Genomic DNA, 72,089 nt, shown 5'->3' with positions numbered 1-72,089 from the left:
TCTCTTTTTTTTTTAAACCTATGTGTTATTGTATACTGTAAGAGTTGTGAAATTACATTACAATCGTCTTATTTTGCATGAGTATTTGTGTTCAATTCTGTTGTTTTATTGAAACATGTTTGACTGTAGAATTTACAAGCTCTCTTATCGTATGTCTGATTTTTTGCAATGAATCTTCTGCCATTTTGTTTTCTCATTGTATGTACAATATATTGAAATCGAATTGAACATGAGTCGCATTAACTTCCTCATGGGTTTTTTTTTTTTGTCACTTGCTTCGTTTTGCCACAGTAGGGTACACAATTTGTAAAAATACTTGTATGCTTTGTATGATATGGTGCGGTGATTAACCAATGTAACTGTGAACTATCCCAGCCCGTGGAGCTCCCACTCAGTTGGGTATAATGTCACTGGTAATTGGTGGTCGTTAACAGGAGACATTTCCTTTTGCAAGCACATCGCAGCATGGGTCTGACGACAGCAAGAAAAACCATTGTTGATGTTCGGGTCTATGAGCAGATCAGACATAATATACGCCACATTATTATCTCATTGTTGAATTCACGCGCTCATTATTTCTTTAACGCCTTTCACGGATATGACACAAACTGAGCACATCTTTGTTTGATTTTTAATATTTATTCAGTTCATTTTATTCTTTATTCTTTTTTTCCAATAATATACAACCGTCGCCAAACAAGACAGTAAGGGGCTTTCGTTTTTGACGACGGATGCTTTCTACGACGGTTGAAAACTGTAACTGTACCGTCGGATGTATAATAGTTTCCGTCCTGCAAAATATTGTTCCGATTTTTAGGACGAGGACATGAAAAGGTATCACGTGACCAATTTCATCAGGTGACGAGGAGGGACTACAAAATGGCGAACCTTCACAGGGTTCTAGAGTGCTTGCTCTTTGGTCATTGCTTGGATATCATCGATGAAGAGGAATTCATGCTCCTTTATGATGTCAACAAACCCACCAACCCTTTCTGATCACTGGCTCTTCATACTCAGAGACATTGCTAGCTAGGCAGTGGCCTGATACCAAAAGTGCCAGAACTAAACTTTTCTCAACTTAAAGTCTGAACGACTAGAAGTTTGAGGCAAAGTTAGAATGACCAAATGACTTTTTTTTTTTTTTTTTTTTTTTTTTTACTGCAGTACTAAGCCTGAGGCTTAGCTTTCCTTTGGTTGGTGGTCGATGGTCCCAGGATGCAGCATGCCATGGCCATGGGCATGTGTCGTCTAGGCCCGAGGCTAGCCGGGCCCAGCGGCCAGCGGGTGGCAAGGCAACCGGAGCGGTAACCCCGCGGCCGCGGACAGCTTCGCGTTCGGGTCGGTGCGGCTACCGGCGCGGCTGGCCCAGGCCAGGGAAAGCGAAACTAAGTTACAAACAATAAAAAGAAACACCCCAAAAAACAACAACAACAAAAAAAAAAACCCACAAAAACAGCCACACAAGAACCATAAATACTGCCGCTTACAACCCAAGTGCTTGCAATATAATTTATCATCCACCTAAAGGCTTAAACTTGCCAGAAAAATAGCTCCAAGCACGTCTTCGCAGGTACTATCCATTTTGGCTTACCTTTATAACGTACCCGGCGCGGCGCGGCCGGCCCAGAACACGTGATCAAAACAGGGTATTTGTTGTCGTCTTCAGCACAACGCTGATTCACCCCGAAAACAGTCGTAGAAACTGGAGACCCGACGAAACCACAGATTTGACGCATGCGCAGATAAGTCCGTTGTGATGTCATCCGTCGTATAACGATCCGTCGTGCAAAACGAAAGCTCCTTATTCTGCAAGAAGGGATTTGTTGGAAAAAAAAACAACAACAGGCAATTTAATAGATACAATTTAAAGGAAGGTAATATAATAATGTAATAAACACTGGGCCGAATGCATAAAACAAGCAATTGCTTGTAAGCAATTGCTTCAAGCAAAAGCACAAGCTTGTCTAGCAAAATGTCTAGCTCACGCAATTGCTTAAATCCATATGCATAACCTTTTGCTAGTGCTTATACCTTTTGCTAATTGCTTGCGTTTTTAACAAAAGGGACGTCACGCCTGTGCGAACACAAGAACAAAGGCGAGTGTGGCAGCATGCATTTGAAAGGGCATGTGTGTGCAGAAACATTTCCTGACATAGCAGAAGAGCTATGAAATGACACTCATAAATGCACACACGGACGCACACACACACAACTATACACACACTCGTATTACTGGCTGATTCCCATCACTGCTTACAATAGCCCGCATCTGCCAGATCGCACGTGGAGAGACGTCTCCTTGCTCTCCACCGAAGTGAGACATCCTACCTGTTTTTCATCAAATTTTGCGTGCTAACCACTGGACATTCCCGTTGTTGAAATGAAAAAGTTCTTACTCTACTTAAGAGTAATTTCTTGTAGATTTATACCACTCCTTCACAATTGTTGTCTTTCTTCCATGAATATGAAAATGATACTTAAAAGGGAACGTCCCAGATAAGCAAAAGCTCAAGCTCATTTTACAGAGCTTGAAAAATCGTAAGCAATTGCTAGCAAGAACTAGCAAAAGGTATGTTTTATGCATACGTTTTTAAGCAAATGCTTCAAATGCTTGGTCTCTAAGCAATTGCTTGCGGACAGCAAGCAATTGCTTGTACTTGCTAGCAAGAGCTTCTGCTCGCAAGCAATTGCTTGTTTTTATGCATACGGATTCGAGTAAGAGGCTAGTACAAGCAATTGCTAGCGTTTATGCATCCGGCCCTATGACATAATGGTGCAAGTTATAGAAAACTAATGTGTCAATGCAGGCAAATGCAAGCTACTGATCTTATTCTCAGGAAATGGCAGAAAGCTAATAAGCTCTCACCTTCCAACTGGACAATAATGTTTTTATCATTATTATCATTCCCATATAGGTATTCAAGTGTGTTAATTTTGTCGACTGTATGGATATTTGGAATTAAAAAAAAAAAAAAATCGCCGAAAGCCAGGCAAGAAGTCCTACTTCAGCGTGTTTCAATATTTGGAATCTAGCTTTTGTACATCGGTGCTATGTCTAAAAAGCCATGGGCAGGTTTTTCGTTACTGGTAATTCGAAACAACAGTAAACCGAAATATTATGTAAAACAAAAATATTAAACGGAGTGTAAGGTTTAACACAATAAGTACAATTTGTACAATGCACGTTCTCTCGTAATCTGGAAAAAGAGGGCAATATTCGTAGGCTAATTGAATAAAACGGAGAAAACATGCTGGAGATAAATCAAAATAGTGTTATAGCCAATACAAAAACATGTATATGATTCGATACCAGTTTCGAAAACATAAAGTATCCATACATTATACCCTTTATTACATGCGGATTTGCACACTTCAACCTTATCTATACCGGCCCGGGGGCCTACGCTGCATGTTGGTGGGTCCTTGCCACCAATAAAATGTAATAATGGCAATGTGCATAACAAATCGATCGTCACACGCCGCACAACAATGGCGTGCAACAGGTGTCTAAGACGTCACGCATTGTAGCTTCACAATTAATAACATGACGGGGGTTCTGCCTCCCAGTCTGACTGCTATACACTCTGTTTTGTGTGTCTTTGTGTGATTTTTATGCACGGAAGTAGATATGAGATTTTCGACGCTACAATACTCTCATATTCGAATTTGTATTATGAATGTGTACGTATGGTATATATCTTTTAGCGGGGGGGGGGGGGGGGTTATGCTCATGGTTTGTTTGGAAGGCCAGTGCCCCCCCCCCCCCCCACCAAGAGTATTTGAATGGAACCCTCAAAAGAAATGGGGTTTCTTGAGTGTTTGTTAATTTCGATTTTGTTCCATTATTTTTTCATAGTCAAAAGTGTTGGAGGGCTACAGCTCCATCCCACTGGTTCTGCTTCCCCTGATACAGTAGGAACGTTATTATTGAAGCTAACCTACGTTTTCGAGAAGATTTTCTCGAACTAGAGTGCATGGTAACACGCATGTCTACACTCTTTAAAAAACAATTAAAAACGCGTTCAATTATGCACCTTGCAGACCAGTTAGCACCTTCAAAGGTGCTCCCAGTGAGGCGAACATGACGAAAGGTGCAAAATTGAACCTATTTTTTTTTTCTTCAAGTATATAAAGGCACAGATCCCTTGATGTTGCGACCATTTTCGGCAACTATAACGAGAGGATTATTTCCAGAGGATTGTGGAGTTAAAATGGTCACCATTTCCCTTGTTTTGTTCGTTGCAACGAGATTGAAAGAACTGAGGATGGGGTGGGGGTGGGAGGGGGCATTATCGACCCCCAACACACACATGCTTTCACTTCCATATTGCACAGTCATACAAAAATTGAAAGATGGAAAATGAGCCGGAGAAGAGAAGGAAAAAAAAAAAGAAAGAAAAGGGAGTCAGTGGTAGTGGTACCCAAGTGAGCAAAATCTAAACACACTGATGTAATCTAAACACATTGGCCCGAATTCACGAAGGTGGTACAAATGAAACCATGGTCAAAAACCATGGAGCGCCAAGTGTCGAATGGAATATTTCGTAACGAAATCAGTCATTTCGTCGATGAAATGATTATTTAGTAACGAAATGATAACATTTTGTAACTAAATGAACATTTCGTCCACGAAATGACAATTTCGTTAACGAAACTGTCATTTTGTCGATTAAATGACCAATTTCGTAACGAAATACATGTATACACTTGGCGCTCCATGGTTTTTGTCCATGGTGTAAACCATGGTTTAATTTGTACCAACTTCGTGAATTCGGGCCATTGAGGTTTACCATGGTTTATCTTTATACATGAATTTCATTAACTTATTCCTCAATTACCGATTCACGAGAGATTAAGCGGAGAGAAATGATAAGTATATAAAGTGTTTCACGGTAGCTCCCCAAATATCTCGGATTTGCTTGTATGTCGCTGTTGTAGGGTTGTTGTTATTGTTGTTGTTGTTGTTGTAGGTTTTTCTTTCTCTCCGCGGCTATTATCACTAGTGAATGAGAGATTGTATGCACAGTACTGTAGTACTGCAGCATTCACGATTGTTCGCCATCAGCCTAAACCTCAACCTCCCAGCCATACAAAAACTGTGAATGATAGATGAACGGCGATGATTTTTCTGTTGGTGCATAGATATTAGAATGGTGGCATTCAAGATCAAGAGAGACCCCCCCCCCCCCAAAAAAAAAAATAATAATAATGAAATAAATAAATAAATAAATAAATAAATAAATAAATAAATAAATAACCCCCGAGCGTTAATATCGAAATTTTCCTCATTTCCCGGGATCATTGCGTGAGGGTGAAGTGGGTGGCGTCCTCATGGTAAAATACACGCCTTCGAGAAAAAGCAACTTAAAGGTACAGTTTACCTTTGGGAGCAGTGATTTAAGAAAAAAAAAATGTTCGAGATATCACATTTGATGCATATGTGTATTTTTCTCGATAAACCGTAACTGTAGACGGTTTATTCTAGAAACATTTTAATATAACTTTTGTTCACAATTTGTATAACATTAACTTTACTGATTCAAATTTTTACATTACCTGACCAATAGATATGGATTAGCGATACAAATGTTGAAAAATGCAGTTTGTTTCTTTCTGTACATCAAAGAAGTTACGATAGATCCTTGAAACTTTGAATGATAGATACCTGGTTCTGCTTTGACAATAATTTGATATTCAAATATCAAATGCATGATTATAAATCGTACTCCGTCGTTCAGACACTCAGTCGATCATCCATTCATATTTAAATTCCTCATCGCAGATTTATTCAGTCATTTCTACTATTCAGTATACCAGTAGGATCATTACTTCATATTTTATATTCATGCATTCATTCATTATTCAATTCCTCATAATTCCTCTCCAACCATGATGAACATCACTTAATTGCACGACAAATTAGGGTAAAACAGGCCAAGTAAACCATGTAGACGGGACATATCGGGAGAAAGTGCTGAATATGTTTGCAAATAGCGCCCTCCTAGAAGAGAAATGAACACACATCAATCGGAACCACTGTTGAGTTCAGTGATCGGAACACATGAGACACGATCGTAACCGTACATTATCACAGTGCAATACTCTATTTACACCATAGAAAAGGACAAGTAGTCCTTTGGTGAGCTGCACTGTGGCATGTAATGTGTGTATTAATCACCAATGGCATCTTTATTCTCGGATTCTTTGGGAAAGCAGGCCTACCATTATACGCCGCAATATTAACATAATCAAACCATAGTCCATGAACTGTAGTTTTAAACCTCAATGGTAACCTCTGGCCCCGGTGTTTCAGGAGTGTTCAAACAGAATGTGAAATCACGAAACACACCGAAAGCAGGCAATTTGGTTATGCTGCATATTTCATAGTTCCTGTCGTTGCACAACGATCCTCTACATAACAATTAAGGCAATTCGGTATGGGCACTAAAAGTGGGCTGTTCGTTTGCTTGCTTGCTTGTTTGTTTGATTTTTGCCCTTAACATAATCACAGGATAGATCCATAACAGGAATCAATGTCCAAACATTGTGGATTATAAGGTTACAGGCACGATGGTATGCAGCGACGCTTCTACCGCTAACCAAAGTTCCGATTAAAGGCATATTTTACCATTTGCAGATGAAACAAAAACCAAGCATTAGTGCTCTAAAACACTTCAAAATATGAGTTAGGTATAGAAACAACCATGCACTTTAAAAAGTTTAATCCGTATAATCGATGTTAAGTATTGTCAAATACTCGAAATGTGAACAACAGTTATGATAAAAATGTTTCCAGACTAAACCGTGGACAGTTATGGCTTATTGAGAAAATACTGATATCTCCTTATATTTCACGCTTTATTGCAAAAATTTTATATGGTAGGATGTTTTGAGATACAAGAGACCTACAAATGTGCATCAAAATATGTGATATCTTGAACATTTTTCAAATCACTGCTCCCAAAGCTAAACAGGACCTTTAAAGGGACTGCTCAGTACAGGTTGAGGTGAGGAATCAGCATTGGTCTCAACTGGTTTTCCTAAATCAAAAGCGAATAATACAAACCTAACATGCTTAGAAGTATACAAATATCATACAAATTACAAGACACGAATACCGTGAATGGTCATTAGCTGCAGAGATACGCATTATTATTCTTTATACAACGTCCAAGTAGATCCTTGTAATTTGATTGGAGGATTGTTGGTGACGTGATATTCAATAAGTACTCCATTCAGCGCGCCGTGCAATTTTGGTTCTATTTTTGCGTGCAACTTGGTTCGATTTTTTCGTTCTATTCCACGGTTCGGTACTGCATGTACACTGTGTATTGAGTAGCTAGCTAGCGCAGTGTACGTGTGCGGTACATGCATGCGCGTATGTAGGCCTTGCCTACGTAGTGCTAGTGTGTACGTGTGTATGAGCGTTAGCGCAGCTAGCTTTAGATGTAACTGAGCTGCAACAATTTAATCGCAGACGACCCAATCTCGTTTGTTTGTAAACATCAAGGGGCCGTCAGAAATGGCGGCGGTTCAACCTAGTTTCGTTTCGCTAAATGACGACGAACTTGCGGAATTGGTTGATGCTGCGGACTCGACGAACACAAAAAAACAAATACAGTTTGCTGTGCATCGTCTGGAAGCATTTGCTGAATGTGCTGGAACGTCTTTGGCTACAGTACAAGGCTACGGTAATGCAGAACTCGATAAGTTTCTGTCTCGTTTTTATGGTGGGTTACGGAGAAACAATGGAGATCTGTATACGAAGAAGTCTATGCACGCAATTCGATATGGACTTCATCGTCACTTTCAGGCCACCAAAGACATAGACATTTGTAATAGTGACATGTTTAAAGAGAGTGACAAGACTTACAAAGCTATGATGGTTAAACTCAAGCAAAGTGGGAAAGGAGCCGTAAAGCACAAGAAAGCGGTGAGTGCAGAAGACATGACGAAGATCATTGATTCACTTGATACAACAACCCCGATTGGTCTTCAGAATAAAGTCTTTATTGACGTTATGACATATTTTGCTAACCGTGGGAGAGAAAATCTGCGTAGTATGTCGATTTCAGACTTCGATCTAGAGGTTGATGAACAGAACTTGCGTTACATTACCCGTCGTGATACTATGACTAAATCAAGACGTGAATGTGAGGACGAGGAATGTAGCGGCCATATGTACGAAATTCCTGGTTCAAGCCGATGTCCAGTCCGATCGTTTCTTGCTTTGAAAGAAGTTTTGAACCCGGCTGAAAAGTGCATGTGGCAACGTCCAAAAGCAAAGGCGCCAACGGACGGTTCTCCGTGGTACATGAATGCACCGTTAGGGATTAACACAATAGGAAATAAGATGAGAGAGATCTCTGAAAAGGCTGGGTGTTCGCAAGTGTACACAAACCACAGTTTGAGGGCAACAACATGCACAGTGCTGGATGAAGCTGGCTTTCCGAATCGACACATCATGTCAGTCACTGGACATCGTTCGGAATCGTCTCTGAAGCACTATTCGCGTACAAGTGACAAAAAGAAGAAGCTTATGAGTAAAGCGCTAGCTAACGAAATGAGTGAAAATGCTCAAATGCCAGCTGAGCCTGAGGTACAATCAAATGAAAATGTGTTGGAGGGGTTGGATGGCCTTCTTACAGATTCCCAAGAACAGTTAATTTTGAGCGAATCAAATTTCAATATCCAAAGTGCCACGTCAACCTCCTCGGTGCAACACTTCCACTTCCATGGTCCAGTTACCTTTTACAACAAGTAGGAATATGCCTAGGGAGTTAGTCCTGAAGTTCTATGGACTGCCGAGTGCTTGTATTGTGCACGTAGGAACCTATGTGTTTGTGTTTGACATTTCAACTCTTAGCGTTTTGAGAAAAATGTGTTGGAACTTTGACTCTTTCTTCAACTGAATTACGACGAGCGTTGAGGCTTTACTGCAAGTGTAAATGAGTTTCAAGATTAAACTTTCAACACTTTGATTCAGACATTCGGTTGATTTTGAACTACTGACCTGTATCTACCTACATTGATTGCACAAGCCAGGAAGAGAACCGCAGTGGATCCACATGTAAATATGGCTATATTTTTCATACATATTCTTCTAGGCCTAACTGTTACTTAGACCTACCCAACAATCCTCCAACCAAAAACAAAGATCTACTTGGACGTTGTATAAAACAAATAGTGTATGGTCTTTACTCGTGCAATGGAACGAGATTTCGCACTCGGTGAAAGATGAGGCGCTCTATTCAACTCGGCTTCGCCTCGTTGAATAGAGCGCCTCATCTTTCACCTCGTGCGAAATCTCGTACCATTACACTCGTGACCATTCACTATTTGTATATTTTTTTTTTACCGCATACTATACGATCCATCGTGAGCGAGTGATTTGTGTGTTTTTCCCCTCATAATTTGGCACGGTTGAACAATGTCAAAGCTCTGTATAGATTAAGAATTTAGAGACACAAATACCATTAATACATTCTGCAGTGCTATTTTGCACTTTCCGAACTTGGTCATTCCTAGCCCTATCGATTGTCTTTGTCCAATGCTTTATGTGTGATTGTAGCAGCTGGGATTTACCGAAATCAGCGTTACGAGAACACAAACATACATCTATTGCTGCCTAGAGTTGTGCGTATACTAAGTATTAATGGCCTTCGCATGGTCAAGGCGTGTTTCTAGGGACACGATATACGGTATAATATCGTGGCGTGCTCAATCTTTCACATAAATTATTGATAATTCTGAAAAGGAATGTCGAAAGTGTGGTTAGATTCAAGAAATAATTTGCAGAAAGTCAAATCAAACCATGACCTTCGAATGGTTTACCATATTCTTATTTATACCTTTTTTTTTTCTTTCGTACATTTATATTTTACGAATGATCTATTGCTGTATAAGATTGTGAACGGATGAATGTAAAGTCACTGTAACCTACAAAATTATTTCGAATAACTCGGTTGAGATCAATTTTGCACGCCTAAATTCGCTTACGTAATACCCGCATAAGAATGTACAGCGGATTTTCCGAGTGTCTTGCTCAGGTTTCGCATTGTTAGCTTCAATGACCGCATATGGGTGTAAACGTGTCTTTTAATCACAGCTACTATCTATTGTGTAATCAGGGGCCCTACTGTCGACGCATTCATTGTGCCCGCGTACATGGCGTAGCGCGCCCGTGTACCAGATTTGCACTTCATTACCGTGCGAGAAAACCGTCGACCCCCTGGCGCATCACGGTCTTTAGTAGCAGTCTTTTCAACTTCCACTGCAGCTAGCTAGCTGGGCTGGAAAAGCGATGCGTACGCCGTAGTCATGGGGAAGGATTTCGCAGACTTCCGCAAGAAAGCATGGATTCTTTGGTTATCGTGACGCCAGCAGTATCCGATTGGAACTGTTAGCTACAGCTATCTCACCAAAGGGGATTTACGACGAGGGTGTCTATTGGCGGACGTGCCCTTGGCATTTCGAGGATATCATCGGCCCAAAGAAGACACGTAGGTTGCACTGATTCATTTTTGCTGTTTTCAGTGATTGTGGTTCTCGCTGCTGATGTACTCGTCTTTATGGTACATCAATACTCATTCCGGTTTTTGCGTTTGTTGGGCATGACAAATCCGCCTCTCGATATGCCGTTGATGCGCTCATAATCTTTGCCGACATTTTCGTTGAAGTCGTCTTCCATACTGTAATTAGCGTTGTGTCTTTGGAAGATTGTTATTGGTATCTCGTCACAAGACGTATGTAGATTGATGACAGCATTGACTAGATACACACGTCTTTCTCGTCTATCGAAGCATAAAAAAGGCCCTATTTGTATTCCGTGGCGTCTCTTGCTATTAATAGTTACTGCTTGAAAGATACGTTTACGAACTTCGACGGCCAAAACATTTACTGCGCATCACAATTCATAAATAGTCTGATTGATGCCATTGCAGGCCTAGCCTTGAGAAGAAAAAAAAAACCCTGAACAAACGTTGCTTGAATTGTTCGTAGGTTTTGGTTGAATGAGTGTTTCCTGTCTTAACTAAATGACTGCAGCTACGCCCTGTAATGTTTAAAAAATAACCTGTTGTATTAATGTGAAAATGAGCAGAATGCAAATTGTAAAAGCCGGCGAAATGTGATGTAAACATCAAGGAATGCTGTATGTTGCAACGACACACGGCGCTGTTATAAAGTCAGTTGAAACGGGGAAATTCAAGAACCCCTGACTCATCCAATGAGTTAATGGGAGTCATTTATGATCTAGGACGGAAGTTAAGATCATTAAAACCCTTTTCCCGAGAGCGCATAGCATCACAGAATTATGCAGTCCTTATTGACGTGTTGTTTTTCACCTATGATAAATTCCGTTGCTTCATATACATGCAATACATTTCGTTTAAATACATGATTATGTAGAGATATCTTACCAAAGGTATGATGCCTCTTGCGGGAATATATCGCATCATCACATCACAACACATCACATCTGATACTGAGTATCACATCTGATACGGAAGTAGAGGACTGGTCCTGTAATTCCGATCTCAACATAATAATAATTATCTTCAACTTTGTTGCTTTATGTGCGTGTAGATTTAGATATCTTGGAATATCAGATATTGATCGTCAATAACTTAACACCGTATATTTATATGCGATCCCTTCTATATTTCACATGAATTTGACGTTGCATTTTAAGGTCGGTCGACGTTCGTGGTAAAACTGATAAAAAGAAAGTGACGACGTTGTATTGGAATGTACATTGTACATGCAATTCCAAACTTGTCTGCGCCTGACGAAATGCATGTGTCTTTTCAGGCCTTCGTATGCATGACTTCAAACACAATACCCCGTGTTTGAGAGAACAAATTTGTACGTACACACGAAACGCCTGGTTTGTGACGCACAAAGGCTCCTGCGTCGAGAAACAGAAATGTACGGATACAGTCGTGTACATGTAGGCCTACTCTCTTCCGCAACTTGGCATCTTGTTGTCGGGGTAACGAAGCCAACTCCAAAGTCTTTATGCCTGGGGGGGGGGGGGGGGGGGGCATGACGCTGAAAGACGTAGGTTATTGTTCATCAAAATTATGATATCGTACTGAGAGGGCTTTATGTACTTTGGGGTCGTGTGATAATTATGAAATGAAAGTAAAGCACGAAGTGTTCATTTAGACCCCTTGCAACGCATGCATACGTTTTTGTATGAGTCGTAACAGGCTTCCGTTCTTTCCCTCTCTGCATTGTGTGTGTGTGTGGGGGGGGGGGGTGGAGGGCAGGCAGGCTTTAGTTCAAACACAAATTGATAAAGTTCACCTTGTTCGAACATAGATTAGGACGTTTATAAAAAACTATACAAACTGAACAAAACGCTACAGTGTATAGTATTTTTAAAACCTAAAACAAAAACACGGTATTTATAGCATCTCCCAACCATCATCGACTGAGAATGAGTAACACAAAGACCTGTTATTCATCGATCGCCGATCGTACCAGGGCCGGCGCAGTGTTTTCAAAAGTGTGGGGCCCACTTCCGGGTTTCATGAGCTAACAAGCAAAAAAAAAAAAAAAGGTCCTCAGCTCATCTCTCCCCGTCCACTTCCGGATTTCTTCAGCTGACAAGCAAAAGAAAAAAAAAGAAGAAGAAGAAAAAAAAAAGGTCCTCAGCTCATTCTCTCCCCTCCCATTTCCGGGTGTTATAAAAAAAAAAAAAAAACGTCTTCAGAGAAAACACATAACCTTACCGCCGCCATACTTCAAGATCTCTATCTATTTCTATTTTAGTGCCACTTACGTACTTCCGGGTTGAAAAAAGTGTGGGGGCCCAAAGTGATGACACCTTATGTATTCCTTTGTATGGTGCACAAAAAGTGTGGGGCCCCGAGCCCCCACGGCCCCCACGGCTGCGCCGGCCCTGCGTACAGAATCTTGGTGTAGTTTTTGAAAAGTTTATGAATATCTTGGCGTTATAATAATATTATTGATATAAAGACACATGTCACGCTGTTGCTAGAGCCTCGACTACATCTTGTGTAGATTTCTGCAATTCCATGCTCACTGGCATCACAATACGAGTGTTCGTCTTCAATCCCAGCGGTACAAAGCTCCCATAATTGTTCTCATGACACCTAAACATACACAAACTTCCCCCATTATTGCCAAGTTACGCTGGCTTAGAATCCCCCAGTTCCCAAAGAATTTAATTATTTTACCGTTTCGTGGTTGTGTTTAAATCCATTCACGAAAAGGCCGCCTCACCATACAGTAATTAACAGATTGCGCAATGCCTATAAATATATGTACAGTGTAGACTGTACGTGTACCACTTAAAATAAAAATCTTCTAAGCGAATTCCAAAGACCCATAAAATGGCTGGAGATGGTTCTTTCTGGTACATTGCCCCCAAACTTTGCAATTATTCATCACCCCTCCCCCATAGCGAACAAACCATCCAATTTATTGATCAAGGAACATTCGTTCCGGAAATGCTCTAAAGAATATTTTCACACTGTTCTGTTTGTTTATTTGTATTTCAGTGTTAAGTTTATCAATTCTGAGTTATTATTGTGTATGTATATAGCGTTTCGTACTCTTTGGAAAAAAGCAACAACAAACGCGCTATACAAAGCGATGACACTGTTTTAGGAAGCTTTTTCGTCGTATATGCTACAGGGGAAACACCCATTGCTGTGAAAGGATTCACACGGTTGGCAGCAGAATCCGGACACAATAGTATACCGAAATACCGGCAGTACCACACACATTCCGTGCGTTTTATTAACTAGACCAGTTCTTTAAAATGGGACTATTTGTCAAAAGAGTGATTCACACACGCACACACACACATACCACGTACACATTATGCAATACAAAAATCACAATACAAAAGCATTTGCGTGGATTTTGCTTTCCACGTCAATGATTTTCATAAACCTTTCCCATGTTCAACAATTTTCGTAAATCTGCGGTCATAATCGGGCATACAATGTACGTGTGTGAATTATGTGTAAAATTATTGTCGAATTCCATGGAAAATATATTGTCGCATTCCATTTCAACACTGTCATCACCCATTGTGGGTTTTTTTTTGTGTGTGTGCGTGTGTGTGTGTGTGTGTGAATTCACATCCTATTCTGATATATACTGTCTGATGCAGTCAAATTTATGAATGTTTCTTTCCGGGTGGGCCGAGTGCCAAGTTATGCCATTAACCTGTATTCCTGGGGTGAATAAACGTCAATACGTGGAAGCCACACTACATACATACATCAGTTCAAGTTCAAATTTATGTCGTTTTCCACAATAAAATAATATGTAATCAGTTGTTGCTTTGTCGGTCAAACCTTGGACAAGCTTTCTGGTTGCTAGGAACAGCATTATTTTGTGTAATAAAAAAAAAAGATATGCATAAGATTCAAATGAGTCAATAACCCTATCTATTATATTGGAATTTGTGAGACTTTTAATCTTTTTAACCTGAGCCACATACACTTATCATCATTGTGTCTTTAAGTGGGTATCTCACCGGGCTAGAGACTGCTTGGAGACATTGGACCCATTTAATAAAAGATATTAGGATAGCAACTCATTTTGCTGGAATGGTAACTTCCCACAGCAACAGCCAATAAGGAAGCTAGATTCTTGTCGTTCCCATGACAATTGCCATTCTAGAAAGAGCTGCTATCATATCAACTTTTTTTTTTAATGAAATGAGGCCCTAGTGACAAATTGAGTCGAGGTGGAGACGTCTCCGCGACGTCTCCGAGACATCTCATGGAATCCAGCCGAGTCTCCGGGGAATCGCAACAGAATCGATCATGTTCGATTTTCGCGGAGACTCTTTCCAGTCTCCAGCTGGTCGCGGAGACGTCTCCGCGAAGTCTCCTTCTACACGTAGTTGCGGCCAAGTCGCGTTGAGTAGTTTTATTCGAGAGGTCCTCCAACGCGTCTCCGCGACTTTGCGGAGACCCATTTTGGCGATCTACCAGACTCTTTGCGGAGATGTCTCGGAGACGTCGCGGGGACGTCTCCGCAACTTCCCGTACAAATGAATTATCATCTTTTTGGAGAAGTCTCCGGTCACACTGGAGTCTCCTTTTTGGCGAGAGCGCAAGCCTTTTCTTTTTAATCTCATGAGTCCCCGCGAAGTCTCCTCCAGTGAGATACGCCATTACAATAGTTTACAATAAGCCAGTTCGGGGTTCGCTCATGGGCACATGGGTACAAATGACCTTTCTTCTTTCTCAGTTGATTAGGCACTCCACTAGTTTCAAGCGACAGAAGGCATAAGCTTGCCCAACGTAACAATTTATGGAATTCATCAGTCATGTTCAAACAAAGAATGAACTTGGGTAGACCAGGTGACCAGAGTGATCCTTCCATAGGCGTTTTGGAAAGCATCCATTTCATTATTTTGCATTGAATGTATTAACAATCTCTTTCTATTGATATTGTCAGATGCCGCTTTTGCTGTCAGGTGGATGTACCTGCAAGCACCACTTATAGGGATCACTTGAATGATTATTACATCACAGATGCTTATCTCAGTGAAATTAAAAACCATTATGCTCTGCTGGTACAGATGACCTTTTTCTGCTCATGCTCAAAGTGGAACCCCGAACTGGCTTATTACATGTGTGCTACTGTAATCATTTTAAGTTCCATAATTGTCATTATGGTTATCATTATTGCTACCTTAATATCAGTAGTGAAAGGAACTCTATAGAAAGATGTTTATGGAAAGAGGAAGGGGAAAGAATGAAGGAAGAGGAGGAGGAAGAGGAGTTGGGAAGATAGGAAAGTTGGAGGATGGTGAAGCAGAGGATGGAGCGTAAAGGAGACTTCACCGCGACTGCCGCGATGGATCTGTCGCTGCGACTCCTGCGACTAAAAAATAAAAAAGGGGGGGGGGGGGCGGTGGCTTGCGTTCTCGCCAAAAAGACGAATCCATGGTAACTTAAGAAAAGCCTCCAAATGAGGTTATAAATTATTCTTCCGGAAGTCGCGGAGACATCTCTGCGACCGCGTAGTCGTGGAGACGTCTCCGCGACGTGTCCGGTAGGTCGCCAAAGGGTCTCCGCAAAGTCTCGGAGATGTCTCGGAGACCTCGCGAATAAGATTAGTCTCCACGACTTGGCCGCGACTAAGGAGACGTCGCGGAGACGTTTCCGCGACCAACTGGAGACTGGACAAAGTCTGCGAAAAAAAAATCGATCATGTTTGATTCTCTCGCGACTCCCTGAGACTACGCTACATTCCAGGAGACGTCGCAGAGACCTCTCCGCGGCTAGGGAGACTCGAATTGCCACCAGGTCGCCAACTATTAGTCTCCAAATGAGATACCCCTTGGACGTGAAAATGTACTGTACTTGAAGACTAGAAGGAGTAGGACCATATGCAAGATGTGACAACGTGGCGGAGGAATTTAGGAGTGGTCTGTAATCATCCCCAATAGTGACATTGTTTGAAATTCCTCGAACGAATAAAAGTTATGGTCTGTGTACGATATGTGACATACTGCAACTGAAGAGTGTATATAGACCTACTGTGTAGAAAAGCAAAACAACAAAAATAGTACAAAGAGAACGTTTTTCTGTATACCGAACGTTCTGGAGGTGGTCCCTACTTTTATCAAATAAGTGTCAACATATTTCCTGTATGTGTACACTTAGTATGTGTCTCTGTGTGTTTGTTTACGCACAATGTCAGTAATGTTCATACATTGTAGATTCATATATTTTTGCGGGATATGTAAGGAACGGAAAAATCAATACCATGACCACCAGTCCTCTCATAGGTATGCCGTCATGCTTGTGAAAACAAAAGGAAAAGATTTCGTGTGTACTACAATCAGGAGAAAACAATGCAGTTCCCAACAAATCAATATGTGTGTGTGTGTGTGTGTGTGTGTGTTTGCGCGCGCGTGTGTGTACGTCCGTGTGTTCATGGAGGTATTGTTTGTATGTACCTCCATGGTGTGTGTCTCTAATAGTGCAATTATATTAAAGACGTGACCAAACAACGGTCACTTCTCTGTCAATAATGCTTGCGTGCATATATTGCGTCGTCACAATAAATCTCGGCGTGAAGTGTCCATGCGGGCTAGTGTAGGTCAATATGATTTTTCTACCATATTTCAGTGTGACGAAGCGGTATTATGGGGCTTGACATTCACCACGCCTTGAGGTTGGTCAGCAACTTCCTGTTGACTCTACACACGCACGCACACACACACTGTATTATGAAGAAGATATTCACACACGACCGTTTAATACACCTAGCGAAGCTGATGACGTTCGCAAATATTTGACCTGTGTAAAACTGTGACATTCCAGTGACCCGCAGACTTATGGTTCCTCTGTCCATACATCCTGGCCATTTCCCTGAGCAAAAAGAAAGCCGGGGGAAGAGATTTAGAGCCTGACGTACAATAGCTGTACCGAAACTCCCCTCCTTTTTTCCTCCATTGATTTAGCATGTTTTAGACCTAGCCCCTTCGCACTTCCCTCATACAGTACACCCTGCCTCGCCCGTGACCCCGTTTTTGTTTGACTTTCAGACTGATGCCCACGGGCATCTCGGCTATCTCAGGTCATCACACACTTAAAAAAAGAAGAAGTACAAAACAAGAACAAAAAAGTGACAACCATGTTTTAATTAACCAGGAAATCTCGACCAAGCCATTCTGAGAACACTTTATATGATATTTAACTTTTCTTTTTGTTTCTGTAAATTTATATTCGTACCGTAGACACATGCATACAATATGATTTATACGTATTCACCTTGATTGTTAAAAAAAAACAACAACAACAACAACAGCAACAACCGGAGAACCAAAATTAAGCGCAAGACTTAGTCATGAATGACTCTGAGTTATGAGTGTTCCAGCAAAATTGAAATGTTTGACTTTTGTCATACAAAATATATTATAGACATCTGTATTTGAATTCATTTATTCAGTTATGATCATGGAACACACCCTTGTCCATAATAACGGGATTGCTGTGTCGTAATGCTTTGTAGTACGATGAAGGGGCACGTTTTTAATGTTTCTGATATGTTTTGATATTATGTTGTGTGTGGACAGCGAATTACTATGATGATTCACTGCATTTTGTCCGGCGCCATATCTGTTTTTGAAAAATTGAAAAACATTCCAAGACGCAGACTATTCTTTTTATGAAAAGATAACGTTATTATAATCATGCTACATACACTCTTTATATTGCTTTTCCTTAGACACCCCATAATCAATACTTTGATCTGACACGTTGTGTATGTATGCCTGCGGCGCCAGGCGATGTACACGTTTTACGATCTCGCACTGAAATGTTGACTCATAACACGTGTCTGTACATAATAATGACAGATGCTGTCTAAGCTATGTTTTTCGTACGCTATGTGAGTGTGTGTCTACTGTGTACATTGTATTTCATATCATTTCGTTCATTCCATTTCCAACAATAACGCAGATGCGAACAACATTTTAATAAAACAAAAGGAATCAATACAAAATTTTTATCAAGGAAAATGAAAGTTGAAGTGAGATGAATATTTTTTTGTAATGATAAAGACGAAATCAAACTTGAATGGAAACGGAAGGGGCTGCTAAAAGACCGAGCTTTTAATTACAGCCTCATTATTAATGATGAATAATTGTTGAACCGACAAAACTACACTGTAGGCAAAATTCATATACATTGTATACCTCATAATTATGAACATACAGTGTACATGCATACATACATCATGCAAACATACGTAATGTCTGTCTGTATCAATCAGTATCATGCAATGCTTTCATCATTATATAGATTGAAGAAAATCACTTTTTCGAAAACTTCCACGCAATGCTTTCGCTCAGTTTTCTTTTGTGCGACAGCTGTTTGTAAGACCATCAAAGGGAAAATATACCTCCCTGCTTTGTTAACCTACCTTGTAGTGACTTCGACTCGGTTTGCTAAAAAAAAAATTAACGATGTATACTTGCTACCCCAGTGCAGGCACGTTATTAATTATTAGCGACAATCGTTACCACTCTGCTTGTAGTTTGTTAGATCTTGGGTCGTCGGTCGTCCATTTATCACTTCACCCCGCTCCAAAGCTTCTTAAACCAACATAATTAAGGCAATTGCTGAGCGTAGACAGGAGGCGGAATCCATTTGCCCCACTTCGTGATTGTCGTCGTTTACATTCAGTGCAAGCACCATGATGAAATCATTCTGTTTCGTGTTCTTATTACATGCATGTTTAATGTAGCCTTCTACTGTAAGCAGGTTGCACTTAATTGCTTCCTTGTGTTAGTGTCATCAACAGCCCAGCTTTTTTTTTTTTTTCATGAGAACACACACCTTGAGCAAAAAAAAAACAACACCATGTGACATAATAGTAGTGCGCGTAAGCAGGCTAGAATTTGCTCGAGAAGTCTTCATATGGGGAAGGGGAGGAGGAGGAGGTGGTGGTGGTAGAGGTGGAGGAGGTGGTGGAGGAGATGGAGGAGGAAAAAAAAGAAGAAGATGAAGAATGTGGATAGAGTGTTACGATGACACCAAGTGGTAAATCGTTCTGTATACAGGACTAAAAGAGATATAAAAGGAAAGTTAAGTGTAGAGATGACGGGATATTCATGTTAGTTCAAATTCCAGTGGAACTATAGTAAGGAACAGAGATGAGGTGAGAGGTTAAAGGGCATAATGGGCAGATGAATGGAAAGTTGGAGGAAAAAAAAAACAACCCAAAGTGTATGATATGAAGAAGATGAGGAATATAGAGGAAGAACACTAAGATAAAGGAAGATAAAAGGAAGAAGAGGAATGTTGTGGAGAGGAAAGACAAAGCAAAACAAAAGATGTTATGTCTATTGTATAAAATAATGTGTCGACAACATCAGTCCGTGATATCACGTCTGCGTGCACACGAGCGACAATGTGCTCATGTTTGTTCATTTGGCTGTGTTTGCATTTCTGATTATAAAAGGATCACGTCTTTCACCACCTTGGTAATCATCTCCTGTCTTTACCAATCGCTGCAGGAGAGTACCGTGGGTATATCACCAAATACGGAATTTTGAAGAGCATGCAATTATGAGAGGAACACGAGGAATTGAAAATTTATCTAATGAAAATCGGTTTTGAAATGGCTTGTGGAATAAATTATCCAAAAAAACAAGGTAAAACAAAGTGGTTTCAATAAAAGTTTCATCCCACCGTACATGACCACTTTTATGAAATATTGAAGAGCACATAATTCTAAGAGGAATTGGAAGTTTATACATGCTCATTTATATTACATAAGAGGTTTCTCGTTATCTCATAAAAAGTTGCAACCGGAAGCCCTATATCTCAGTCAAAACCTTAAGTTACCCATCCCTTTAACCAAACAAAGCAGTGAAAGATTCATTGAACTTTGAACCGGAGTAAGAAAGATAAAGTAATCTTAGATAAAAACTCATATCTTGCAACAGTTGTTTGAAATCGACCACACGCACCAGTGAAAATTAGGTGAGGTAATGGTATCATCGGTCTTTTCGAAGTCTCTTGTGGCCCTTAAGGGTCCTATTTACCTTTGGGAGCAGCACTGATTCTAAAAGTGTTCAAGATATCACTTTTGTTGCATATGTGTAGGTTAGTTGTATCACAAAACATCCTACCATATTATTGTGTTGCAATAAAGCATAAAACATGAGGAGATATCACTATATTCGCATTATACCATAATTGTAGACGGTTTAATCTGGAAACGTTTTTATTATAACTGTTGTTCCCATTTAGTATATTTAACAATACTTTACATCGATTATACTGGTTCAAATTTTTACGTTGGTTGTTTCTATTCGTAACTCACATTTTAGAACTATTTTGGAGCACTAATGCTGGGTTTTTATTTCATCTGCAAATGGTAAATTATGACTTTTACATAAAAATCATACCAGGGTTCGCCGTTAGCGGTGTCCTAGTGGCCATGGGCCACTGAACTTTGGTGTCAGGCCACCAAAATGTCATATTTAAAGATTTTTATGGATTATTTAAAGATTTAAGGATTTTAGTGGCCACCATACAACAAAAATGTTAATGTCGAGCTCTGCACACACACACACACATACACACACACACACACACAGATATTATATATGATTATATTTATGCTCATCAATTCGTCAAATCAAACTTACATGTGTGTGTGTGTGTGCAATAAGTAACTGTATCTCTGTGTGTTATACATGTACAAAATGTATTTATATATTACGCGTATATATACTTTTTGTGATAAGTTCTTTTTTTTAATACGATGAACAAGCAGCGTATACGTCACATCACTCCTTTTTTTTTTCGTGTGTTTTTCCGTGAATTGTAATGATTACTTTCTGCCAGGGAATTATGTCATCAAACAAAATATTTGGTTTATTCATCAGTTTTGTATTGTATTTTGCACTTCACATCAGATTGAAGCGTGTCTTGATTTGGAATATCGAACGAAGAATCGTCACAAATTCATAGACCCGATTACCTTGAAGTGCAGCAGCTCTATTATATGTTAATTGGGTGTATATGAAGAGTTTGTTTGCAAAAACCGATAAGTCCCTCTTTGCCAAATGGAGATATTTGCGATTAAAGGTCAAGAAAAATAAAGAGAATAATAAGAAAATTTTTGCTTCTTTTGACCATAACTTCAAAAATGTACCTTTATATGTACTGACCAATATATAATTTAAACGGTATTACTTTGTATTTTATGACAGAGACCTTACGTCAAAATCTTCAAATATGGACTTATCGGTTTTTGCGAACAAACTCTTCATATATTTTTTGTAGGTGTTGCTGGGTTATGCATAGGTACATGTATGCATACCATTCTAACTGGAATGAATAATAAATCCCATACAGCTATCACCACGATCACGAAGAAAACTGTTGGTTCGTAATCTTGTGTTAACGGTGAATTTCGGTTGGGTAAAACTTGTTCAGTGGAGCAGGCTGCCGCTGCAGATAACTTTGAATGGGAACACTTTACATAGGATTACGTACGGGAACGTAATCCCGCTTCTTCTTCTTCTTTTAAGGTTGATTGGTTAGTTGGTTTTCCACTCACTTGTACGATACCATTTTCCACTGTGGTTTGCACGTTAAACGTGAGGTATATGGTGAAATAATATTAGCATATAAACATGACTCAAATGAATAGAATTTGTATATTGCGCTGTGCATTTCAGTGCAGCGTACCATGATATTATACTGTATCTCGGTGAGCCCAGAATGCTGGCAATCTCTCTCTTCTTTGTGAGGACATCAACTGAGTTGAATCAACCACAAAGTTATTATGGCGTCATAATAGTAGAATGTATGTGGAGGACAGGTACTCAACCGAAACATCAGTGTACAGACTAGCGTCGTGGGAGGGGGGATACTTCAATGCGGGGAAAAAGGCAGTAACATTCATACATTATAAATCGACTTAAAAAAAAACAAACATTGACAATCCAGAGGGTATCGACAGGTCGATGCAAGTGTAGTCTGCGTAAGTAACTGTCTGCCGCATTTGAATGGTAGAGCCACCCCTTCGCTGAATGCATTCTATTGAATGTGTGTGTGTGTGTGTGTTTCAGATTTTTGCTTTAAAAGTCACGCTGTTTGCTTATTTGATCAGTAACTTGCTTTGTTTGTGTCTGTTTTGCTGAGGTGAATAGTGTATCGAAGGATTGAGATAGGATGAACTCGGCTAGTTTGATAATGCACGGAACTGCAGAATGTACTGATACCCAGAACTTCCTCGTCAAAGGTATACTGTTTACCTTTGGGAGCACCGATTTGGAAATGTTCGAGTTATCACATTATTTTGACGCATGTACATTGTATGTGTAGATCAGTAGCCGTTGTATCACAAAGGATCCTACCATATACACTAAAAATTTAACAATAAAGTCTAAAATATGAGGAGATTTCACCTTATTTCTCGATAAGCCATAACTGTATACGGGTGTTGTTGTTTTTGTTTTTTCTAGAAACAATCTAATTATAACTATTGTCCACATTTCATATATTTAACAATACTTAGCATTGATTATACTGATTAACCTTTTTACTTTGGCTGTTTGTATTCATAACTCACATTTTAGAACTATTTTTAAACATTAAAGCTGGGGTTTTGTTTCATCTGCAAAATGGTGAATAATGCCTTTAAACTTTGATCATGAACAATTAAGAGAGTGGGACTCTTGCAGGAAGCAAAACGTGAAAAGAAAATGTAAATTATCTTCCCATATATTGTTTTATAGCCAGGGAACTTTGCTTCTCTGTAGAACTCCAGAGAACAAACTGTCCTTCACACCGGTAATACCAGTTTCTGCTTCAAGCTACTTGTACTACAGCCAAGTGGCCAAGTCCATTATCATCTTAACCCATTGTGTGCTGTGAGTACTGATTGTCACAGAAAATGCACAGAATCGAGACAGCTGTGGTTGCATTTCTACCTAAACTGAGTATAAAATTATGGGTGTTTTTTTTTTGAAGGCTTTTAAAGGAAACCAAAACCCGAAGAGTAATGTGGATTGAGTGAAAGCAGCAACATTAGTAGAGCACATCAGTGAAAGTTTGAGGAAAATCGGACAATCAATGCAAAAGTTATGGATTTTAAAAGTTGTGGTGTTGGAACCACTGTATAAGGAGACTACTTGTGTTGATAAAATCATGTGTGGACAACAATATAAAAAAAAATAAAGAAAATTGAACATGCTTTCACTTTTCTAGCGTAATGAAAGAGCACTTGACTAACTGGTTTCAGAAAGCAGGGAGAATAATTACTACCCTTAACATATTGTATGTCAGTATCAAGTTGATGGAATGTGTAATTTGTAATTTTCATGAAAAATGAATTTTTGTTGAATTCTCCTTATATTTTCTTAATTATTGTTGTCCACACATGACGTCATGAACTCTAGTAGTCTCCTTATCCAGTCTTTACAACACCAAAACTTTAAAAATTAATAACTTTTGCATCGATTATCCGATTTTCCTCAAATTTTCATTGATGTGTTCTACTAATGTTGCTGCTTTCACTCAATCCACATTGCTCTTTGAGTTTTGCTTTCCTTTAATTCCAGAGTGGAAAAAGATAGAGTTTTGATAGCGCTGTTAAAGGAAGTATCAGCTCGAGATTACGCTGTAAACAATAGGAAACACACGTTGGAGAAGATAACACATCCCTCGTAAAGCTTTCTGTCATGAACTTACCAGAAAATAAGATACCGGTAAAGAGCGCACCATGTGTTATATAAAAGGTCGCATCGGAGGTCATCATGGGGGTGATCTATCACTATTGGTCTACTCCCACTTCGTCTAATAGCCACTTAGTCTCAACCCACATGGTCTAATCCCGTTTCGTCTACAACCAGTTCGTCTAATGACCATTTAGTCCAATATGACACTTAGCCCCATTGCCAGTTGGTCTACTTCCAAATGGGCTATGCCCATTTCGACTAATACCCACATTTCATTAGACAAAATGGAAAAAAAAATCCAAGGAGTCAAAATTGCAATTAGACCAGCTGATCATTAGACGAAATGATAATAATATTTAGCCAAACTGGACATAAGATCAAGTGACGATTACAGTAGACCAAACGGGCATTAGACGAAATTGATAGTAGACCAAATGGCTTTAGCCGTAGTGGTGTTAGACGAACTGGGAAGTAGACCATCTGATATGAGACCAAGTGGCAATAAACCATCATGAGATGGTGCATTAATGAGTATTCAAGCCTGTTGGGTTGCTCTCATTAACGCTCTTTCCTCTTTGGTAACTTTTCTATTCCAGTCGACATGAAGCGTCTACTCAAGCTACGGAGGGTAGTGGTACTGAAGTGCTTCGCGTTGCTAGGCGTGGCATCTCTCCTCGTCACCCTGGCAACGTCGCGAACATCGTCCTCTCGCGGAGACGTCGGGGAGCTGGAAGACGCTGCAAGAGATATGTTGGAGAGAACAAAAGGGCGACGGGGTGGACTCGAGATAAGAGCGGGAATACGAAGCGAGAACGTCAACTCAGTTGGGTCAATACGAATACCAGGGTATGTACTGCTTGAGATTTGAAGAGAACAGAACATAGACATGTCCCTCGGATGCTTTTATGACATTTGTGCATTCAAATATTCGTGCTATATACACACTTTGGATCCAGTGTACATATATAAATCGTTGCTGGCTTCAAGCCCAGCCATATTAAAACTTTATGTATGTCGGGAGAAGGTGATTTCCTGCAAGAGATGCAATATAATATGTACAGAGTTCACAAAGTTAGTAAACGCAGGGAACCGGAAGAGGGGCATTTCTATCCCACCCCCCTAACTAAACCGATCATCAGATCATTTAGCGCATCGTCTAGCAACTGGTGGAAATCAACGACGCGTAGCATTTTCTGTGTAAAGAAGGCATATATCCTGTTCTCGAATCAGGTGGACCCAACCTAGCTTTTATACGTGCTCACTAACTTTCACCGCTCATGGCAGGAATATTGTCACTAGAGTTTTTCATTCGTGGGGTTTTCCATTCCTGAGTTATTGAACTTCAGTGTTCCGCATGCTTTTGCTGCGTCATAATGTTTGGTACAAACACACTGATCGTGCAGATTAGCCGAGGTGATGACGTCACCAACTCGCTACTGTCGCATAAATATTATTAAATTCATGTTATTTGATCTACACTATAGCCATAACATTATCCCCCGTAGTTCATTGTTGCTAAGTGTCAGCACTTAAAAAAACCAACAAAACACTGTATAGTAAAAAAAAAAAAAGAGTAAAACACTGGATTTAACACTGTTTGGGGTAAATATTTGTGTGTAGGTCACGAAAATGACTCCCGATGCATTCTGGTTTGCCCGTTTCTGAACAAATAGTCATGACCTTTGTCAAAATATATGTCTCCCCATTGGGTCGCACCTTTATCCTTCTGATGTCAGTATACGGTTGACGGTAAAACTCCTGCAAGGGGGCCACGAGTCGCCCGTAAGTTCGCCAGGGTTGCAAAAATTCAACTGCGAACAGTTTCTCGCGACAGGTGTTGCAATGGTCATTCAAATCAAATATACCATACAAAATAATAAAACAGAGGACTGTTTATTCCTCACATATTCATGCTATCGTGACCCTCTTTAACAACGGTCTTCAATGAAAAGACCACACAGTCCTGTATACAAGTTTCCGTAATCATCGAAGCTTCATATTGACTCTCTTATTGCGTTGTATTCCACTCTGTACTGTAGTAGTTATCAACCGGTATAGTCCAGGCTAGAAGGCACCCAACCTTGTTTTTTGATATATACAATGCTTTTTGATGGTTTCTTGTCAATTCGAGGGTGCTGATTCCAAATCCGATTGATGCCACTCGCGTAACCTTGAGCATTTTTGGCAAAATGCAAAAATCCAAAATGGCCACCAGATATGCTAATTCGGCCGTGATAAACACAATAATGTGCATTATATGACCAATTATTCCACCAAACTTTGTACATTTCTGTTCCTAGAGTTACTCCATCTGCATTTGCAAGCGAATTTTCATTTCAAATTGGTTCATTTAGCATTTAAAGCTCATTTTTTTATTCGAAATGGCCGCCATTCTTATGCTTATGTACTATATGAATGGCAAAACATATGCACGGATATATAGAACAAATTTACTGTATTTCCATACGCTATCATTAAGTGTTGCATGTGCGATATGTTGGGTGTCACTTACAATATATAGGGGGCCTACATATGCGCATTTGATATTCATAAACCTTACGATGTTGAACACAATTTCTTATATATTTCATTTTGTCTCAACAAAAGTCTCAACAATTTATAAGTTTACCAAACGTCTCGCAAGGAATCAGTATACGATCATATTCTACATGCAGGTTGAATATAAAAATGTAATACTAACACAATATATTAAGGAGCGTAGATACATGGTATTTATCAAATAATGTTGAAAATGGAGGGGAAGCTAGAAAGCAAAGCTTGTAATATGCATTTCCCTAAAACCATATCAACAAAGTACAGAAAAATCCTATGCAGTAAGTGCAGGGATACATGGTTGCAGACAAAAACACATCGGACATTAATGACACAACTAAAATCCCTTTACATTGTAGACTTTTTTTTTTTTCCAGCAAGGAGTTGGGGGGGGGGGGGAAGGGAGCAGTCCTGAGGCGATTTCGAAATGGATCATAACGTCCATCACTTTGATATAATTTAATTTAGAAGTGTCGCCTTGATATTATCGAGCAAATCTGATTTTCTTCTTGAATTAAAACAACAACAAAAACTGTTGAAGGCATAAAAGAAACTGTCCTAATGCAATACAAACTGTTCATTAACAACCAAGGAGCAATGTGCGATACCTCTTCAGTTCTCTCACAGTTCCCAGGTGTTGTACAGGTGCTGTACAGATCTCAGAGTCTCCCTCGACATCATAGGCCAATACTCAAACACATTCACTCCGAAAAAACGGTGGTAAAATTCATCTACCATATATAATTCATCTGGGTTAACATTTAAAACTTTGGGGCATTGTTTTCATTTCAGAGATTTGACAACAGGAAGTGAGGTGGTCCCTTTTTTTCCACTTTCCCCTGCCTCATGTTCTTTCTCGGATGAGGGGACTGAAAAGTTTGTATAATATCGCTTTTACACTCAGCAAAAAAAGAAGAAAGTAAACGCTTTTTCAAGTTTAGATTTCTCATAGAATATTTAGCTGAAAGCTAATGTATTATATACCATATTGAAGGTAATTTAATTGGCTATCAACCTGGTAGGTCAACAAAAAGGGAAACTTAACGCATGAGTGAACACCATTGTTTTTTCTTCCAAGGCACAAAAGTAAAAATAATTGCAAAACTGAACAAGTTGTCATTCATGCGTATGTGCTCTTCCATAGAACAATAAGAACATACAACGAATTTCACACAAAAAGAAACATGAATTAAGTTGCAAAAACAAACCTTTGATCTCTGTTATCTTTAAAGCCTAAAAGATCAATGAAGGCTAAACATAATGGAGGGGGAAAAAGCATCTTATGTCAAATCTGAATTCAAATGAAATAAGAAAAGAAGCAATAATTAACAAAAATGGTACAAATTTGAGCTTTTTTTTCAAATTAGGAAATTGTAAATAATGTTTGGTTCTTGAAAGAAATAAATAAAGAAATTCTGCTCATTTAACCACGTTTATGCTTTTTATTCCATATGTCATTTTTGGTTTGACTTGACAGAAAATTCTTATTTTCCCCCTTTAGTTTCCCACTTTGTTTTTCTTAGAGGCAATAAAGAGATAGAGAACAAAAACTTATTTTTCCTATTTCATTCATATCCTCATTGTGCTAAACTGGTCTTTTGTTGTCAATTTTATCGTGAAGGGCATTTGCAAATGAAAGAGAACATGTCAATTTTTGCAATTTTTAATTTTGTGCCTTGGAGGACAAAAACGAATGTGCTCACTCATGCGTAAAGTTTTCTTTTTACATAACCTATGAGCTTAATAACCAATTAAGTTACCTTTAATATGGTACATAATACATTGATTTTCGTAAAAATCTTCTATGAAATATATGACCTCGAAAAGGTGTCTACTTTCTTTCTTTCTTTCTTTCTTTTTTGGTGGTTGTAGATAATGTAGAACAGGACAGTTTATTGGAAATTTCATTTGTGTCATCATCTAGAATTCAGCCTTTTAATTCAGTAAATCAGAATAAATATTTTGATGTTGAACATCTCAAGGCAAGTAAGTATCAAATGTTCATAATTTCATTATTATCTAATAATTTCTGATAAATGATCTTGATGTTGGCGTCAATTATTCAAGTTTTGGTGGATTTTTCCAAATACCTAGGGAAAAATTCAGATTAAGGTAGCAAATTTGGATGTTTGCATCAAAAAATAAAACAGCCTTTGTTAATAACAACCTTCTGATTTATAATCAGCACACAAATTGGTAAACAGTGTACCTGAGTGACAGAAAAAAAAAAGAAAATTTGTTTATTTCACACGCTCTGCCGTTCATATTGTGCAGGGGTATATGAGTGGCATCCATTTTGAAGTTTTGTATTAAGAAGAATATGATAAGCCTACTTGTTTGTTTGCTTGTTTTGCTAGTGGCACTCATCAGATTTGCATTGCACATGCAAAACTTGATAAAAGCGTAGGTATGTGACTGAAAATTCGTCTTCTATTTCTTTGCATATTTTTTGCCATTCATATAGTGCATGAGTATAGGAGTGGCGGCCATTTTGAATTGAAAATAAGCTTAAAATACTAAATGTACCTCTTCAAATGAAAAAAAAAATGTACATGTTGCATTGTATTAGAAACTGTCATTCAAATCAACTATACCATACAAAATATATAGAGGACTGTTTATTCCTCACATATTCATGCTATCGTGACCCTCTTTAACAATGGTCTTCAATGAAAAGACCACACAGTCCTGTATACGAGTTTCCGTAATCATCGAAGCTTCATATTGACTCTTTTATTGCGTTGTATTCCACTCTGTACTGTAGGAGTTATCAACCGGTCTGTACGAGAATAGAGGCCTTTCGAGGACTAGTCATAGTGTGTTCTTGGTTTTGCACCATGGAGCATGAGTGAATAATTCATATGGATGGATGTGTGGATGTATGAAATAGTACAGCTATTGGTTATTGTTAATGAAAGGAAGTTGCTAGGGAACAAGTGTATTATAGCGTATGTACATGTTGCATTGTATTAGAAACTGTGTCGGAAAGGTATATTTCACACCACTCATTCATGAGCTACTTGGGAAAATCAATTTTGGTATGCTCAGTCAGTAACAGGTTCCCACGTTATGAAGCATTCGGTGATTTTATCAACCATTTTTGTGTCGTATACTGTACCTTCATTTTTTCATAGCTTTATTTGTACACGATAACAATATCGGAGACTCAGCATTTAGAACCATTATACAGATTAGAGTTTTTAAACTTCAAACATGATCAAACAATCTCTCTACGTGATTATCTTGCCTGAGATTGTGACAAAGATCCAATGTTTTGACATTTTGATATCTCTTTCAATAACAAACCTTCAGTAGAGCATCATTTGGAGGTATAATCTAAATCGAAACCTCATTTCATACTCATCTTCGTATCAGTTGTGTTTTTTGTGTTAGTAATTTCCATTCTTGGTTCATCTCTTGCCTGTCAGCAAGTTTGATATTTTAAATGATTATTTGTTTACATGGCTTGCAAGAAAGACATTTTACGTCAACAAATCTGTGCAATAAGTTCAGTTATATGTACTCATTATTTTCTCCGTTTACGATGACGGAAATGTGGGATGTGGGATATATGTCTATTCATCCTATAACCACAATAACGGTGTGTCAGAAATGTAGATTTCATTAACTGCCACATTTTGTTTAATTTCTCAAGGTTATTAAGACCCGACAGAGAAGTGGGAGGAACGTTACAGGGCCAACGGCACGAACAGGCCCAGGAACTCTCCCGCGACTTGACGGAAGACGAGCCATTCGATCACGAGCAGAATGCCGTAGACCCGTTCGCAGCCGCGGGGCACCACGTTCCAGACGACGACGACATGCTTCGCGCCCGTGACCCATGGCCGGGGGGCAATGCAGAGAGCGAGTTCGCAGACGGGAGGGACGAGCCTTTTGTTAGAGATGATGAAGCACCAAGAGCAAATGTAGATTTGGTGCACGGTGGTGACGCCGACGTCTCGGACCCTAAACGCCAAGCGGCGGAAGTCGAGCCGGAGAAGAAAGCGGCCCCCGCGGCCCGCAAATCGCCCTCCTCGACGGTGCTGAAGCAGAAGCGGGTACGGCTGGTTCGGAAGACCATCCGACACGGGAAGGTGATCAACGAAGAGGTGCTCGGCGTGAAGACCATGATCGTCGACGGCAAGGGAAAGCCAGTCAAAAACCAGCGCGCCGCCTACGATGAGATATGGTACAGCGACATTCTGAAGGGGAACTACCGAGCGAGGACGGTGCACCTAACAAACGTCACGAACCAAGGGTGGGTTCCAGTGGCCACCACCTCACATTCACGTTTTACAGAGAGTCACGAGTGTATTCGTTTGATGCAGAGTACAGCGATTCATACATTTCTAGTGGATAGAGTCAGTATTTGTATGGTAAATATGGTAAATCATACAGCTGGGTGGCCCGTTCACATTTATTACCTGGTCTTCCACAGGGCCCTGTGATACGAAATACAGAATATTTCAAACATAAAATGCTGCAACACAAATGTATACAAAAATGGAACGAAAACAACAAGAAATAAATCGCCTTCAGCCGATTACATACAACGGAAAAGGAAAGAAACACAAAACTATAGCTGCAAATGTGTGGCGTAGAAAATGAAATACAAAAAACAAAACACAAAACTGTTATCAATTTAATCCTATTGGACATTAATATACAAACTGTACTTTATCGACCCATCGTTTAAAATCCTTTAACATTTAACGTCATCCCAAGTTAAGAGGAAAGGTGTGCTGTAAAATTATTATCATGTTTACAAACGTCCTCACTGACATTCTGTTTTGCATATCGATGTGCTCTGAGGGGTATGCCCTCTTTATGGCTTTGTCATGAAAGCATGTGCTACTTCAATTAATGCCGTCACTAATTTTACGGCCGATTTTTAGTGGAACTGCAACAGTTATCATGACTGTTTATCTCCATTTTACCCCATTGTCAAGTGGTATCACACTTCAGTTGCAAATAGTGGTTCTAATTAGTGGTTTTAATCGGCACGGAAACCAAATCATAAATTTTGACTCCGAGGACATTATTTTGAAAATGAGTGTAAAGTTCATCAAGAGCGATTCGGGTTTTGCTGAGCTAGAGTACACTAGTGTACCAGGAAACATTATGTTGTTAATTCTCGGGATTTCCCCGACGGGAACGTGACATTTCAGATAATGTTCTACCGAGTTGAATAGTAATGATTATTGTGGTCAGCTATCACATCTGTATCAATTTCTTTATCCGTGCGTTTGTGTGTACTTTCTGATTATGCTCCTGCATGCCTCTTCCTGCAGACGGTATTTAACAGAGGAGCTTTGGAAGTTCGATGACCCCAACTCGGAGAGGCTCTTTCTGTACAACAAGCTGCTACAGCACGACTGGCACGTCAACAGGACAAATCTAGATATCCTCAGGTAGGTTAAGTACAAGCTATACATAGGTATAACAATAGGCTGCCGAATTGATGCGTTGACAATGTTCGTCCGGTGTTCGTCTAAGACGCTGTGACGTAGACGTACGCCAAGCGTCTGCGCTATGTTATCTTCTTTGTCGTTCCGTGCCTATACCTACAATTTAAACCCACAAAGCAGTCTGTACCATTTGTTATTTTCCGTGATTTTGTGTGTTGCTTTAGTTATTATTCTCCTGTAATGTCTATTTTCCCAATCAAACCTAAGCTCTGGCGCAAGATCTAATTCCAGTAGCTTGAGAGTGTGCTTGTTCTTTTACGTGTTAAACCTTATTTTTCGTCCTCAAAAAGAGAGGATTTGACAATGACACTTTCACCTCCTGTTTCATTTATTGTAATTATAGTAAAATGTGTAATTCTCAACATCATCATCATCATCATCATCATCACCATCATTATCATCATCATCATCATTATCATCAACATCTTCATTCTCATCCACACCACAACCTCATCATCTTCAGCATCAATAACATCATCACCATCTCCATCATCACCATACAAATGCTCATCCACATACTCATATCATCATCATCATCATCACCATCGTCATCATCATCATCACCACCATCATCACCATCATCACCATCATCATCATCATCATCATCACCACCACCACCATCACCATTTTAATCATTATCATTGTATATCGATCACCCGACAGGAGAGAGTTGGCAGAAGACGGCGTGGACTCCAGACACACCTTGATAATGACCCGCGAAAACTCGCCAATCGGTTCTCAGTACCCGTTCTACGCCAGCTCCAGGGTAATGAGCTTTGGCAAAGAAACTCAGCGGCTGTACTACTACAACGTAACCAAAGAGCTACACAGACACATTCCAGAGGTAATATCGGCCCTCATGTGCCTTCTTGTAGGCAACTATAGGCCCTACAGTACTCGCAAATATCTTTGATTACTAAACTGTGAGCCGGCATGATGGGATATAGGCCTACTGGTGTATGTTTGTTTGTTGCTGTTGTTTTCTGGATGAAAATATGAAAAACTTAGAAAAAACATATTTATTGACATGCAATATCTGCATTTCTTTATAACGACAGATGTAACAATAATTAACCTACTCTACATCCTAAATGTAAAACAATATAACCTAGTCTGGCTTCGAGACCATGTGCTCGACGTACTATTTCACTTTCCACAGAATATTTACGCCCTCTATCGACAAAAGACGTAACAGCTTGAGCTGGATGACGTCAGAACGGATAGCTCGGGTGAGCTGTAATGTTTATGTACACACGACAATACAGAAGAGAATTGGGTACGCAGGGAAGACCGGAAAGAAAGGCAGGAAAGTTTGGCATTTGTGGCCCAGAGGATAAGGCTGATCAAGACTATCAGTCAGAAGACTCTGGTTGAAGCCCCCTGCCTGGTTGCAGGTGTTGTGCCTGTATAGGCAAGGCATTTACTCATTGTTTGTTCCGCCTAAGGACATTTATCTTGTTGTAGTCGCCTGCTTTTACGCACACTCATACCCTTTGCCATGTTTGCGGTCACATAATGCTGATGATAATTTACAATTCAAAGAACTAGGATCATGCGAGCCCCACGGAAAATTTTCTTCTCTCTCATACTTATTTCTATATGGTGAATGAGTACTTGAAAACAAAACACCATAAAATCAACCGGCTGGTAGAAGTAAACACTTTACCATCTAATTTGTATACCATTTGAATTGGCCTGTAGCACCGTTTTATTTTGTCTCTCGCATAGGTGAGTCCGTTCCGAGAGAAACTCTACAAGAAGTGCGCAGTGGTGGGAAACAGCGGAAGCCTCCTTAACAGCGGATGTGGAAGCGAAATCGATTCTAGCGATATGGTTTTTAGGTATTGATGCACTCTGATATGTGAAAGAAATTTTCATTCTGTAGTGAGTATGCATTAATGAGAAAAGTTGTGAAAAATGACATCAGCACCGTAAGGAATTTGCTTTTCCTCTGATAAAGACACTAATAATATGATTTCAGGCACACTTCATAATTCTTTACCCTTCTGTGTATTTTGTATCATTTTTTAGTACACTTTTAATGTTTGCTTATTTTATACTTTTCTCTTCCGATTGCATTCCACTTGGTGTTTCCCTTTAATGTATGAAAATCACACGTGTGTGGGAACTTCCGCTGTCTGGGAGAGTTCATGGAGGCCGTTGCGGCTTCACTTATTATATTGAGTTGAACTACGGTCGTGCATTCAATTTAAGTTGAGAGCAAAATATCTATCGTTTCAATGGGAATATGTTTAAATGATTCGTTCAAACGAAACTTTGTTTGTTACTGGGTGTTGTGTGTGTTGTTGTTGTTGGTTTTTTTTTTCAATACGTTACAGCTTTAACTTCGGATCGAAGATGAGATAGAATGTGGTGCCCTGTGTTAGGTTTTCGTCCGACAGATACCGCCCCCCCCCCCCTTTCTCTGCAAAACACAAAAGCGCCTTTGACGAGACCTACATTGATGCAAACTTTTGTTAGTTACAATTCACGCTTAATTTATTGTCTGACGTCTCTCCCTTTCCCTCCAAATAAAAGAACCAAAATTGAGTTATTATCACACGCCCTAAGAGACGTTAGACGATTAAAAAATCATCCACGAAAATTTGTTTGGCTGATTGTGTGTGTGTGTGTGTGTGTGTGTGTGTGTGTATGAATATTAATGTATTTTTCGTCATCTCTGTTTGTTCCCTATTACATATTAATGTAATGTATATTTTCTCCCCACATTAAAATCATACCTACTACCGCTAGTGAATCACTGCGCTACAAATCAAAGTGGAGCTATTCGTAAAAAAAAAAAAATATTAACATCGCTGTTTCAATTGTGTGTTTTTTGTGTGTATTTTTTTGTGTGTATGTGTCAAGTTTACTGCACTGTTGGAATAATATGAATGTTAATCGTATGTATGTATATATATATATATATATAATATATATATAACAACTTAACGTAATATATAAATACATAATATAACAATGAAGACTTTCTCACTCTCCTTGTTTTGTTTTCTTTTTGTTTTTGTTTTTGTTTTGTTTTTTTTCCAGATGTAATGCTGCCCCCCTCAGGAAATTTGCTGAGGATGCGGGATGGAAGAGCAATATTACAACATTCAACCCAAGTATATTTCACAAGAAGTAAGCAGTCGTGGTGAAAGTGCAGCTTGTTGCTTAAACGCACAATGCTCTTTAAAAAGTAAAGTAGAAATAATACCAAGACGAAAACAGAAACCGAATTTTACGTTTTTGAGTCAATGACATAATACTTATTGAATACACATTTTTAAGAGCAATTCCTGCATAATGTATATCATAATACGGCTTCTTGTCTTCTTAAGAAATATTTTATTTCAATCTCTCGAGAATAATCTCATTCAAGAAGTTTTAACGAAGTCCTCGGATACGTTAGTTTTCCTGTTTTATACTGCGAAATTTCGTTGTAGTCGAGCAATGACTTATTTAAAGATTTTTATTTTTTTATTTTTTATACAGATAATAATTTTGGAACCTCAGCGATATACTTCGCTGTAGCTAGAGGGTATGTGTTCGTTATAACGGGACTGCACTCTGTATAGGCACCCCTACATGCAAGTTATCTATTTAGTGTAACAACTGAGTAAGTGCTTTTATGCAAAAAGTAGTGCAGTATTCTCTTATGAAAATGAACATTTTCTCTGCGTAATCATATTTCTTTTCACACCCGCTTACAAGAGGGGTAACAACGGTGTTGTCTTGTTCCCACCTACCCGCATTTGTGTCAGTAGTACCGCTCATAAATCAGTAGAGATCGGAGAATTGGTTTGTGGAGGGTGGTGTTTGTTTGGTTGTCTTTTTTTTACAAACAAAACTATGGCAATTTTCATCGTGAATCATTTTGTGACCAACTCTATGTCGTTCCACAGACAATTACTGTTGGCGGTGTTGTGCAGGTTGAAATAGTCGTCAGAAAATGGCAAAGGTAGTGAATCGGTCACGTCGGTACCGGCAGGCAGTTTGTGACGGAAGTATTATTTTGCAATGGTATTGACGTCTCTTCTTTCTATTTGTTTTCGTATGCCGCCTCCCCTCCCTTTTTTTTTTCTGAAGGTTCAATGGCCTCACCAGACCAGAAGACTATGCTGCATTTCGGGAGAATATTACAGAGTACCACGGCTACGTTTGGATGACGTGTATCGGGGCGGCTTCCCTGTACAACGTATGTCTATCCACCGTGCAGGACGAGGCGAACACGGACCAGGCCGATCCCCGCCTCGTGGTGGCGCACTCCAATGAGTTCGTCAACTTCTGGAATTTCTGGAAGAGGAGAAACTTTACGAATCAGCCGTCCACCGGTACATTCTGTGTTTCATTATGTCTAAGTTTTTATAAGTCTGTTTAAAAATAATTATTGATGCACACAACGTCGACATCGGAGGAGTCGAGAATTGGAAAATAAGATAATGGCTACTTACAGATGTTCAAGTGTAATCGTTCGCCATTTGGCAAGTTGGTTTAACCCTAACTAGGCCGGGCTATTTAGGTAGATCATAGAGCCGGGGGGGGGGGGGGGGGGGGGGATCGCGACAAAAATTGGCACACACATTGCCTATGATGTAATCTAAAGTACTACGAAGTTAGATTTTTGAAAAATTGTCATTTATGCTAAATTATGCTAAATTATGCTAATTTATGCATAATGATGCATGAAATCAGACAATTTGGTATAAATCACTAAATAAAGCCTGAAATGGGCACATTTTTTGTGTAAATATTCTTTTTAGTGTCCTAAGCAAATATAAGAGAAAAAAATTGAGCCATCCAAAAAAAATTTCTTAAGTATTTTATTGTTTTTTGAATTTCTTATGTATTTCTTTGTTTTTTCGACTTTATGTTTTTCATTGTTTTTTCGATGAAACTTGTCCACGACATTGTTCCGAACGAGAAAATGTGTTATCAGTTGATTTTAATCAATAAAACCCCAAAATAATCATGCTTTTATGAAATTTGACTGTAAGCACAGTTTCCATTGAAATTGTACACGAATTCACGTTTTTGAGCAATTTTTGGTCTGACATGCATGTACATAATTATTTATGCGAAACTTCGGAACCGCGCGCCCGGGCATCGCAAATTTGGTGTCAAAAGATGCGGGAGATTCGACAGAAAAAAGTCATGAAACGTCGCGGTACATCGCGTGGAACGTCGAGGGGGGGGGGGGGGCCCCCCCGGCCTAGTTAGGGTTAAATTGAAATCAGAGAAGAAAGATGTAGAAGTTAAATCCAAAGCAGAGTAAAGATGAGGAGATTATGGCGTTCTAACACCCCACCATACACATTTTTTGTGCTCTCTCTCTCTCTCTCAACAACAATAATAACAACAAAATGGAGGGGTGTAAACAGAAGGGGGAAATTCACAACATCTATGACTTTCCACAGGTTCCATCCTTTGGGTACTTCTTGTCTAAGCTTGGATAACGTCCATTGTCCATTGTCCTTGACCCCACCCCACCCCAAGCTCACACAAGGTCATTTCGTCTGATTCCTTCTTTACAGGCTTCTACATGGTGCACGTAGCGATGCAGTTGTGCGAGGAGACCCACGTCTACGGTTTCTGGCCCTTTCCTCTGCGGCTGGACACGGGGTTCGAGCGGGTACCTTACCATTATTTCGACGACGTTCTGCTAGAAAAGAAACACGGAATGAACAGCGAATTCTCCAACCTCCTACAGTACCACGAGCTGGGACTTTTACGACTACACACGGGGGTATGTCGGGGAGGATAGCGACGAGCCGATGGGGGTAGTAAACGCCCCCGCTCTTCAACTTTTTTTTTTGCCACCGGCAGCTGCTGTAAATCCTGATGTCAGTGTTTGAGATGCTGAGAATGATTTAGGGGCGTGGCTCCCATCATAGCAACGAGCGAGTTGAAACCATTCCGTCTATAATCCTCGTGTGTGCTTACTTATGCATGGACTCTGTCAACTGTCGTTGAACAGAGCAAATCGTATAGGTGGAGTTGGAGAACCGGTGACACGCCCTAACACACTTGTCGCCATGGTGATTTTTGTCCACCGAGAAATGACTACAGAGAGGACGGTGATATGATGAGGATTACCTTAAACAGATGGCGAAGAAGCGGGAAAGAAGCACTGTGATGAAAACCAGAACAGGCGGGGAGAACCTGTGATGAAGATCAGGGCCGATGCTGCAGTGTACGTTTTTAGAAGTGAAGGGGCCTAGCTTTTGGGAAAACAGGGACGTCGATTCATTTTGAGGATGGCGGGGGGACATTTTTGTAATTGTGTCCCGAAATCGGCTGACAAGTAATTCACAAGAAGGGCTTGACATTTTCTGACTCCACTTGTCGGTTGACAAGAAAAGGTCTTCATACTTTTAGATGCCATTTGCCTACAAAAATCGGTTGACAAGCTTCACTTTTTTATGCCACTCCTCTAACAACATCGGCTGCAGACAAGCAGAGATAAGTAACAAAAAATCAAATCCTGTACATTTTTCCGCAAAAAGAAAAATAAAATAATAATGATAATAGATAAATAAAGTGTGTGTGTGTGGGGGGGGGGGAGGGGGGGGGGGGCTACGTGGTTCGACCATTATTTATTGTTTTAAAAAAATATGGCTGCGCCGACCCTTAAGATAAAGTTCACCGAGGAACAACAGCGATGAGGACGAAATGCAGGTGATTTTGTTGGTGATTATGATGGTCAAAATGATTAAAAAATGATCAAGTTATAGGAAAGAGTCAGTACTGTTGATTGACTATGTGTTCTATAATCATGATGGGAGTATAACAAAGACCAAGGGGGGGGGGGGGTCACAAAATGGAGGCTTTTTCTTTTGAAAGGCGATGACGGTCACAAGGTGCTGAACGTTTGTAATAAGGTGAATAAGATGAGAACGACCAAAAAAGAAAAAGTACTTAATCACTTTTATCACTTTATAAGTGCCAAAAGTCGAACCTCGTCAGCTGACTTTGAATAGTGAGACTCCGGTAAGGCTGAGGTCACACTGCTACAAAATTAACACAAGATGGCCATACCAACACGGAATTTACATTTTTGCATGATGTTATCGTCGGACTTGGTGACAAGCTGATCAAAAGCCAAAGCAAGTATGATCTTTTGTTAGGGGACGGAGAAACTTCATGGGCAGTTATACGAGGGTTTTAAGATGCCCTGATGAATAAGACGATGTTTATACGATCAGAGCCGGAATTTGAATATTCCCCTTTACTTATAGATATTGTACATCTGTGCTCAATCTCGGACAGTGCGAAGCCTGTATAACGGATGTTCCAAAGAAATTCGTTTCTCATTCGTGAGTTCTCACGTATTTTCGATTGAAGCTATACGACCGTTCAGTATTTAAGCTTGTATTTGTAAGTTAAATGATCGACTACGAGGAGTAAAACATTCCTCGGTATGTCCTTTTCTTTCTTTTTATTGATTTTTTTTTTTTGCTATGTCTTCATGACAAATTCAATCACTTTGATTATTTTAACGACATTTAAAGTTATTCTTGTCAGATTTTTGTACCAATACAGAATAATGATGTCAGCAATCAACCTTCACTTCAAAGCTTTGTTGGCGGTTTCGCGTAATATAACTTCCTCAGGGTGTTAAGGTATAGCTATGATTTATACTATCTTTCTATTCTCCCCCCCCCCCATTCTCTCTCTTTCCCACTATCTACCTCAAATATACTCCAAACAATGTGCGCAGACTATTTTCATGGAGTTTATAAGAGTAGACTGGTAAAAGCTCATTTCCATGAAGGATTGAGAGTAAAGGTAATTTCAATCAGGTCACGTGTACAGTTGCGTGTTGTAGAAATCTTCAGCTCTGCATTTATTGCGGTACGAGGGACTCAAGGGCCCTGTTTTATGAAGAGTTGATATTGAAATATGAAGTTGACTTCAACTGTAAGTCTATGGCAGCCTGTGCGGTAAGGAAATTTAAAATCGATATTATCGTTTGATAAAACGGGGCCCTGTTACAACGAAGTCATCGGGAGCTGCATTTTTCTTTCATTATATTGAAATTTTGTTTTAACCGAACAGTAAAGTATACAGAGAGATAGAGGTGATCATTTAAGGGTCTGAATTCTTATTTCGCTGTAATTGAGAAATCCATTGTTAACCTCCTTCGTTATAACGGGAGGACACTGTATACTGTATTACAGGTCTAGAGTACATGGCTCACTGGAATGTAAAAAGAATGCACATTTCTGTCACATAGCAAAATGGCAACTCGGCAATAAACATGTCGGGGTCTTGTTTCTTGAACAAAAGGAACTACAGTTTTTACTCATTGTGAGCCGTAATGATTAAAGTTATTACTGAAGGAGCCATATTAAAAAAAAAACCCAACAACAACAACTGTGGGGGATATCATTTTGAAGCTGTTTTCGTAGTGACTTAATTCATTGCAACTTGCAAAAGTTGCAGGAATCTTAATTAAGCTATCCATACATGTGACGACATAGATCACGTGATACGCCAAAGTCGCTTCATTGGTCCCAGTGGAAACATTCCTCCACCCTTTTCTTTCGTTATTTATTTCTGTTTTTACTGATTTTTTACTTCTTGTAGTGAATAAACTTTCACGATCAAGCTGAATTTTAGATGCTTTCTTGTTACATGTATTTGAAAAATAATAATTTCAAAAATCAATGAGAATACAATGATTTATGCGCATATTTTCCCGATGATGGTGTAAGCAATATCCTTTGTTCAGTCCGCATTGCTGATGAAAAGGAAAAAAAAGGAATAAGATAATTACATGTATAAGGAAATCTTAGCGGTTAAAAAGAGCTCGTGCGTTTCTATGTACGGCCTACATCTTGATCTTTCTCTAGTACGTTTGTGCCCAGAGTATTTTAGTTGTGAATAGTTATGTTCGGATAGCCGTGATGAACAATGCACTGTCAGTTGTACAGAGATGTTCTACAGTTGTACATGTATTTACATTGTGATGATAATCATTTCAGCGGACGTTAGTAGAAAGAGCAATTTATTTGCCTCTGTTGATATACCAACAGTAAACCTATCATATCAATGCTAATGTAAAATCGTTGGAAACTCATGCTCTTTATTTACTACTACTACGACAATCATAATAATGATAATGATGATGATAATAATAATAGTAATAGTAGTAGTAGTAGTAGTAGTAGTAGTAAAAATAATAATAAAATTATTATTATTATTATTATTATTATTATTATTATTATTATTATTATTATTATTATTATTATCATTATTATTATTATTATTATTATTATTATTATTATTATTATTATTATTATTATTATTATTATTATTATTATTATTATTATTATTATTAGTTCTTTCAAGTTTCAAAAGGAATGACGGTTACCGGCTCGGCACCAGCAACGTAGTCAAATGCATAATGTCGTTTGTGCCTGTATAGTTGTTCAACGCTCATTACATTAGAACATCCATGGGGAAATTCGTCAGTCCCATTGATACTTAAGAACGAAACTTTCTTTTATGTCGGAAAAAAAAAAACTAGAATGGAATGACATGCTGCCTTTGTTGCGTAGTCAAAGTGGTCTTACTTCCGTGCGTGGACCTCTTGCATCCAAATTAGAATTACACCTACCACTGTATAGAGGATTCACGTAGGTAGGAACGCAAACACAAACTGCATAGCTTCATTTCACGTGCGTCCCTTCACGAGTGCAATGTACGACTCCTAATAATATTATTGTTATATCTCGACAAAGGTATAAGAAACTCGCATTTTCATATTGTTGAATGTATTCGTTCTGTGGAAGCTTATTTTATGAACTACTTTGTAATCTGAAATTTTTGTATTGACTTTGCATCAATGATGTTGTATGATTAAGTTATGTACTAAATAAAGTGACCTGTTATTATACCAATGCTGTAAAAATGTTTGTTTCTAGTTGTTTTTGTCTGTTTGTTTACTTGCGTTAAAAAAGCAGGAAATTACCTAACAGATGATCACAAAAGGATGACAGATGGAGTATCAATGTGTTCCTTCCCCATTAGTTTCTCATCAATCGCAACTCATAGAATGTCACTGATAGAACAAGGGGAATTTTACAGCGTTTCTCAGACTTTCATCAGCTTCATTGTTACAGCGCATTTGTTCCTAGCCTGTAAAAAGCACATACAGAGAAATTCACTATTGATAGTTTAACAACAACCATAAAGAAAAAGCAGTTTGGCGTCTTCATCAGATGAAAACTTACAAACTGCATAAAAAATTATTATACCAAAATGCGTACGAGTAGTCACTCACGACTTTGCCTCCAATACCATGAACACTCTCGTCATGATGTACTATGTGATTGGGGATAGCCTTACTGCATGTGCTGAGCCATTTATTTCGTACACAATATGTCAGTGTATTTCATTACTCTCACTTGAAGCAGGTGCTAAATATGAAGCACCTTCTTTTGCTTGCCGATTTGGCGACAGATTATAGTTAGGCATTCCTTTGTCCCAATATCTTACAAGGTTGATTACTACATTGTAATAGGAAAGCAGCCTTCGTAGAATTTAAAATTCTATGTCGTTCTGCAGAGCGACATAACGGTACAAGTCAAGTCCTCTGATGAATAACGATACAAGTTACGTGCTCTGATGAATCCACTTTATTAACTCGTTCTCTGATGGAAAGTAAAATCCGCGCTCGCATGGATATGCAATGTGCACGATATCTTGCAAACGCAAACTGACGTTGTACACTCGTCGGCCAGTGGCTTCTTTGACAGTTGAATTTTTACAGGCAATGATGGTAATTACTTTATTACCTTTATATGCATATATATATATATATATATATATATATATATATATATATATTATTGTTTGCAAAAACCGATAAGTCCATATTTGCCAAATGGAGATATTTGCGATTAAAGGTCAAGAAAAATAAAGAGAATAACAAGAAAATTTTTGCTTCTTTTGACCATAACTTCAAGAATATACCTATTATGTAGTGACCAATATATCATTTAAAAGGTATTATTTTGTACTTTATGACAGAGATCATACTTCAAAATCTTCAAAAATGGACTTATCGGTTTTTGCAAACAAACCCTTCATATATATGCATGTATTATTATTATTATTATTATTATATATATATATATATATATATATATATATATATATATATATATATATAATATATATATATATATTATATAGGCCTATACTGTCTTATGTATTCAAATGATCGGACTGTGAGTTCACGTCACGAGTTCGACACCCACGAATTATACAGTACAAGAGCCATACAGCCCATGAGTCATACAGCCCACGAGTTGTACAGCCCACGCGTCATACATCCCACAGTTTGACACTACGTATAAGCGAACAAGGCCACGATACCGACACGTTCAGGCCCGTGTTGTAATGTCGAACTCGTGGGCTGTTTTCACCTATCAGTGTCGAACTCATGGACCTTTATTCGCGTAGTGTCAAACTCGTGTGCTGTATAGTAGATGACCTGTGATTTGTGGGCGCTATGACCTACTCACCTTTCCTGAATGTCGAACTCTTGGGCTGCATGACTTGTGGTTGTCGGTCTCGTGGGTTGACCCCGACCAGACTAGCTGCATTGTCAGAATAGCGCGTGGTATATTGTTGCCAATTAATAAACAGCACTCTATTAAACACCGACATGTTCAGATCATCCTCAATGGTTTACTAAAAACAATTACCTTTGAATCAAATTATTTTGATTGGAAAGGCCTCTGGTTAATTGACTTTTTCACATATGCTTTGCATCATATTCTCCACAGTTTATCATTATTCCCTTATGATAGAATGTTTTGTATTTTAACAAGGGCGATAAGAAGACTAAAAGATACAAGAAGGCAGTGTAGATTTTCTCACGTCTAACACTTCAGCATTTATTCATAATTATGTGACTTTGATTTTCTATTTCTATTATCTATATGCCATCGTCTTCCCCTCCTCTCTAAGATATTTACGGTTACTTGCCAAAACCGAGCATTGCTTTATGTTGTTGAGAAGAAATATTTTGGACTACATCTTAAAGCTCACTGAATTTTAAGATAGTTCCTCATCAATGTCTTGCCAATTTGTGCATGTAAATTCTTTCAGAGCTAAAGTTTCATATCAATGAAATTCTTCTTGTTATTAGTTCAAATTACTGACAAATTGTCATACATAGTAATGTCGACGTTACTTATCTTATTTCTTTTTTTTTGGGGGGGGGGGATGAAATGCCCCAGTTGATACTAACGTATTTGATAAAGACAAATCCAATTTAGCCCATTGTATTATGTTAGAATAATTGAGGGTAGTCTCTTCACCTTTAGAATCATAGAATCATTAGTCTTCATTGCACTCTCTCTCTCTCTGTGCGCGCGTGTGTGTGTGAACAAGACTATTATAATTTTATCTGATAAAAACTTTGCTAGACAACATTTGCCTATCAATAGCAGTGCAGATCCACTGCAGAGGGGGCGCACAGGGCACGCACCCCCTCTTTTTCTCTATTTTTTTTAAAACAAAACACAAAAAATGGGGGGGGGGGGGTCTCGTGCGCACCCTTTAATTTTGTGAAGGCGCCTACCCCTTACAGAATTCCTGGATCCGCCCCTGAATAGTGATCCAGAACTTCTACGTTGGATGTGGTGCAGAGTAGCATATGACTATAAAACGCCTTCAAAATGCCTTCAAAAAATAACATGAAAGATGAATTAGATTTATGTGATCCTTGGAGAATTAGATTTCCAGATAAAAAATATTATACATGGCGACAACCTACCCCTTTTAAACAGAGTAGATTAGATTTCTTTTTGATATCCTCAGAACTTCTTTCATTAGTGCATAAGGTTAATATTCTTCCAGGTTATCGAACAGATCATTCTTTAATTCTTTTAAGTCTCAGTTTGAATCAGTTACAACGAGGCCCTGGCTTTTGGAAATTTAATAATTCTTTGTTAAAAAACGAAGGTTTTGTTTCACAAATTAAGAAAACAATAAAAGATACTATTCTGTTTTATGCAAAAGACGGAGTACAGTTCGATCAAAATGATTGCATAGTGGGTGACTGTGAATTCATTGTAAATGATCAGTTATTTTTTGAAACTTTAATGATGATAATACGGGGAGAAGCAATATCATATGCTTCTTTCGTTAAAAAACAAAGTGTGAACAGGGAAAAGGATTTAGAAAAGAAAATTGAAGAATTAGAAAGAAAATTGATAATTTTAAATGATAAGAATTCCATATTAGAGGAAATTGAAAAATTGAAATTAGAACTTGAAGTTTTCCGTTTAAAAACAAATGAAGGAATTGCGATTAGATCTCGGATAAAGTGGATGGAGTTTGGAGAAAAACCTTCTAAATTCTTTTTAAATTTGGAAAAGCAAAATAATATTAATAAAGAGATACGTCAGTTATCGACCGAAAATGGTGATATTTTAGATAAACAAAATGACATACTTAAGGAAGTGTTTGATTTTTACTCTAATCTTTATGCAGAAAAAGAAACTGATGAAATTAACTTGGAAATGTTATTAAATCATCCTGACATTCCTAAGTTGTCTTCACAATTGTCCTCTTTATTGGAAGGTCCACTTAGTGTTGATGAGGTCTATTCCACTTTAAAACTCATGAAAAATAATAAATCTCCCGGACAGGATGGTTTTACTGTAGAATTTTATCGTTGCTTTTGGGAAGATATTAAATACTTTCTGGTAAGATCACTGAATTATGCGTATTTCTCAGGACAATTGTCAAACTCACAAAAAATGGGAATAATAACCTTGATTCCTAAAGGAAATAAACCTAGACATTTGTTAAAAAATTGGCGCCCGATTACTTTACTGAATGTAGTTTACAAATTGGCATCCGGTTGTATTGCAAATAGACTCAAGGGCGTTTTGTCTTTTTTAATACATGAAAATCAAACAGGATTTTTGAGTGGTCGCTTCATTGGCGAAAATATACGTCTATTATATGACACGCTACTTTATACTGAATTAAATGATATAGCAGGCATGCTTCTTGTTGTCGATTTCGAAAAGGCTTTCGATTCCGTATCGCATACGTTTCTATTCAAGGTCCTGGATTTTTTTCACTTCGGTCCATCTGTAAAGAAATGGATCAAGTTATTTTATGCAAATGCATCCTCTTGTGTATTAGTTAACGGATACTGTACAGATAGATTTGAAATAGGACGAGGGTGTCGCCAGGGAGATCCTTTGTCCCCCTACCTCTTTTTGTTAGTCAGTGAAATACTTGGTATCCTAATACGACACTCGGATTCTTTAGTTGGATTGCATATGAATGGGAAATCGCTTAAACTTTTGCAATATGCAGATGATACCCTTTTGACACTCAACGGTTCAACCCAGGATTTACAAAGTGCTCTTACAATACTTAATGAATTTGCAAATATGTCCAACCTTAAAATTAACATAACTAAAACTCAAGTAATATGGATTGGGAAGAACAGAACTTTCAAAAAAGAGATTTTACACGAGTACAAATTAAACTGGATATCTGAAGGATATTTCAGGTACCTGGGCATTGACTTTTCAGTTAAATTATCTGAAATGGTTAATCACAATTATCAAGAAAAGGTTAAAGACATAAAACGTCAGATAGCGATATGGCTGAAAAGAACATTGACCCCCTTAGGGAGAGTAACGATAGTAAAATCTTTATTGATACCCAAACTGAATTATTTGCTTTTATCTCTTCCAGAACCAAAATTAGAAATTATGAATGATGTTAACCGATTTTTTTATAAATTTATATGGCACGATAAACCTGATAAAATAAGTAGGAAACAAATGTGCCAATTATACAGTGATGGTGGGGTTAAAATGACAGATATTTTTATACATTCTAAATCACTCAGAATATCATGGATAAGAAGATTATTTTGTTATCAAAGTAACGAAAATCTCACTTTACATATGTTCCAATCATTCTTGCCTCCATCATACACATCTCTCCACTTATTCATGGGGGCTGAACATTACAAAGAATTAGCCATTTCAATGCGCAACCCATTTTGGAAAGAGGTATTATTAGCCTTTTCAGATCTAACTCAGTCACTGTCAGTCCATTGTAGATAATATCGCATGTCAACCCCTTTGGAACAATCCTAGAATACAAGTTAATAATAATGTAATTTATTATAAGTCATGGTGTGCTAAGGGAGTACGTTTTGTTAACGATGTTCTAGAAACAGATGGAAAATTTCTTTCATATTTTGATTTTCAACGTAAATACAATGTACAAGTAAACTTTCTTCAATATTATGGTTTGTGTAATGCTGTTCGATTTGGTTATAATAAAAATGTCATACCTAAGATTATGGAACCTACATGTATTATCCCTGAAACATTGTTTTTAATACTGAAAGTGAAAAAAGGTTGTGCACATATCTACCAGGCTTTTTTGAAACATAAGACAAAAGAATGTAAAAGTCTTATAAAATGGAAACAGGAGTTTGATTTTGACAATATCATTTGGAGTTTTTATTACCAAATTCCCTTTTATTCAACTGTCGATGTAAACATGAGATGGTTTCAGTTCAAGATGCTAAATAGAATTCTTTATATGAAAGACGCTTTATTGAGATTTAAATTAGTAACAGATAACTTATGTACTTTTTGTAATAACAGCGAAGAAACAATTATGCATATATTTTGTTCTTGTATATATTCAAACGAGATATGGTCAAAACTTGAGCTTTGGCTGTCCCGTAATGCTATTCATATTAAGCTTACAAATCAAAAAAAAATCTGGATGTACTTCGTGGCGATGATAAGAGATGACCTGATTCCCTGCATTGAACCGATATACAGAATAATTGGTCCGAAATATGCACTATTTACATTTTAACTTCAAGACGAAAATTAAGATTTGCATTCGTCGTTACGCGAAATGGTTTTCTCATCAATTGATTTTTTTTTTATATTCATGTACAAGGATAGGTGTTTGCTTTTGAATGCAGTGATAGTTCTTGATTTTTGTATGCAATAATAGTTATCGTTTTTCCTGTCTTCACATTACGCGGAATAATTCTTGTAAAATAAGAATGAGGTTCTTTTCACGAACACAAAAAGTTGACAAAACTCTATTGGTCATTGGCACATTCGGATGCGAAACAGGACTTTAATAGTTATAATAAACGTTACCCAAGAGTGTCACACAAAAGAAGCCAACGAGATAAAAAGAGGCAATGAACGAATTATACATAGCTTGCTTCTGAAAGCATCTTTATTCATTTTTATTAGAAGTATAAAAAGTATTAGTCAATTTGATTAATAATACAGTCATCATTCATGCTCATTACTTCCCTATCTACATGCCATAATAGTAACGGCATTTGTATTAGGCCTATTTAAAGCCATTATGCTGTATATACACACTGATATTTACCTGTACGCCTATACGTGATAAAGAATGAACACAGTATGTGTGTGATTAATCCATGCACCCTTATGATACACAAGCATTATATATTCAGACTATGTCCATTAATGCTATGTAGACAGAGTTAACGAAAGACATCATATTGGCACTTGTCAAAGTTTGCATCTAACATCCATCCGATGCAGCTCAACGGATAAGATGAGGAACTTATAATCATAATTAGTCCCTAGGTTGTGTCCGCTTACAAAAGAGATTGTGCCCCTCGGCAGTGCAATTCCTTCTTATTGCCTAGTCCGGGGAAATTCGTGGTCACGTGGTAACACGCTCATTGGCATTTAAGTTGGGATGCACGTCGTCTGCCTATATAAAGAAGACCCATGCGTACGACACTTTATAGGCAAACAAGTGCCCATGAGATCCTACACTGCAATGGACAAAGAAAAAGGCCCATGCACGAGATGAACATTATTATTCACGGTTTCGGTCTCGTTGACAGTTTTTGTCTAGTGTTGTAGTCGTAGGCCTAATTTGCTTGGCGTCGGACTCATGGGCCTTTTTTGCCTATACATGTAGTGTCGAATTCATTTGGCTGTATGACTTGTGGACTATATGACTCGGATCATGGACCATATGTGGGTCTTATGGCTCGCGAGTGTCGGGCTCGTGCGATTATTCTAAGTTCTTCCTAAGTGCAGTATAGTTTCCACATATCCAAACACACACCCAAGATATTATATTATCATGACAAAATATCTAAATACTGTATCCTTTTTTTTAAAATAAAACCAGAGTGACATAACCTTAATTCTTGGTATTCCACTTCACTGGTTGTTCTGGGCGTCAACGCCATACCTTTCTGAAATTTAAATCAAGTTCTATGGTGAAATAGTTTTGGTAAGCCTTCATTGTTGCTTGGCTATCACCACAGAATGTCACAGCGATTTGATAACGTTCAGTGTTAATACGTCAGTTGTGGTCCTAGATGTTATTTCATTATGCGTATACACGTGTACTATGTACATAGAAAATCGTATGCAACGAATGCAAGAGTAGAGAAATAAAAAGAAAACTATGTGCGAGCTGCAGCCTTACCAAATTCATATCCTGCACCAATAGAAAAAAAAAAATCAAAAAGTGAGTAGTACATACAAAGTGCATACAACTATGTAGAACAGGATAGGTATCACCCTTCACATACACAATATCCTCTACCCTCTTGTGGAGGTGGTACCGCTGCGGCACGCGTTGGTGTGTAGAAGTAAAATTAATCAACTCTCCTGTCACAGAGAATTAAGCACCGCTCTATGTTTTAGACAACTGAAACCTAATGATGCATTTAGATAGAACGAACGGATGAACAATCAAATCTTTGTATCTGAACACAGAACCAGCTATTAGAACTATACTCAGTCATACATTAGTATCACAACCACACATACATGGAATGATTACTTCATCACATAATAACTTGCCCAATATTGTTACTTTTATTTTACAGAAAACAGTAAACCAAGTAACTTCTGTATACACTGATTTCGCAATACAGTACGTGGATCATTTTGAACGGTGTATTCCTATTTTTGCAGCACCATACGCATTATAAGTTTAAAAATGTGTAGCTGGGGTGGGGGCGTGACGTAGTGCTAGGTCTAGTGAATAAAGCTCAGTTGTTGTTAGTTTCATCATTGATAATAGAATTGCAGCCAAGATTACAGTGTTCATCTAGAATAATTATTAGTACATGTATGGTTAGCAGCGGTGGTGATTTGCTCTCCGCACGCTCCTGACAGTTACACTTCACATAATTGAGTATCTGAATGAACGACCCAAGTCCATGGAAGGTCATTCCGAGTAAACTTAAAAAACTTCATATCTTTTTTTTTTATTTGTCCAATAATATTTCATTTAACTGTGATGGGAAGGCAACATTGTACACACAAATTAGAACATATATTATTATGACAATTAACATTTACAATAATTGTGGGGAGAGGCCATTTTGTGTGATGGACTTGGGTCGTTCTTTGAATCATTACAGTGTAGGCTGCTGTCTTAGATGAGAGAAGCGTTGAGAGAGGGCGCTATAATATGAATGTAAGAATGACTTGGGTCATTCTTACATTCATTTAAGTTTTCACTCATTCATTTCAGGCACTTCCGGGGGTAATACGGATTTATCATTTATACATAAGATGAGTCCATGCATAAGCTACAATTTCCCATGTCAAACTGAATTTGACCAAAAAGTGGACTTGGGTCGTTCTTATACTCAGGTTTTCAATTGTGTCTCCTTGCATATTTCTTCTGAGATACTATAAAGTCTAAATCCGCGTAGACTTCGAAAAAAGTCAATTCTCTTTGAGAGCTTCACTCAACAAGTGCTCGAGAGTTTACTTGTAGCTTTTTTTTTCACTCCATTCGCACTCGCAGATCCTGACGGAGAAGATGTGTCACAAGGAAAATGTTTGTGCATTTGATGATATGTATATGTCACCTATAGGGTTTTTGAACTCATTTCATTTTCCACCATTTCCCTTTCCCTCCTCTCCCTTTCCCTCCTTCCCATTTCCTTTATTTCGTTTTTCTTCTATTCCATCAATTCATTGTTACATTCCGCCGTCTCTCACACCACTGTCAGATCCTCGTGAAGAGGATGAGCGTCAGAGACGGGGGATTAACCGTTACTGTGCCTTGAAGGTCTTGTTCTCTTCCTTTTTATTCCTTTCCTGTTCCCTTATTTCCATTGATTCGATGTTACGTTCTGCCGTCTCGAGACAACCCCAGATGAACTTCAGCAGCTCTGTGCTTCTCTCCACATCTTCTTCATGGTTATTGTGTGTGTAATTTTCAACTACGATCATGTCCTTCTCGGGAATATTTCGGAACAATATCCGAGGGTCCCGCCCATTTCTTTCCATGTCGGTTTTACGCGTGAAGACGAATTTCAACTTCTCACCTTGAAGAAGATAATGAGAAACAGAGAGGGAGAAATTAAAATAAAAGGAAAAACATACTGTCGGAAATACAAAATACCGAATGTTCATACATAATGTAATGTTAAAGCACTACAAAGAAACGCCTGTGTAACACTGTTGAGGTAAAACTGATATAGGAAAAACGTTGAAAAGATCTAGGATTCAATACTTAATTCTTTTCTTCTTCTGCTTCTTTTTACGAGATACAAATATCGGTCATAATAAAATGTGCATAGTATATTTCTTGATCACACCATCGACTAATAAATTCGTATTAGTTTTCACGTTACAATATACCACAAGATAACGACAAAGATCTAGGATTCAAAGCTTAATCATTTTCTTCTTTTGTTACGAAATACAAATATCGCTCATAGTAAACGTGCATAGTATATTTCGTGATCACACCATCGTTTGATAAATTCGTATCAGTTCTCATGTTACAATTTGGCACAAAATATGTTTAGGGATCTGCAAGATACCAATAAAGACTTCAAAACTGGAATGTGATATTGACTTGCTCTGTTAGACACTTGTGAGGCTATGCTATCATCACCTCACAGTAATTTACAGGTGTGGATGTCAGGGGTGGAAGTTTTAAATGTTATACTGTAATACTACTGTTTCTTTTTACCAAGAAATTTATTGCTCTCCTTGCCTGACGGCATTTTTTTTTATTTTGGTTCCTGTACACAATAACGTATAGTTGAGTTTCACTAAATACTAAGTACCTCATTCTTACAGCTCCATCACTGAAAGGAAACAAATATTCCATCATTTTTATTTTTCATTATTCACCTAAGCTCCTCTCTCTGCAAACTAGACTTTGGATGAGACGTCATATTTTTTTCACGAAGTATGGGTTTTGTATTTTTTGTTACATAAAAATGTACAAATTAACCAAAATTGCACGCTTATTCACACTACGCAGTCTTTCAATAGCCACTGCGCAGTAAAGTTTGCGGAAATTGCCCTTGAAAAAGAAGCATGTCAAGTTTACGACGTTATCCCCCGCTCCTCCCCCCCCCCTCCCGCACACACACACACTTATTTTCTTCGTGCAGTAGAATTGCGAAAATAAAATGAAAACAAAAAATCTTCTGGAGCAAGTCACTTACCACACAACTTTTCTACCTCTGGGGAAAATTCACTCAGAAATCTCTTCATATCGTTAGTAGCGTAATCGATTCTGTTAGAATTCAAATTAGAATAATATAAACAGACAATTACGGGAATGAATCAGTAGAAACAAACAAAATGTTTAAAATGCTTTAACAAAGCTGCTCACTGAAATAAAAAAAAAAAAACAGCAACAAACAAACCTAAATCACAGTTTCATATCTTTGGACGAGTTCTCAATTAGATCATTAACGCAAATCGGAAATACATTTCTGATATATATAAAAAAAAAATAGTAATTTCAGGATACCAGGGTCTTTAATCGATCTGAACACTCAAATAAGGCGATGCTGATGGCAATGTTAAGTATCACCATTACAGTTTTTGCTGTCATTCTAGTCATTGCTGTTTCAATACCATGCTTCATTAACCAAGAGTGGCATCTATGATAGTAATGTTTGTTCGTTCAGATGGCTCTGATGACGTTCTATTACTCCACTAAGTATACACCTTCCCTTTTTCACAAGGGGTAAGGTAAAATATCTTGTGCATGTGTGAGAGGACAGGGTCGAATTCGAACAGGAAAATTCCAAATTGCAAAGACAAGGTGATTGCCACATTCCCCCGTAACAGAGATCGGACTCTCGATCTAACCATTCACCATTCAATAGCTGTAGTACAAGGAGACTCGGCAGTGTCACCTGCGGCGATACGAACAGCTGCATGATTTTTGTTTTTAATCCATGATAAAAAGAAAAAAAAAAACAGTAGAAATCCTTTCGGCGCACGGATATTATTCATTGCCAAGCCACTATAGTTGACAACGAGACAAAACAATCAAAATTAACCAACACTGATAATACCTGAACTACAATCTCAAGACAGACTGCTGGAATGCCTGAGTGACCAGAATTACTGTACAAACAATTGTGTAAGATTTTGTAAGATTTGTAAGATTTTATTGACTCTATCGACCCCCTCTCGGGGTATGAGAGTACAAACATATTTACAATATATGAATACAAAAATATAAGTGATAATGTACATGTACATGTGAAAATAACGGATATAAATAAATATGTTTACAAAACAAGGCGTAAAGGACATTTAACTACTTCACCACTACGTGTACAAACATTCACATCTACTTTGCTTTCTATTGTGTAATGGTATTAGAGAACAGGGTTGTCAAATCTCACGCAGCGTCTTGGACCCCCCTCCCCCACGCTGATTTTTAGAGATCTCATGATTGACGGGAAAGAAATACACCGGTCCCAGACTAAAATGATATATTCATCACCCTCCCATGCGCCGACCATACCATTATTAATTTTTTAAATTTCATTTTAAGGCATAATAACATCTGTCGATTTCAAAATACGCTAGAACTTTCACAATTTAACACATTAATTTGATCCGTGTGTTGAATGTCTAAGAATATAACGCGAGTGGCATGAAAATCTTGGACAGAATTTATTGATGTTTGTTTGTTTGTTTGTTTGGTTTTTGAATGAAAGTCAACTCAGATATGATTTATTGTCAAAACAAACTGATGGAAATGATATGTATTATCACTGTTGTTTTTGCTACTATTCTACTCATTGTTTTTTAATACCATACCTCATTAACTCTTTATGTGCTAGGGTGGAAACCCCCTGTGTGCCACGTTATTCTGAGACACGAAGGTAGTCATGCTTTGAGAAAGAATTCTGTTTTTCCAATTCGTGTAACTTCTACAAATTTCTGTTAAGATGTGCATAATAGTAGGCAAAGTTAAAGAGGAATGCCAAGCTTTATTTCGATATATATTGTATGACGACTCTATTTTCAATTTTTCTTTTGAATGACCAGTTGCTGCATTACTGTAAAGGCATGACTTTTGCACATTAAACCGTGACAGAAACTTAGAATGTACGAGCAAATCTAGTTGGGAACATCGCTTGATAGTCGATCACCACATAGAATGCAAGCCGTATATGAGAGGAACAAAAGCACGAAAAAAACACAAAAAAGCACAAAACACCCCGTCGACTGAGTCGGAGGTGCGAACGTGGCACATAAAGAGTTAATCAAGAGTAGCCTCTGAATATAGAGTTGTTCGCTCAGAGTTGTACTCTCAGAGGTTATGATGATGATGATCTGTTACTCTACTAAGTACAACTTCCTCTTTTCAGAATGGGTAAGGTAAAACATCTCGTGCATGTGTGAAAGGACAGGGCCGAACTCGAATAGGAAAAGCCTAAATTGCGAGGACAGTTATTAAAGCTTTGCAGCGAGAGATTGAAATGAACTTCAATTCAACAGATGATTGCCGCGATCTTCCTGCAACAGAGATCGGACCCACGATCTAACAATTCACTTTCTAAAAGAGGTAGTACAGTGAGATTCTGCCGTATCACCTCCAGTAGATCAAACAGCTGCATGATTTAAAAATAGTCCATGATAAAACGGAAGAAGAAGAATAGAAATCCTTTTCTGCGCGTGGATATCATTCATTACCAAGCCACCAATCGACGACGAGATGAAACAGCCAAAGTTAATCAACACTGATCAATACCAGAAGTAACTAAAGACAAACTGTCGGAATGCCTTAGTGATCATAATCACTGGATAAACAATATTAGGTAATAGTCATAGCGTTCAGGGTTGTCAAGTCTTACGCAATTTCATGGAATCCCCCCCCCCCACACGCTGATATTTGGATATCTCATGATTGACGGGAAAGAAATACATCAGTCCCAGACTAAAATGATAAATTGTGTCATTGCAGCATATTCATTCGCCTCCCATACGTCTACTGGCTGATTAAGCCATTTACATCAACATACTATAATTCATTTTTTCATTCAATTTCAATCAGGCATAATAAAATTTGCATACTTTAAAAAAATACGCTTATCAGTTATGACATAGAACTTTCACAACGTAACACACTAATTTGATCAGTGTGTGAAATGCCTAAGAACATAATACGAGTGGCATGACAATCTTGGAGAGAATTTACCAATGTTTGTTAGTTTGTTTGTTGTTTTTTGAATGAAAGTCAACTCAGAGACGATTTATTGTCAAAACAAATTTCAGATACGACGCATGAGATCCACGTCACCATACACGTATCTATCTCTATGAAGTATGTGTACAGTAGAATGTGGTTTTGATTGTGTTTTACATTAATGTTTTGAAACTCCTTTAAAAGCTCATCTGCGGCTCAAATATTCACCAAATTGCAATTGTTTTCTCGTTTTCAATAAAAAAAGTACTAAAAGTCAATGTGATAATGAGAAACATGTTGTTTACGATGCCTGCAACATTCATGTAAGATTGATGTTGTCAAAGTGCGGTCTCACCTTACGTCAGCTACATATATGGGACAATGTATTCTTTCTCCAACGCCAATTTTGTCACCTGAAAAAGAAGTGTTAGATGTACAACTTATTTCCTTTGAGTCTACACAGCAGAGTATAGCATAATATTATGCATATCGTATGGATGTTAAAGTTTAAACGGCAATCGTGACGTGATACATAATTGAATTTGTTAAGCCAGTTTAGCCAATGTGAATAAACGTGTGAGATTAGCAGTTTTTCGTTATTTACCTTCGATCTTATTGACATGCCCTCTATGTTGATTTTGCTTTCAAGAGTTCTCTTCAAGAGAAATCCCCAAGTTCTGTTGATCATTTTCCAGCCTTTCCCAAACATACACACATGCATACATGAACTACTCAAAGAAAGGAGGGACCAAGATTCCGTTTTCTGTCGCTGTTTGTGTGTGTGTGCTCGTCTGCGACTGTCTGTCTGTCTCTCTTTTCATTTGTTTATCTCTTTCGTGGGAGCTTATATTTTTTTTTTTTTATCACGGTAACATAACGACTAGATACTTATAAATTTGTTTTTCTTCTTGTCAGCACTTTTTTCCATGAGCACCATACACTGATGGCGCAGCATGTAATGAAGAAGGTGTGATTCACATGTACACTACGTTGCCGTTATGGCATTGGAGATATCTTTGAAATTATCTTATTCAGTCCAAATCCATTGTATGAAAAAAAAAATAGCATTTTCTGAACCATACTTACATTTACGTTTCAAAGTACATGTATACCCTATACATCGACATACACGCATGCAGCTTTTCTTTCTTTCTTTTTTCTTCAAAATCTAAAGCTGATGTAAAATCACTGCAGTAAATGTGATTACCCTGAGAGTTCAGGTATTTTCATCTAATTTCGCGCCAGAAAAATTGTACGATAAAGTGAAATTCAACTGAAGTTGCACGAAGAATATTAATTTCTTACTCAGTTGATCCATATACATGTACATGGTATCATCCGAGTAATCCTTTAGGCCTCTGCTGTCGAAGAACGTGATATTGCTTGTCAGGTGATACGGTTTCTTTCCTTGTGTATAACTGCCCCCTTCCATCTGGTCGTTGGAATCGTCAGCGTGTTTGTGGTAATCACCTGCAATATGATAATTGCGACGAGCAAATTATACAGGCAATGGACCAGTGACTATATACACAGCATATATATATATATATATATATATATATATATATATATATATATATTCTAAATATGATATTTATATATATATATATATAATAACATGCACGAAAACTTGCAAATCATGAGATAAGTTCAACACTATGGAGAAGAAAATAATCGTGTATAGTTGTTGTTGTTGTTTGTTTGTTTGTTTTTTTTGAAGTTCGGTTATATTAGAAAATATGATGGTATAATGGTAGAAATCATAATAGGTAAAAAATTATAGTATTCTCGACTTTTGTTCTAAAAAAAAGCCAGTCAGATAGACTGCGATGATTGTTAAACTGTATCACTGCCACCAGGCATGCCCTGTGTGTCGCTGGCTTCCCCAAGAGACTTCAATATTCATCTACTGCGTGACTGGATTTTATTTCGACTTTATTTACCAGGAAAGAAAAAGTTTAAAGGCAAATATTAATATCAAATATCTATAGAAATATAACATAAATGATATGCTTTGTGTATATTACCTATCACCTGCATAATCACATAAAATAACCTGAATTGGAAACGTGACGGAGCAATAGATTGGTGTCTTATTACACTGAAAAGAAGGAAAAAAACAGCGTGATTTAATCGCAAAGAAAGGTTACAACAGGTGAACTAAAATCTACTGTAGGATGCTTTTGAGAAATTTCCGGGAGGGAGAATCTATTCCGTCTTCAAAATAAGCATCGACATACAAAAATAAGTAAGGAGACTATAGTACGAGTTCATCACAGTGGACAAAATCATATTTATGAATTTGTAAGTTTTCATGAAGCAGCGACATTGATCACATGCGAGGAGATATTGATGATCAATTTTTTTTTTAATCTTGTAATTTTTCATTGTATAGCACAGTATCAGTCTGGGAAATATATTACATGTATATGAAATCTACGAGCTGCAGTATCAACCAAAATACACGGTATACGCAAACTTCTCAAAGTAGATGGTATAAGCTGCATGTATAATTGCTATTGCACCATTCTTTTTTTTTCTGTTGCTATACTAGTGTTATTATGATTAATAACGGTACTCTGCTGATACTAGTACACTACTTATTGTTCTAACACATTCTCAGCATGTCTCCACATTAGCAGAGTAATACAGAACTTGCTTGATGACATTATTAAAGATAGAAATTAAAAAGAAATAAAATGAGATAAATACCTTATATAGTTCATGAATCGTGTTAATATGACAATAATGTGAGATTCCTTAATTTCTCTGTAGCCCCTTGCTGACACAATACTATAGGTTTCGATACACGTAGATTAAAAAAAAGATATTTCAACGTTACATTTCTCCTGCATGTGCGCTACGTGTCCATCACCAAAATCACCTTATGGACAGCACTTGAAGCAATGACCTCATTTTCTACTTTCTTTTTCAACTGATCAACTTGAGTTGAGCTGAGAATTCCAAATTTTAACAGATTTGTCCTTGGAAAGTTGAAATAAGTTGAACTTATTTATTGAATGTGTCACAATGAAGAAAGTATTTCTGAGGGTCCCATATCGTACAAGCTTGGCTTTTTAGTGGGACCCTCTCTTTCCATTCCCATCCTTGTACTATGCATATGTATATACCTTAAAAATGCAATTATGTTTTTACTCATGATCAAAGGTATTTGGTTAATTTACGTTTTTGAAATTATTATAACAAATATGTTCTGTTAATGCATTGAATATAGTTTTCACTGTTTATTTAATGGAAATGAAAATAAAGTTGAATTAAATTGAATTGAATTGAATTGAATTGAATTGAATTGAATTGAACTGAATTGAATTGAAGTGTATTACCTGTCAGGGCGAACATGACCGAATTTGCGAAGGACGACTTGCCAGCTGCAATAACACCAAACAATCCGAGATGCACCTTGTCTATAGTCAGGTTACTGTTAGTTGCATCACCAGGCTTGTAGGTTTGAATTTGTGTCCTCAGTTTCTCCAACAGTTCTCGTAACGCAACTAAAAAGGGGGACATAAAAGGACTTGGCTACATACACACGTAAGGTAAGTTTTCTAGTATGCAGATTGTATCCCCAGGTATTATGGGATATGGGTATCAAAATAATCCTTAGGTGCGAAAGGCCTACTGAACCGATCACAACCACCCACCCTAGGTAGTACAAGCTGTGCTTTTGACTCGGGCTTCTCCACTCTGGTTCATATGACTATAACTTATTTACCATGTGTTGCAAATGTTTATGTCATTAGAATGCCTATACGTTTCGATTATTTTTGTACGTCAAAAAAAGGACAAATGTTATTGGATAATAATAATCATTGTAACTCAGTTATGTTCGTTTCTTGTTTTATGTCTTGATTTTGTGAACACAAAGTTGAAAGAAACTCAAATCAAACATATTATGCAGCACAATTCCCGTTCCTCACCCGACACATAACTTTAATAGTTGATAGAGCCCTTCCTGTCAAGAACTGCGTCGAACTCTGAAAGCGATTCATCCGAAATCTCGGAGATCAACTATTTTCGTTAAACTCAGTAATTATATTTAATTTCATTGTTGAAGACACTGTAATCGAAAATACACTTCGGAGTAAGGTATACTAAACCGCAATAATTATTAGAATAAGTGCCATATCATCATATTCATCACTTATTAGTATGATTATCAGTTATAATTATTATCATCACATGCCCTCACCTTAGTGAGTCAAAGATAATTATAAGGCAGTTGTACCATTTCCTCCAATGTATCAGTTTTCATCAAACACGTCGTAAAGCTTAGTACGTCTTAAGATGTCCCAAACGGTATGTTCTCTACTCTCTTTTTTCCTTCTCTCTAAATGTTTTCCTTGATGCTTTCAGAATTTCGATATCGTTTAGGGCCAATCTGTTCCCAGGGAAGTTATAATTTTTCATGCTTAAGCGACATTATGAGTCATGATCCTCCAAATCCTGTTCTACGATGTTCCACAACATTTTCTCCTGTGACAATAATGCTCCCATGAAATATCTGCTCACTAAGCCAAACATAAATTCAACCCGCAAACGAACCCCTAACCCCAATCCTAATCCTCACATCAAACTTAATCTAAAACCCTATCTCAACCTTACCCCTAACCCTAAGTCATTGTGGAAAAAAATAATACCGGAGCAGTTGTCGCAGGGGCAAAGTGTCGTGTCACCTCCAACTCCACATCCTTTTACTAATTATGCTAACTGCTGTTATAGGTGATATAATCATTGTCATTTTAATCATCATTGCTTTTAGTTTGCATGGCATGGCAATATTGTCATTATACAATACTACTTGTCACAATATTTCGTGTTGTGTGTCGAATCAGTCCAATTTCAATGCGGTGCTATATCAATTTGTCACACTGATATCAAGTCAAGATTACAGTAACCATTCACTCATTCATTTGACTATCATTGAGAGTGCGTAGTATCAGAGGTGCATTGGCTTTAGTTTACACTGACGTAAGTGATGTTAACACGCAAACTTTTAAGTACCAATGCCTTTCATTTCTCTATCACCAACATGCGCTTCTACGTCAAAAAACAAAAACAAAAACAAAAACAAACAAAGTGTCTGAAAGTCCAATTAGTCCGTCTTCTCAAACATGTCAAACTTTTTAGTAATAAACTCAGGATCTGCTATTTTATAATTCAGTGTTCAGACAGATGTTAAATGAACAAAAGAGCTCCAAGGAGATCCATGTAGTTCTTTCTTTCTTTGCCAATTGCTTTTCCTAGTTTTTCTTCTTTTATGTCTATTCCGACAGGAAGGACGTATATTTTTTGTGGTAGTAGTAGTCAGTAGTTGACCCAAACATATACTTGGCATTAACGTTACTAATACGCCTTGTCTGGAGCATGTGATACAGAGGTAGTAAAGGTGTCGTATACATTTATAGCCTTGGATGTATTACAATCTTTCAAGCAAACGTACCAAGTTCTGTTCTGTCGTCATCGGAACTGGGACTCCTCTTGTAAGCACGGTGCCCCAAGAAGTTGGTGCAACAGTTATCTGTGAGGGGATAGTGAATAAAGCATAATTATTCGGCAGTCGTCTAATCATCAGACACGCATCACTGTAAATACCAATTGGGTAGCAAAGGAGGACATAAGACTATAGATCGACTGCAATATATAGTATCTTTTTTCTTCTGCATTGAAATATCTCTGGATGGGTTGTTTGCAGACTAAAGAACTCTGATTTATATGCCATTGATAATGCACATTGGAAAATTGTCGAAACTTATAAATACATTACTGCCCTACTTTGGCAAAAGGAAGCAAGTGACAAAAGTGACATTTCTCGTAAAAGAGCAAAATGTGTCTGTCACTAACACTGACGTCAATGGACTATCATGATGTCTTATCTAACATATCTCTTAGTAGGATGATTGTTTCTGCATGAAATTTGGCCTGGAAGAAGAGCTCATTATTTGAATTATGAAAACATCAATAACTCAAATTCGGATGGTATGTCACTTGCTTCCTTTTGCCAAAGTAGGGCAGATTAGTCTTTGACGTCAGCGGTGGCCAATTGGCCCAGGCACTAGAAATGTGTGGCTATCATCTAATTATATGTTTTCGTGCCCGCCGATTGCGCCATCAAATTCTTTTCTTTTCTTTTCTTTTCTTTTTGGTGGTAGTGTGTACATTGTTTTTATATGTCTTTCTAATCCAGAATAGGGGAAAATAACTCACAGCCCAGTGCTTGATATCTGCATTTCATTTCAGGTAGGTATATACCGCGAATGGGGTTGCCAAGCCGCTAGTTTTACTATTTTTAGCCAAAGTCTCGCCAAACTATATCACATCCCCATTAGACCAAAAATCAACTATATATATATGTATATATATATATATATATATATATATATATATATATTCTTACGGTCAATCTTACTGCCAAAATCATCTCTCAAAATATATAACTAAGTCTACCCATACGACAATAAAATAATAATTTCAGGAACATTATGGAGTCACGTAAAATCATGCTTTTGCCTGAATATCAAAGTATGTGGTATTTCAAGCCCTTTACCCTTTAGTGGACAATTTCAAATCATTACATTTTTTCTAATGTTTTATCCGATATTTTAGTTTGGTTAGATTTGACTTAACTTTTCGGGTCATAGAATATCATTATCCGGCCATCACCTATACGTAAAAACATGTTTGCTCATACTATTTTATCTGTATGTAACTTTGCCGAACTCTACAGTTTAACCTACTTGAAGTCTTTTTAATGATATTGCTTTGGGGAAAAAAAAAATCCGTATTCTTCAGTTACATTTGCATTTTGTTACTACTTTATTGCTACTTTATTGCTAGTGTCATTCAGTAATAAACCGTGATGTCTTGTGTTGCTGGTTACTGAATTAAATCAATTTCGTTGCTGTGACAATACCAGGTCTTATCGCCTCTTTGAAAGACGTTAAAGAATGATATTTACCTCCTTTGTGTCCACCATCTTTCTTCTTGCGTGTGACTTTAAACACAAGAAAACCCACCAGACCCAAGACGATAGGAATCACCACGATTATTACGATAATTACGGCAAAAGGAAATCCTCCTGCATGTGAACGAGAAAAGAAGAATAAAGAGCAAGTCTCATGCACGATGACCACGTATGACAGAAATGATGGCGTTTACGAACTTTACGCAGTTTCACGAATTAACATACCTATAGCTGTATGTGTGCGCTGTGCTCTACATGGAAACTTTTTTTTTCTCACGAATTTCATGAAAATGTCAATCAATCAATATAATTGTCATCAGTCACTGTATCGACCAACTTATGAAAGTCCTGAAAATGGCATAACAGCTGCTAATAGGAATATCCATTGCCATATGAACAGTTATCACCATTATTCAAATTGTCACTAATAATCATTGTAAAGTATAGATAGACCAATAAAATGACAGAAGTTTCAGGGATTTTGCGCGTAAGATGAAAGAACTTTGCGGCCGGCCAAATTGGCAATTGACTTGGTCAGAAAAGAACGTTGGACTAAAATCAAACAATGAAGAGATGATGTCAATGGTGGACTTGTGATGTGATGACGTCATCATTTCTTCTAATATGCACGTTGTGACTGTCATCAATAATGTGGCCTTTGCAGGCACACATTGCAATACAAATGCTAACCAATAACTCATGGTCATCCCCCCCTTCATTCTGCATTAGATTACTAATATGTCAAGCTTGAAACTACTAGTCTCAAGAAATTTTCTTTCACCAGACCGTACACTGGTGTATGTGATCTAAGTGAAACTTTATTCTATGTTCAACTTCATCAGTGAAACTACCATTAGCATTGGGGAAAAAAAAAACCCGCCTGTTTAAAGTTTACATGTTCCATCGAAAGAGTAAATGTGGTCATATAATGTACAGCATGAACATGAGCGATGAGCGCTAATATGCAAATTAGATGAGGCAAAAATGTCAACACTCACAAGGCCCCGCTTCACATTTCACTTCCCTCCTTGAAATGAGAACAAAATTCTTCCTGCATCAAAATACCATGAAGCTAAGATATGCCACCACTGACGAATTTCATATAGTTAAAGTATTAGTAGTCAAAGTAGTTGATTAGGTGAAGTGTGAATTATTATCAAACTGTTCTTAAGGCGATTTATATATCCTCTTATTGTGTTTGAATTTCATTTTTATGTGATTGTGATCGCTGATACTATCACATATGGATGCACGTGCACCTCAACCTTAAAGGTAGGGGATACCTTTTACAGACCTCCCAAAATGCAGCAAAACATTAAATATGAACCTCAGGGAAATTGTTAAGGCCACTGCTGAGAAATTTGGAAGTCAACAGTTATCTACAATTTGAATAATGCACAAAACTCAACTACTCAGTAGTTCTGTGTGTCAGTCACACTTAAGCCTTTTTGTTGCAGTCTTCTGTATTTTTTTTTATCTATAAACACAAATCTAAAAGTATAAGAGCTCATGTAACAACATATAGAGTGTGTGGCAAGAATGTATATAGAAATGTTTGTAAGTTTTGATGAACTTTCTTCACAAAATATACATGATGGACACACATGCAGTGCATGGGTCTGCAAAGGTAGCCTAGTAATGTGCTGGAATTTACGGTGAGCCCCCCCAAAAAAATTCAATTCAAATCTAACGGTCAATAAAAACGTACTAAAAATATTACCTTCCACTTTCAATACTTTATGGGAGTTTCTAAAATGATACTCTCTTCAACATACCACTGTATTTATACAAATATTACTCTTCATTTAAGGCATGCAAATGGGATTCCCTACCTTTAAGGTCACTTTGGTATGTCTCGTCCAGTAACTGATAGTTCCTTTGTTCTGTTTGCATGAGTTTAGGATCCTATACACGTTATAGGTCAACCTTACCGTAGATTAGAGGGTTTTTAAAGTTATTTATGAAGTTCTAATTTCATTGAATGTATCAACAACTTTTCCCCAAGTCAATTCCAATCAATTTATTTCATTTTCTTCTTCCACAGAGCATTCAAGAAAAAAAAAATTCACAAACGATTTTGAGTATACATGAATTCATTGTATACAGCATGCAAATGTAAGGTTAAAAAAAATAAAGGTAACTATGAATTATATATAAGAGCATTATACGTAATTACAAATCATCTTTCTTACATGTAACATTCTACGCTCTGAAGAAAGAAAAAAATATTGAGGAGTCCACTAAAAAGTAGAGGTGTACGCTAAAAACAGAGCTTGTACCTGATTTCACGATCATCACCGTTATCGTTGCATTTGCAATGCCTTGGACAGCTTCTCCACGGGCACTGCACGTAAATGTTTCGCTGCTACTCTCGAAGCTCATTGACACGTTCGCACGTACGGTTTGGTCGCTGGTACCATCCTCCCGTCTCTCGAAGGACGCTGGCAGTAATGTTACGTCTGACTTCCCAGCCGCTGTCAGTGACATTGCCACGTCCGGTTTGGTCCCACGTACTGTGCATGAGAGCTGGAATTCTCGGTTCTTCACGTCCTTAGTGCAATGCTTATCCCCTTGACATTTGTCAAAACTAGGACCGGTCCCAAACGCTGCAGGGTCGACAGCACACGGATAAACATGACGGAATATGATTAATTGTATATTCGGCACAAGACGATTACGATTTTAGGTGCGAGTTTTTCCACTTTGTTTCCCTCTGCAAATTAAATTTGTTAAGATCGCAACTGCCCATCTGTAATTTTACAAACATGTCGGAAAAAAAGGAAACGATGGCTATCTTCGCATGGTTGCCGGCAGTGACACCATGAACTTGGAACAAACTCCCAAGCTCTGAAATTCCGACATTGTTATGTTAAAAAGTCCAACATTGTCCAAGGGGGACAAGGCACATTAAATATACATTGCCCTGCTTTTCTATATATAAATCTTCTATTCATTCACACCAGCAAATCTGAGATGCTTATGCACCATATAGTGTCATATCTTATGCATTTTCCTATGTGTGTGTGTGTTCAGGTGTTTTCCTTTATAACATGTTGATATTAGATTAATTGCATTTATAACCTCCGATCTAAATCCCTTTACAGAGGCTTGTTCTTTTTTGTTCTTCCTACAATATTGCTCTCTATTTTGATGGTCGGATATAGTTCATTATATACATGGATCAGTTTTGATTTACTTGACGTTAGGCCCTATGCCTCATTTCATCATGTATCTGTCAGAAACGATAAATTTGTGTTTTTGGAGTTTCTGTAATTAATCATAGTTACAGAGCTGAAGCCCATACAGATTATTCGTACTTCCTCGCCGGAGATGCTTTGTTGCGTACCTTTCAGACATTACTATAAATTCCTTGATATGTCCTAAGTCCATCTTTGAACATAGCCTCTCTTCTATAATGTTCAAATCGTTTATAGATTGCTCAATTGCCAAAATCCAGATCAACAATGTCGGTTATACGTCATTATGTTTTCTTTTCTCAGACCAGAAACGTCAAAGCCAATTGAATCTAACGTGAACTGAATAAGATGATCGGTGGTAGTATTAAAGTTAACAGTCAATCAGAGGATTGAATATGGTCACATGGCGTGGGCTGTAACATTTTACAAGTCGCTGCCCTTGTATACCACACGTTTACTCTCGCGTAGAGCAACGCTATATATGTATTAACAAATAGATTCAACAATAAGAACACGATAAGATGATATTAATGTATACGGTTGAAGAGGTTATCCTCTCTCTCTCTCTCTTTATATATATATATATATATATATATATATATATATATATATATACATTGATATCATAAATCAGAAGAACATATTATTCAGACTCGTGTGCTATAAAAACGAAAAGATGTCAAAGTAGGGCAAAATAATTGAAAGGATTTGTTAAAAAAAAAAAGAGTTGATCTATCCAAGTAGATATATCTAACAGATTAAGGGTGACACTGTGCTGTAGCTTTAAGTATTATGTCAAAGAAAGACCAACAATGCATTCGTCAAAATTGTGTGAGTTAGAACTTACCACGAATTGCGACCATGGTACTGTTTGAGTAGACATCGTACTTGTCGTCCATGACGTGACAGATGTACTTTCCGGCGATGCTGAAATCGACAGGTTGTTTGAATACCAGACTGTAGTTTTGGCTTACTAGTATGTCGACGGAACCGTCATCGAACCGCTTTCCAATCTTTTCCCCGTTTTGCCATACTATCAATTCCTCTGCCGTAAGATCAGTTTCACCTGTAACGGAGAGAGCGGGCCCGAGAGCGTATAGCTCAGCCATTCAATCATCAGGAAGAAGTTTACCTTGTACCACCCCTAAATGTAATGACGCTAAATATAACAGACATAATATTAAAACCCTAAATAACATATCAACCCTCGACGTAATACAATTTAATCCTAAATGTATTACATATATGTCAACCCTAGAAGTAATATTGACCCCAAGTGTAATATATTATTTTAATCTAACTGCAATATCTTTACAAAATGCAATGCATTTTCACCATAAATGCAACACGTTTTAACCCTTAACGTAATACATGTCAACTCTTCAAGTAAAATCGTCCCTTAATGTGGTTCGTTTAACCCCAAATGTGATGCCGAGATTGGCTATGTACAAGACAGTAGTTATCAGCAGTTAACTAGTGTGTTCAAAAAAAAAAAAAACAAACCACCAAAAAAACAATTCCATAATATTGCTATCATTGAAAGTGAATGTAAGCTATAACTAAGTCACATTTTTAGCACACACCAAATCCTTCCTAATATTGAAAGCCGAAAATTGATTTACAGAGTGTACCTGGCAAACTGCAGTATTTATGAATACACGTAAACTAGCACTCTAAAATTAAAGAAAAAATGAGCCCAACATCTTTTTAAGTACAGGGTGGATATGGTGTTTGGAGTAAATACATAATACATCTAGCTTACTGCAAAACAGCACTGTAGATACTGTTATAACAGGTTACACTTGTTATAAAGCTTTTCCAGGAAACAGGATCCGCTGCATGGATGACCACGCTCGATCTCAGTTACCTCGATGCCGGAATGATCCTTTTATAGAACCTACTTTATTAGTGTTTGTTTTTATTTGTTTATTCACATGTCTCTAGGTGTTCTATTATTCACTTGTATCATTAAAGCTTGCTGTTTGTTCTTTCAGAACCCACAGTGTACCCTTAATTAAAACTCCACGTCTAGCGACCTTTAGATGGTTTTCCAACACAGAATGATATATGGGACCCCTTAGACCTGCCTGATAAAAAGAAAAGCATGATATTGGAATGCTTATCATTACCTTTTGTAATGAATATGAATATGTGCCAATTAATGTTTCATGAGTTAATATGTGCCAATTAATGTTTCATATAGCTCCGTACGGGCATAGAGAGCATAGAAGGTAAGGTAAGTAGTTAAGTGAACTGGTCTTTTCGCTTTCTTCGCTACAACACTTTAAGAACCCATACAATATTTATCATAATATATAGTGTTTAATGGATTAAAAAAATACAGCTAGCGAACAAACTTACATAAAAAGATTCAAGCAGTCCCTGCAGCAATGTACCAAACATGCAACACACACACACACACACACACAAAATGAAATTCAATGTCATCTTATGGCGTGTTTTGGCAATGTTATATAACCTTTCTTCCAAGAGACTGCGAATCGATTTCCCTGGAAGAAACAAGGAAGACTGGCCATTTCCTGCCCTTCCCAGAATACAGCGCGAGGGATCGTCCACAGGGCGTCTTCCGGTACATGTTGTGATTCTACTTGTCCTGCCACAAGAAAAAAAAAATCAAATGATAGCATCGTTCCTTCAGAACTCTAAAGGATAATAATACGAAGCCAAAGCTGATCTGAATCGTGCAGACACACATGAATACTAATACTAAAACTGCTAACTGCTTGAATCTGCTTACAAACTATTGTTGACCATTGTGAAGTATATCATTAATAATTATGATATTGTTCAAATGAAATATCTGAAATCCATACGAAATTATATAAGTTAAAAAATAATCATAAGGCTTTAACCAAAAGGTGCCAGGTAAAAATGGCAGAGGGAAAAATGGCAGGGGTAAAAATGGCAGGGGTAAAAATGGCAGAGGTAAAAATGGCAGAGGTAAAAATGGCAGGGGTAAAAATGGCAGGGGTAAAAATGGCAGGGGTAAAAATGGCAGAGGTAAAAATGGCAGAGGTAAAAATGGCAGAGGTAAAAATGGCAAGGATAAAAATGGCAGGGGTAAAAATGGCAGGGGTAAAAATGGCAGGGGTAAAAATGGCAGGGGTAAAAATGGCAGCGGTAGAAATGGCAGAGGTAAAAATGGCAGGGGTAAAAATGGCAGGGGTAAAAATGGCAGGGGTAAAAATGGCAGGGGTAAAAATGGCAGGGGTAGAAATGGCAGGGGTAGAAATGGCAGGGGTAGAAATGGCAGAGGTAAAAATGGCAGATGTAAAAATGGCAGAGGTAAAAATGCCAGAGGTAAAAATGGCAGAAGTAAAATGTCAGAAGTAATGAGAGCGATTTCGTCAGATATAAACGTATGAAGAGGTCTTGAATGATATCCTAGTCAGAGCAAACTGTATTTATCGAATTAACAAATCCAAATTGCAGATTTGAAGAATACTGATTTAATTATGTTTTAAAAAGATTAGAGCACTCTCATTATTCTGAGTTTGATTCAAGTTCAGTGGCGTAATCTGTCTGTGTGCAGAGAAATAATAAACCAGCTAAGAGCCTAGTAGGCCTTTGGGAAATTATTTTTATTATTCAGTATTATTATTATTATCATTATTATTATTATCATTATTATTATCATTATTTATCATTATAAGGGGGTTCCAACAATGCTGCAAAGCCCTTAAACAGTATAATCCTACGTTTTTTCGCCCAATGAAGTTATCACACACACACACACACACACACACACACACACGAACCCACTTTTGGTATTATATAGTCTAGTGGGATTTCTGAAAAAGGGCTCTCTAAAAAGGTGTTAGAGGCATTTTTTGAGTAAACGTTTGGAACTGGTCTCTTTTACCTAATTTGAGTATGCTGAATCCGAAAAATCCGGTTCCCAAGCGAAATTCACCGATCTTGACCATCTAATTTGCATAAACAAAATGGCTGCCCAGCCACAGAAATTGTCAGTTTCAGACACGCATTTTCTAGAAATTATTTGCAAGCGAGCTGGAAAAAAGTGATTTGAAATCTTTGTACAGAGAATGGAATAAGCAATTTGAGGGATAAACGTTTCTCAGGTGGTAAAAAAGTATATTTTATTCGTAATTATGCAAATTAGGACTGAAATATGCATATATATATATATATCTATATCAACACTGGAAGAGTAATGTTAAAATTTTTTTTTTTCTTGAGAGGCAAACTAAACAATAGATATGCAGACTCTATGGTTTTGAGGGTTAGGAAAACTCCGGTTCCCAAGCGAAATTCACCGATCTTGACCATCCAATTTGCATAAACAAAATGGCTGCCCGGCCACAGAAATTGTCAGTTTCGGACACGCATTTTCTAGAAATTCTTTGCAAAAGAGCTGGAAAAAAGTGATTTGAAATCTTTGTACACAGAATGGAATAAGCAATTTGAGGGATAAACGTTTTTCAGGTGGTTAATAGTATATTGTATTCATAGTTATGCAAATTAGGACTGAAATATGCAGATAAATAAATAAATACATATTCATATTAGCACTGGAAGAGTAATTGTGACCCTGCACCTCAAAACAAACAAAAAGTCGCAAGACATGAATTTTTAGTTAAGACCATATGTGACCCTGCACCTCAAAACAAACAAAAAGTCGCCAGACAAGAATTTTTAGTTAAGACCATATTCTGAAAGAGCAGACTTTAAGCTTTAAAATGATGTATGACTCAAATCAAATGGACTCTCCTAACCTATCTAAATATTGGAAAGAAAGCACAAACTCAGGAAAAGTGTGAACTGAGAAAAGAGGCTGTCAAGTACAGTGTCTATTCAAGCGCTTAATCTTTACCAAACCGTGCTGGCTGTGCGACGAATGGGACAAAAAACAGGAAGTAAACCACCAGAGTAACAACAATGAAGGGATTATCAGATGAAATTGAAATTGAGCACACCTCATTAACACATGCTGTCCATAATTTATGCTAACTTTCAAAGCAGTAGCACTATCCTTTCAAAAGTTATTAGAGTTGAAATTGAAGAGTGTGGACAAGGTTTTTGATAAATGAAAAAGGGATTCACAAGACACACCTAATCACACTATTCTACCAAAAATGCTTGAGATAAACTGCTAAAAAACACACTTTCCTGCCCGTTTTATGATACCAAATTTTAGCACAATGTAAAAGAAGAACCGCTCTTTCAGAAAATATGAAAAAGTCAATTTCGGCTAGGTTGACCCATTTCACTTATTTTCAGTCCTCACGCAAAATCAGTGTGTGCGACTTTATGTTCGTTTTGAGGTGTACGGTCACATATTCTGAAAGAACAGACTTTAAGCTTTAAAATGATGTATAACTCAAATCAAATGGACTCTCTTAAGCTATCTAAATATTGGAAAGAAAGCACAAACTCAGGAAAAGTGTGAACTGAGAAAAGAGGCTCTGAAGTGCAGTGTCTATTCAAGCGCTTAATCTTTACCAAACCGTGCTGGCTGTGTGATGAATGGGACAAAAAACAGGACGTAAACCACCAGAGTAACAACAATGAAGGGATTATCAGATTGAACTGAAAATAAGCATGCCTTATTAACACATTCTGTCCATAATCAATGCCAACTTTCAAAGCAGTAGCATTGTCCTTTCAAAAGTTATTAGAGTTGAAAGTGAAGAGTGTGGACAAGGTTTTTCCGAAATGAAAAAGGGATTCTAAAGACACACCTAATCACACTATTCTACCAAAAATGTTCGAGATAAACTGCTAAAAAACATACTTTCCTGCCGGTTTTATGATACCAAATTTTAGCATAATGTAAAAGAAGACCCGCTTTTTCAGAAAATATGAAAAAGTCAAGTTCGGCTATGTTGACTCATTTCACTTATTTTCAGTCCTCACGCAAAATCAGTGTGTGCGACTTTATGTTCGTTTTGAGGTGCACAGTCACAATTTAAACATTGTTTTTTTTTTTCTTGAGAGGCAAATTAAACACTAGATAAGCGGACTTTCAGGCTTTGAGAGTTATGAAAACTCCGGCTCCCAAGCGAAATTCACCGATCTTGACCATCTAATTTGCATAAACAAAATGGCTGCCCAGCCACAGAAATTGTCAGTTTCGGACACGCATTTTTTTTCTTTTTTTTTTTGCAAACGAGCTGGAAAAAAAAAATTTGAAA

At 37.8% G+C, this 72,089-nt stretch overlaps 2 protein-coding genes across 2 annotated transcripts; both read left to right on the top strand.

Annotated features, from left to right (window-relative positions):
• The first annotated feature begins 7,522 nt into the window (after nucleotides 1–7,522).
• Nucleotides 7,523–8,764, top strand: LOC140229650 (uncharacterized protein KIAA1958-like). The gene has a single exon (XM_072309892.1). It carries the CDS (start codon nucleotides 7,523–7,525, stop codon nucleotides 8,762–8,764), a length of 1,242 nt encoding a protein of 413 aa, XP_072165993.1.
• Nucleotides 8,765–24,807: 16,043 nt separating this feature from the next.
• Nucleotides 24,808–38,275, top strand: LOC140230017 (alpha-2,8-sialyltransferase 8F-like). Its single transcript, XM_072310224.1, has 8 exons — nucleotides 24,808–25,054; nucleotides 30,417–31,019; nucleotides 32,053–32,172; nucleotides 32,893–33,073; nucleotides 33,958–34,070; nucleotides 35,278–35,367; nucleotides 36,316–36,560; nucleotides 37,761–38,275. The coding sequence occupies exons 1-8, from the start codon at nucleotides 24,810–24,812 to the stop codon at nucleotides 37,988–37,990; spliced, it is 1,827 nt and encodes a 608-aa protein (XP_072166325.1). The 5' UTR covers nucleotides 24,808–24,809; the 3' UTR covers nucleotides 37,991–38,275.
• Nucleotides 38,276–72,089: the final 33,814 nt, after the last annotated feature.

This window comes from Diadema setosum, chromosome 6 (assembly GCF_964275005.1).
Source record: "Diadema setosum chromosome 6, eeDiaSeto1, whole genome shotgun sequence".
Lineage (NCBI taxonomy): Eukaryota > Metazoa > Echinodermata > Echinoidea > Diadematoida > Diadematidae > Diadema > Diadema setosum.
This window is presented reverse-complemented; position numbering and strand designations above follow the sequence as displayed.

What these genes read in the sequence shown, in the direction of transcription:
- LOC140229650 (XM_072309892.1), top strand. Translation starts at nt 7,523, where the DNA reads ATGGCGGCGGTTCAACCTAGTTTCGTTTCGCTAAATGACGACGAACTT.
- LOC140230017 (XM_072310224.1), top strand. Translation starts at nt 24,810, where the DNA reads ATGAAGCGTCTACTCAAGCTACGGAGGGTAGTGGTACTGAAGTGCTTC. An exon ending in CCAAGTATATTTCACAAGAA is followed by an intron (nt 35,368 to 36,315) that starts GTAAGCAGTCGT and finishes TTTTTTCTGAAG; the next exon opens with GTTCAATGGCCTCACCAGAC. An exon ending in TACGAATCAGCCGTCCACCG is followed by an intron (nt 36,561 to 37,760) that starts GTACATTCTGTG and finishes CCTTCTTTACAG; the next exon opens with GCTTCTACATGGTGCACGTA.